The sequence below is a fragment of the Miscanthus floridulus genome, chromosome 18 (assembly GCF_019320115.1).
Source record: "Miscanthus floridulus cultivar M001 chromosome 18, ASM1932011v1, whole genome shotgun sequence".
Classification (NCBI taxonomy): Eukaryota; Viridiplantae; Streptophyta; class Magnoliopsida; order Poales; family Poaceae; genus Miscanthus; species Miscanthus floridulus.
Window position 1 is genome coordinate 70,548,452 of NC_089597.1, and position 72,089 is coordinate 70,620,540.

The 72,089-nt window shown below is 44.1% G+C and overlaps 1 protein-coding gene, 1 long non-coding RNA gene and 1 pseudogene across 6 annotated transcripts; 1 reads left to right on the plus strand and 2 right to left on the minus strand.

The window, feature by feature from the left end:
* Nucleotides 1–8,409: 8,409 nt before the first annotated feature.
* Nucleotides 8,410–21,595, minus strand: LOC136519624 (protein POOR HOMOLOGOUS SYNAPSIS 1-like; annotated as a pseudogene).
* Nucleotides 21,596–21,818: 223 nt separating this feature from the next.
* LOC136520892 (uncharacterized) lies at nt 21,819–26,453 on the plus strand. Of its 5 annotated transcripts, none has more exons than XR_010775424.1 (4): nt 21,819–22,106; nt 22,835–23,508; nt 24,039–24,245; nt 25,115–26,453. It is a non-coding gene; the product is annotated as an uncharacterized lncRNA (long non-coding RNA). The 5 variants fall into 5 exon arrangements; XR_010775423.1 differs by lacking the exon at nt 25,115–26,453 and adding an exon at nt 24,517–24,790; XR_010775421.1 differs by lacking the exon at nt 25,115–26,453 and adding an exon at nt 24,526–24,790.
* A 35,987-nt stretch (nt 26,454–62,440) lies between these two features.
* LOC136524000 (uncharacterized) lies at nt 62,441–63,180 on the minus strand. The gene is made up of 3 exons (XM_066517493.1): nt 63,046–63,180; nt 62,648–62,938; nt 62,441–62,560 (listed from the first exon to the last, which is right to left on the minus strand). The coding sequence occupies exons 1-3, from the start codon at nt 63,178–63,180 to the stop codon at nt 62,441–62,443; spliced, it is 546 nt and encodes a 181-aa protein (XP_066373590.1).
* Nucleotides 63,181–72,089: the final 8,909 nt, after the last annotated feature.

Below are 72,089 nucleotides of genomic sequence, written 5' to 3' on the forward strand. Positions count from 1 at the left end.
CTAGTGGTGCCCTATGTCATAGGGGCTGAGCTTGTGTGCTCGCTAGACCAAGTGAAGTGATGATCTTAGGATCCACCTCAATGGGGATTAAGTTGCCAGCAAGCAACCAAACCTCAGGATAAATAAATATTGTATCACTTGCCTTCGGTGGTTTGCACTCTCTCAACACTTGCATTTAATTTCATTATCTTGTGCTTGTGCAGTTGTTTGGTAGCTCTAGCTAGTTTGTGTAGCTCTCTAATGAGTAGTGTAGTTTAGTTGCTCTTTTGTTAAGCTCACTAGTGTAGTTGTAGAGCTCTAGTTATTTGGGATGCTTGAGTGAATAGTTAATTAGACTTGCAACTAGAATTGAGTAGGGGGCTTGCATTGCTTTGTGTAGGCTAGGCAAAGTAGTGGCTATTAGGATTGTCCTTTATACTAATCAACTATGCCTATTGTCTTTAGTGTTTGTAGAATTTTAATAGGCTATTCACCCTCCCCCTCTAGACAGTCCATAGATCCTTTCACAAGTTGATGTGCCACCCCCGGAATAGTCCAATGGTAGGCACTGGATGATCCTATGCCATGCAAAAGCTGTAGATTCGCCAGCCAATGGCTAGTTTTGGTGTCGGGGGCTATAAAAACCCCATTGGCCAGGCCATTTGAGGTGCATAGGAGTTGAGGAAGATGCCGAGGGAGTTGATGCATCACTCTAGTGCTCTTGTCACCATAGTGCTTACTGAAATCACTCAGCATATACGTGCTTTGCAAAGTGCTTAGGCTAGTTAGACCATCACAAAAGCTCTTGCTCTAGGTTTAGGCCTAGTGTTAGTGAGGTTTGCATACCTCTTGCTCACTCAATGCTTGCGTGTACCATTGTTGTACAATAGGAGGGTTTGTAGTCTTGTGAGATGACACCAACCACATTTGTGGTGTGGCCACCACCGTATAATAGTATAATAGAGGGAACAAGGCCCGCAAGGGATTTGGCTAGAAGCTCGATAATGAAGACAGCGGGGAGGAGTTCTGGAGAGGCCATCTTGGACACCCACATATGTGTGGGGAAGGTCCAGAGGCTATCCATGGAGTTAACCGACCAACAGCTTGGCCCTTGTGAGGGGCTCCAACAAGGACCTAGGGGGATGCGAGAAGCTTCTTGATACATCGGTAAAAATATCGAAGTCATCGATGGGAGCTTGCATCTCTACTGCTCTTTAGCTTCGGCATTTATATTATGTACTTAGGTTATGTGCTCTATATTGCTAGCTTAGTTTGATAGGCTAGTGATAGGTTTGGAACCTATGTTGTATAACTCTTTTACAGTAGAGATAGCAACACACCTAGTAAAACCTTAGTTGCACATCTAGATAGTTTATTTATTGCATATGCTTTGACTAGGTGGAAACTAGATGCCATAGTTTCATAAATAGATTTTAAGTTGCTTAATCCCCCTCTTAGGCGTTACGGTCCATTCACCTCTTCCATCTCATGTCTATCCCATCACATGCAAGTTGGTTTATAAGATTAAGACTCGCTCTGATGACTCTCTCGAGCGTTGTAAGGCTCGTCTTGTTTCTTGGGGTTTTCAGCAGGAGCATGATCATGACTATGATGAGACTTTTGCTCATGTGGCTCACATAACCACTGTTCGCACTCTTTTTATTGTGGCCTCTATTTGTGCTGGGTCCATGTAACAACCCAGGTGTTAGCCACTTGCTAGGCAGTGGATTTGAGCTCAAACATGATAGATCAAGAGATAATCAGGAGCTTTAGTTCCTTATCTCTGAAATGGTGATGGAAGTGTTGAGATCAAATATATGAAATTGAGTCCCAACTTGAACTTGGACAATACACCTTGCTTACATGTTGACCTTTCTCAAATGTAGGCTTGAGTAATGTGGAAGGTGCCCCTTTTCATGTGCCTCACATCTATTTCCATCTACATTGACTATTGGATAAGTTTCATGAAGTTTGAAACCAAGAAGTCACACGAAATGATAAGTTATATTCTTGCTTGAATTGCACTATTATGTGAATGAGAACATGGGATGTCTACCAAACCTTGCTACCTTGCCCAAATGACTCTAATTGGACTCTACAACAAAAGCTATGAAGGGTTCATGTTGAGCAAATAGCCAGAAAATGCTTCAATTGATCAAAAAGGATAATTTAAGTTTTATCGTGATGCTAGTTTGACCTATGTTGACCTATCACTTAGAGTGCTTGCATGGAGGTGCACCTTAAATAAAAGCTGTAGTTCAGTTTGAGTGGAACAAACTTTGTTTAAAGGTCAAGACCTAGTTCAGCTTCTAACTTAGTCAAACAGAGCCCTCAAGTTGGAATCCATTGCTGCTTTGGAGCTCGAAAATTTTGCTAAGTCCTCAATCGACTGAATGGCTGTTTTCAGTTTCCATGTAGGCTTGTTTGTGAGTTGGTAACTTGCAAACTAATTCAAGTTTGGCCAAGATCCTTTTAGCAAAAGTGTAGTACTCACATAGCACTACAACAAGGAGAAATTGGTTGATCAAATCATCAAATGGTTTGGGAGATAGAGAGGGGAGAAGTTGGAGGTTTCAGTCGGCTTGAGACTGAATTCAGTTTTCGAGTTTCATGTACCCTAATTTGGAGCCTTGTATCTCTCAAACTAGACCGAATTAGACTTTGACACTTTAAGCAAAGTTGGAGATCTCGCGTAGCTCTACAACTTTGGTTATTACAACTTGTGCCAAAACTAAACGGATTAGGAGTTACAAGGGGAGGAAAATTGAAGCTTCAGTCATATTTTTTGGGTGGTATTAGATTTTTGAATCAGGAAGATGCAGTGGCCAACCAGGCCATAGGGTTTCGGTGCCGCGTTGCCCTCTCCTTGTCCTCGTGCTTGCCACCTTGCACTCGCGTTCTAGAAAATGGAGGCCTGAGCGCTCCTCTCGCTCGCTCCCTCAACATCTCTGCTCGGTCTCTCTTTCTCCTCGCTGTTCCGCTCGCCATGGCCAGCCGCTGCCGAGTTCTATCGCCGCTACTCTCTGCTATCCTCCACCCACCCGGCCACTACAGCACCATCGCTGCAACCTGCTCCGCCACCATCTCCTCACTCTCGCGCACTTCCTCGCCGGGCCAAACCAGGCTGGGAGCCTGAGTCCGCCGCCGCTTCCTGCCGCCTGCTGCTGTCTATAGCCAGCCGAGCCTAAGCCAGGCACGGCCACAACTGTCCACAGCCAAGCCCTAGCGCGGCCCCACCTTGCCGCCGACGAGCCGCAAGCCGGTCGTCCCCTCCGTCCTCTGTTCTCAGCCACGACGAGGAAGAAGAAGATGTGGTAAAACGTAAATAGAAACTCTTCTCTGGGTCATGTTGCAAAACTGCCTAAAGACAAGGGATTTACAATTGTGGGCTTAGATGATTTGTGAGATCTGCTGGGTCCCCGTTGCAAAGTTGTTTTCTTTTCCTGTTTTCTGTTTTTCTTTTCTAGAATAATGGCTGAACTTTGAAAAATCATAATAAATTATAGAAAAATCATAAAATAGCAAATGAAGACTTTTTGGAATCCTTGAGAGTAGATCTACGCAGTAGAGTCATAATATAATATGTGTTAGTAGAAGGTTTTTATTGTTTTTATTTATCTATGTTAATTATGGTTTTCTAAGAATAAATTCATATGTAAAGTTGTGTTGCTCCAATTGCTATAAAATTTTTATGGTAGCCTACTGATGCTATGTGTGTGCTGTGGTAAAAATTTCATCTTCATTGGATGTAGTATGATTGAATTATTGATTTAAATGTTTTAATGCTTGATAAATGGTTTTAAATGAGTTATAATTTTTTATGAAGGTGTAAAACGGGAAAATGTTGTTCCATTACCTTGGTAGGAGGATGTTGTGTCAGGTTGATGCATAATATGGCTATGTGTTTGCAGAAAATAGTGTGTTTTAGATTTATCTTGCTCTCACCGGTTTTCTTGCATTAGTAATTTGTCTTTTTTGTAATAATTAATCTATAAAACCTGAGCATGTAATATTTGTATAGTAATCATTTTTTGTCATCATCTTTATCTCATAAAAATCTCAGTTCTAAATTCCATGTTGCAACATCACATATAATTAATATATAAATCATTTATAAAGAATGAATGTGAGCTCACTAGTAAATAATTATGTGTGTGTGTGTGTGTTTTTTCTTATGAAGCTCCTAATGCATGTTGAATAAGTAAAATGCTTCTTGGTTATGTTAGGAGTGCCTTGGTGTGTATGCATGGCTTATGTGTGTGCTATCTTGATTAACCCATCAAGTAATAACGTCGTTGCATATGTGCTGATTTGGCTGCATGCGCAGTTTCTGTTGAATTGATAACTTCATGATGCAAATGATATTTTCTATGAATGTGGTTAATACAAAAGTGGTAGCTAACTCCCTTATATTGCTTGTGTTAAAATTTCATGACCATAGGCCTGATAGTTTTGGAGTTATACTCCCGGCAAGTTCATTGTCAGGTTTTGCTTATGCTCGGTGAAGATTTGAATGATTGTTTTGTTTGACCTATTTCAACATGTAATCACATCTGGGTGATAATAGAAGAGTTGTAGTGATTTTGTTAAGCTTTTCAAAATGTCTAATAACACTACTTTTGGTGGTCTAGAACTCTAGTTATTGCTGTTCAAAGTAGAATGGCAGATTCTGTCCAAATCTTGACAGAGATGCCTTCTTGGTGTTGTTTAACTTTGTTAGCCATAGAATCATCTTAAGATGATAATAAGAAAGTTATAGATAACTTAATAATATTTCTATAAAGTTAAGGATCATATTTTTTGGATGAATATAACTTGAGATATGTATTTCTGAAGTTAATATCAGTTTTTTATCCTTAGTTGTATAAGCTCTGCTTCATGATGTATTTTGACCTTATTATTTGTTGAATTAGCTTTTGGTGTTAATAACAAGGTTTAAGATAATTTCATTATCTTTCAAGAAAGTCTTGAATCACACTTTGTGCATGCCTATAACTCTAGGTATGGTTGAAACAACTAACTGCTGTGTTGCTGCCCAGAATCTGAGCATGTACCTAAAGTTGTTTGCTTCACTTTGCATTGCTTTGTATGCTTGTTAGTGTTAGCTCATGACACTACTAGAGTTAAATTGATCTACCTGAGGTATCTTATAAATATGTTATATAATGTTGGTCAAGCACGTAACTAATAAATGGTCATGTATGCATGTTGCCACAAAATGATCTTGATGCATGTTTTGCTAGAGCTTTAATTATGTTTGTGTCATTCACCGTAGCCCTAGTTCTTATGTGATGCTAGGCTTAATTAGTTCTTGATTGTTAAATCCTTGTAATAGTTCGACCTTGAGTTAACTGGTGTGCCATGCTTGTTATGCTTGCTACCCCTATGCTAGACTTGAGTGATAGTTAGCTAAATGACTTGCTCTCTAAGTGCATATGTCTTGAGGTGTAACCTTATACTTGTCTTGAATGCTTTTATATGATGCATCGCATGTTACCATTCTTCGCATTCATGCACTTGCATTGTTGCATCTCATCTAGGTACGCTAGATGCACCATGTGAAGGACGTGATGTTGGAGCCAAACCCAAAGGCGGTGTATGGTGAACATATCCCAAAGATGGAATGACTAAGCAAGTGCTAGGACCGGAGATGTCACCAAGATGATGCAAGCTAACTGAACTGACTTTGTGTCGGATCCCAGGCAAGCCCCTGGAGCATTCTAAGCCTCCTATGTTTTTACAAATATCACTTGTGTCCTTTATGTTTGATGCATTAGGTTATAGGAGTTGATTGGAAACACTTGATGCATATAACTTCCTTGTCCAGAAATATACCTTAAACCATGTGTAAGTCCAGGATCGAGTATATGCTTAGCCATGCTTAGATCGGTAGAAGTCGAGTGATTTCCTGTCACCTACGAGATATAGGTGGATACCGGAGCACGGTTGGCTATATTTGCTATCATGGAATAGAACCATGGAGTGATGTATAAATGGAGGTCGGGCGGAGTCTATGTGTAGGTTGACTCATGTGATTCTGTCTATGCCGATTAAGGACCGCATCATTGGAGGCCCTCTTGTCATTTTGAACGCATGCCTCTCACTTAGTTGGCCAGATAACTCATTCCGACCACAAAGCCGAGTAGCTCAACTCAGGTCCGGGCCTCGTTCTGTTAGAGTGCGCACTCTGGATGGTAGTAAGGATGTGCGGGGAGCCAAACGTGAGCCCAAGGGCAGGGTAGTCCTAATCGTTCTGGCAGCTAGTTGTCCCTGGTTGTGCGGCGCTGATCGAACCCCACGAAATGTGTACCTGAGTTGTACCAAAGGTGACCTAAGACTACCTTGGTGCAGGCATGTCTGGGTTTGTGTTAGGAATAAATTCCTAGCTGGTTGAAATCGATTCGAATCGCCGTCTCTCCCGGATAGTGAGAAACTTGATGGAGCTCCTTCATCGTTGTAATTAGATTATGGAATATGATGATTCTGATGAATATGAAAATCTTAAACCGGCTATGGTTACTATTGTTATGCTACTAAATGATATACCACATGTTTGGCACAGGTTAGTTGATAATCTAGAGATGAATATGTATAATTAACTTGATGACCGAATTATAAAATGTATAGCTTAATTAGTGGATTTTTATGCAAAATGGTGTCAAGCTAGCTCTACTTATATAGCCTTGCATGATCCTTGGTGTCACTTTATTTTTGATTTATGACGGGTAAGTCTAGCTGAGTATATTCGAGTACTCAGGGTTTATCCCACCATGTTGCAGGTGAAGGTCTCGGCCTGCTGCAGATGGTGGCTAACCGCCGGTGGGCTCGGTGACTCTATATAGTGTTATTATCTATATGCTTTTGTCAAAGGATGTCACGTATGCTAGCAATGTATTTAGAACTTATATTAATATAATCATTTGAAAGCTATGTTGTTTTTCTTTAACCGGTTTTGAAACCCAAACTTGTACTATTATTGGTGAACCCATTTGTAATATTATTTTCGCTGTAACTCTATGTATGTGATGTGTATTTGCTTAATCATGCGATCTTGGTTATGATGTTGATTTACCGAGGTCCTTCGTGACACTCAGACGAACTACCAGGTTTATATAAGTGAAAATATGCGCACGTCAACGTGTTAAACGGGGACAGCCGTACTTGATCTTGTATAAATTAGACGGTTCTGTCACAGTCAATTTCTCAACTTGATGTGAAAAATGCCTTCCTTAATGGTAAACTCCATGAGGAGGTATACAAGCGACCACCTTCTAGGTATCATTGTTCTCTTTATGGCCTCAAACAAAGTTCCTTGTGGTTGGTTTCAGCGATTTGCCTCTACTATCACTGCTACTGGTTTCTCTCTTAGTGCTCATGATACCGCCTTTTTTATTCATGCTTCATCCCGTGGTCGAAGTCTTCTTCTTTATGTTGGTTATATGATCATCACTTGAGATAATTCTGAGTACATTGCCTTTGTAAAGGCACGTCCCAATGAGCAATTTCTCATGCGTGGTCCCAGTGAGCATTTTCATGCATGGTCTTGGTCCTCTTTGTTACTTTTCTTAGGACTGAGGTCTCTTCCACCTCTGATGGCCTTTATATGTCCCATGGAAAGTACATTCAAGATCTTGTTGATCGTTTCTCCACTATTCCAAACATACTCGAGCTCTGTCGGCGAAGAACGAGCTTGAAATCGGTTCTATTAACCAACTGATGAGTACATACTGATTTCGGAGTTACTTGCTACGTGATTAGGTCATTCGTGACCTCGGACGTGCTAGACTTTGTTGGTGTATGATCCGAGATTCAATTCGGTGTGAAGACATCGGTAGGGATTCTCATTATTTGGAAGAATGACAAATGTTACATGATCTTAAGGCACACATCAAAAGATGTACTAACTATAAGGTTTGAGGAAAAAACGTGCAAATCTAATCAAAATTTAATAAATTTAGACTCTGCCAATGAGCTTCATTTTTCACTACTGAATCTACATTAACACTATAGCAAAGGAATTTATCCAGTTTTAGATTTTCCATCCACGGTAGCCTGTTCTTTCGCATATATGTGTGATCACCTATTACGAAGCAATTGGCTATGAAAGAATCTGCTACTATTTAATCAACTGGATATCTAGATAAACATGAGCATGGTAGCAAATTGTGTATTTTGAACTTTTATGCTTTGGATGGAAATTTTGTGCATGTATTGTAAATTGTTCGCAAAAAACGGGAACATTTATCTTGGCATGTAATCTATATAGATACTATCTACTATGTATAGCCATATGTAATTTATACTATTGCTTCACAATCTGAGCTTTTGGGAAATGAGCTGTAGGGTGCCGTGAAGCGTGCCTGCTTTTCTAGTAGTATATATGACCACAGACAGATCTTTATTCCTTCACCACAGAAGAAGTTTTGCTATCTACAGCGACATGTCACCACCAAGTTCATCAATGACTTTATCAAGCTTGAACAACATATCTAGAGAAAGAAAAGTACTGAATCAATATTACTATGTAAAATGAGGACTTATTGTATGGGTAACAACTAAAGAGAATGCTGGATTTTTTGTTACTATGCAAGAATAATTGAAAGGGTGAGAAACCGTTGTATGGTTCATTTTTTATGAATATGTACAGCATGAGGAAGGGAAGACATACCATTAAAGGATTCATCAGCCATATATGTCTGCAGACGAAAAATATGATGTTACTATTTACAAAATACTTGACAATAGGAAAAAACGACCAAAAGATTCTTAATAAGAACGGTACCTTTATCCGTGCCATTATGTCATATGTTAATATACTTGTATCAACTCCCTCACCAGCATCCATTCCTTTACCAACAGTCGTTTCTTCATTGGCAACTGCAAAGAAACATAGCTTACATATCAAGGGAGGAGGAGCATCGATACAATTAAGATAAAAGATGAAGTTAAAATCATTCTTACCATCTTGAGAAGTGTCCAGTGCATACACCTGAATGATTTTAAAGTATCAGTAACATTCTCGGCAGCAGCTGTTTGCATGACTTTCAAATAGATACAACATTACCTCTTGAAAGGCATGGTTTGATGCAGCCAATGGACAGGGTTCCTCTGTATCAGATTTACATTGTATTATTAAGCTTATAGACCAACAAAATCAAAATACGGATATTGTATTTCAATGTAAATCTTTTTTGGAAATTAGTTCACCTTGGTCATAATCAATTGAACAATTTGTCAGCATTTCGTTGAAACTAGGAGGGAAAGCAGAGTAGCTGTTACTAGTGTTGTTAGCACTGAGAGGTTCAAGAACAGGCTGGTCTGGTTCCTCATGGTAGCTCATTGGTGGTTCATCTATTGTGTGGTCAGAACTTTGCTCTTCAAAGCTTGAAGCATCATCCGGCCTAGGAACATTTATGTCACAAAACAAATACATCTTGCAACTTACAAACCTTAAAAAGTTCTATCCTTACCTGTGGTGAAGTCCATTAGAAGCAATATATTCAGATGCTGGTGAATCTTCACACACGTAGTCACATCCAGACGGTATGATGTCCATGGTTTCGCATGAGCATTCCTTTATGATTATTAAATAAATACACTTAGTTAATATTTTAAAACCCTTTTACAAGCAAAGAGGAAACCTAGTCTGATACTTAAATTTCATTGCCTAACCCGTCCAAGAACAAATGAAACTATCATAGGTAGTAGTGTTGAGGGAGACACTGGCCAGGGTTCCAAATCCAACCTGGTACCAAAAAAATCCCCTCGCTGGCAATGCAATAATGGTAGGGGCTGGCTTATGGCAACTGTGGTTAGTTTGCGCCCAAAATCTCTCCTTGCCGACAACACAAAAAATAGTGGCAAGGGGCCAGCCTGTGGCACTTGTGGTGGGTTTGGGCCCTCCTACCATGTGGTAATTTCAGTTGTAGCCAATCCAATGGGTCGTGGTCAGCCCAAATTCCGGTGCGTCCATATATGAAGTCTGGGTTCAGTGGGTTTTTTCGATCACTGAGGTTCCTTCCTAGAGTAAAAAAACGTGTGAGGGAGCCTTTCCCCAGCAGCTGAGGGTTTTTTTTTTCTCACAATGGTATGTAGCATCACCGTGGTTTCATGTCAAGTAAACTTTGGTAAAAGAGAGGCAGAATGTAAAACACATCCAAAATGCTTTAATCTGGTAATAATTCTGGCAGTCATATAATAAAATGAATTTGATAAATCCTTCAAGGTTTTATAATAAAAAAGTTTAGAATCGAAAAACACTATTAGGTTTTCTGATAGTATTAGCACATAAATAAGCTCCGTTGTTCCAAATATTTTTTATAATGAAAATATACTGCTTTTCCATTAAAGAAATATCCATATTAAAAAAATTAATGGTGTTACATTTCTTTCATGTAGATTTTATTAAAATAGAAATGAAGATAAGCCATCAAGAATGTCAAAATGGGATTACAAAATGTTCTCATGGAATTCATTTATGTTTCTATCTATCACTAGTGTAAACATAAAAATGCACGATACTTCATTTCAATGCACTTCAGTTGCTACATACAACATGATACAGTAAGCTCTAATGAGCATCAAAAGAAACATAAGTCATCCATGACAAATAGATGCGCATAGGGGCAACACTGAAAGACACTGGATTAGAGAAGTGGCATTTGAATATATCTGAAATATAACAGACTCAACCTTCACACAATCTGAGAATGACCCTACATCATTGACCTCTGGAAAACATACAGAAAACTCACCTTCACACAACTCAAGAACGATTCTGCGTTACAGAGCTGTGGGAAACGTACAGCAAACTTCTGGATCTACAGAGATACATCATAAAATTTCTGTCATTAGAAAAGTGATCACAAAGTTATTTATGCATATAAACATCTCGTAAGCACTAAAACGGTTTCCATTCAAACTTGCAAGATAACAGTGCAACAGTTAAATATCATTTCTTTCAACTGACTAGCTGGTAGAATCACATCTTATTCTTATGGTACACAAAGACTACCTGTTTAGACTTATCACAGAAGCTCACGAATACCACTGTGCTCAGTGTTATCCTAAACGCTAAACGGTAAACAGTCGGTCACCTACCGTTTTGCCCATTATTCGGGCAAAACGGGTGTTTAAACGGGAAAAACGGCCGTTTAAACGGTCAAAACAACCGATTAAACGGAAACGGTGTACCACCGTGTAGCGTTTAAACGGTGTGTAAATGGGCTAAACGGCCGTTTAGACGAACAGTGACCGTACTACCTCTGATGGGGCACTGCGTCACACAAGTAACCTGAGGCCAAGAGAAGTTGAGAATCGACACAAAGTGTTCCTCCTGTGCGATGGGCAAGTAGTTCAGTAAGAAAAGGAATTCTGTGACAAAACAAAAACAACCATATAGGAGTTACTGGTGCAAAATTTCACAATAGAAAAGTAGCAGACAATTCATCATAAACCAAAGACTAAATTTACTCGAGAAAATTGCTATTATAGGATACGAAACAATGGGCTTCGTTATTATAGGACTCCAATCGTCGACTTCGCTAAAACGACACTTGAAACGTTGGCACTTTGTTTTAGATGACATTTGGTATATTTCTTGACTTTGGTAATCAAAATACATGTATTTTGCTCCTTAATTGACTCTTTTACCCTTCTGGCCTTACGTATCCTTTTGCATGAGCCCGACGTTTCGTTCATCTTCGACATTTCGTCTGACCGCCCCCCCGCCCAATCCTCCTCGACGTGCCGCCCATGGAGGAGACGAACTCGCCCCCACCGGATCCAGAAGGGCCGCCGGCCGCCTCTGCCCCTACCACGCTGCCCTCAGGCGTGGCCGCGTTGGCCAGCCCTGGCCTGGCCGCCTGTGCCCTAGCTGTGCCGGCCTCTGGCCCTGCTGCTCGGCCTTCAGGCGTGGCCGCGTCGGCCGGCTGTGGCCTGGCCACGCCGCCCTCTGGTCAGGCCCGGCCCTGGAGGGGGGCAAACGGGGCAGCCGCTCTATGCCCCCCAGACCAAGGGGTGCGATGTATATATGTATTGACATCCACCTTGAAAGCTAGTAGCTGCTAGTGCTAGAAAGTAGCAACCCGTAATAACAATCTATATTTATTCATTATACTTTGTTTCATTTGCTTTCTTTTGTCTGTTTATTAAATTTCAACACCACCATGTTATGTCAAAAATAGTCTTCCAGAAATGAGAAAATGAGACAAAGAAGAGTAAGAAGAAATAAGTAAATGAATTAATGAGTCAGAGAGTATCCATTATAAATCTTTTAAGAGTCATAGAAGCTAAGAAATCTATATGAAACAATTTTTTTTGCCAACCCAGTTAAGATAGAATAGCTCCTCAAGAGGAGATCCTTAAAACCCACTCTTACAGAAGTAAATGAATTAATGAGTCAGAGAGTATCCATTATAAATTTAGTAATATTGATATGATTTTTATATTAAGGGGGCCAGAGTTTGAGTTTGGCTGTAGGCCTCAACAATCCCAGGACCGGCACTGCCTTTGGTGTGGCCGTGACCGCCACCTCTGGCCTGGACGGGCTGGCTAAGGGCATGGCCGCGCCGACAGTGGAGGGCATGGCCGCGCCGGCAGCAGAAGGCGTGGACGCGGCAGCAGAAGGTCCAGCAAAAGGTCTGGACAAGCCGGCAGAAGGCATGTCCACTGCTCTAGCCCTAGCGAGATCGCTGCTTCCAACTGCTCCTCTTCCGGCAGTAGAGCGCAACCTTCCTGTTCTTGAAGTGCAAAGGTATATATGCTTGTATGCTTTCTGTTTGTTTTTTACCACGATAGTATTACATATTAGTTAAAGTTGATTTCACTTGTTTAGGTCCCAAGTAGATCATGTGGAAAATATGGAAAGAGTTGATTGGGATACGATACAGATAGTGGAGACACATGATGACGAAGGTCGTATTGCACTTATGAGTGAGTCGCAGATTTGTGAGCTTTTAGGCTTGACAGAGGAGGGCACAACAAATATACCTGCATAAGGCTTTGATTGCCGAATGGATGAAGAGGGGAATGATAATGAGATTGGGCAAGATACTGATGGTGCTGCCATTCCTACTAGTGATGCCGTACCAGGTGAGATGGTCATTTCATATGATAAGAACAACCCATCAATAGAGGTAGGAACACTGTACCCAATAATGGAAGAGTTCAAGCTGGCAGTGCGGCAATTTGCCATCAATAAGGAGTTCGATTTAGGAGTAGAGAAGTCATGTAAGACAATATATAGGGCTTTTTACAAGTCCGGTGATGAAGATTGCCCTTGCCCTTGGAGGATAAATGGCACTAAACAAAAAGGCCAAGCCACTATGGAGGTGAATAATTTTTTTATTATTTCATTAATTCTACTTATTATATAAATTAATATCAATCTCATTGATTTTTTGTTTTGCATGTAACCATCTTAGTCGATAAGCACGAGTGTGTGTCCAGCATGAGGCAGATAACTACAACTCCAAGTTGCAAGTGGGTAGCTAGCAAGGCTGTGAGTATCCTTAGAGCTGATCCAAATATTGGTGCTAAGGAATTGCAAAAGAAGTTGGAGACAGATCACAAGTGTCAAATTGCATATGACACTGTATGGCGGGGTAAACAAAGAGCTCTTGAAGAGGTTTATGGCAAATGGGAAGAGAGTTTTGAGCTGTTATTTAGGTGGAAGGCTGAGGTAATGAAGCGGTGCCCCGGGAGTGTCGTTGAGATTGAGGTACTTGAGGTGGATGGTCAAATATATTTCCACCATTTTTTTGTGCTCTTAAACCATGCATTGATGGTTTTTTAGAAGGTTGTAGACCTCATTTGAGCATAGATGCTACAACACTTAATGGAAGGTGGAATGGTCACTTGGCCGCAGCTATAGCAGTTGATGGTCACAATTGGATGTATTCACTCGCTTATGGCTTCATAGCTTCTGAAAACACAGACAACTGGACTTGGTTCATGGAACAATTAAAGAAGGCAATAGGTGATCCTCCACTCCTTGATGTTTGTTCTGATGCTTGCAAGGGCTTGGAGAATGCAGTGAAGAATGTATTCCCAAATGCAGAGCAAAGAGAATGCTTTTATCATCTTGTCCAAAATTTCAAGAAGAGATTTAGAGGGTTTGGCTAAATATATCCTACGACAAGGGCTTACAGAGAGGACATATTCTATGACAATATAGCAAAAATAGTAAGTGAATCAGCACAAGCAGTGAAATGGTTATAGACCAATCATAAGTTATTATGGTATAGGTGTGGTTTCAATTCAGAAATTAAGTGTGACTACATAACTAGTAATATTGCTGAGTCATTTAATAACTGGATTAGAGACCATAAAGACTTACCTGTTGCTGACCTTGCTGATAAGATCAGAGAAATGATCATGGTACTTTGGAACAAGAGAAGAAATATTGCATACAGGCTACCTGAAGATAGGATACTTCCAGCTATTATGGTTCAGCTAAAGGCAAATACTAGAGGTTTGGGACACTTGAAAATTATACCATGTTCTAATTGGAGTGCAGAGGTGTGGGACCATAGCAGCCAAGCTGAGAGGCATATTATCAACTTACACCAAAGGACTTGTACTTGTCTTGAATGGCAACACACTGGTAAGCCATGTCAACATGTATTGGCCTATGTAACCCGCCATTGGGGAGTTGACCTAGAACAGTTTGTGCATGACTACTACTCAGTCAATAGATTAAGGGTTGCTTATGGAAGAGAGATTGAGCCAATGACAGATAAAACACAATGGCCACAAGTTGACCTACCATTTTTAGTTGGTGCACCTACCTGTTGGACGATGAAGGAAACTAAGAATGAAGGGATGGATGGAAGGTGGACACAGGAAGAAAGGTTCCAAAGATGGTGAATTTATCAACGATGGTGAAGGTGAGAAGGGATGTGACAATGATGCAGCTCCAACAAATGGAAAGGAAAAGAAAATGATCAGAGGACCTATGACTTGCAAAAAATGCGGAGAAAAAGGTGAAAGGTCCTAATGGCTAGAGGAGGAGTGAATAGCCTATTAAAAAAATTCTACAACAACACTTAACAAACCGGTTAGACAATTATGAGGCGAAGCAAGTGTTGCCCTAGCCTACTAAAATAGCAAGCCACCTACTACAATTCTAGTTTATATAGTTTCTATCCACACAATAGCTATGACACTATACAAAGTTAGTGTGCTCTCAAAAGCTAACTAAAGAGCCACACTAACCAAACTAACAAGCTCTCACAACTAGCTACACTAAAGAGCTTGACAACTAGTTTGCGGTAATGTAAAGAGAGTGAGCAAGAAGGTTATACCGCCATGTCGAGGAAGGAGCCAATCAATCACAAGAATGAATAACAATGAAGACCAATCACCTCGGAATCAAATGATGACACAATAATTTTTTATCGAGGTTCACTTGCTTGCCGGCAAGCTAGTCCTCGTTGTGGCGATTCACTCATTTGGAGGTTCACGCGCTAATTGGCATCACACGCCAAACCCTCAATAGGGTGCCGCACAACCAACACAAGATGAGGATCACACAAGCCACGAACAATCCACTAGAGTACCTTTTGGCTCTCCGCCGGGGAAAGGTCAAGAACCCCTCACAATCACCACGATCGGAGCTGGAGACAATCACCAACCTCCGCTCGATGATCCTCGCTGCTCCAACCCGTCTAGGTGGCAGCAACCACCAAGAGTAACAAGCGAATCCCACAGCGAAACACGAACACCAAGTGCCTCTAGATGCAAACACTCAAGCAATGCACTTGGATTCTCTCTCAATCTCACAAAGATGTTGAATCAATGATGGAGATGAGTGGGAGGGCTTTGGCTAAGCTCACAAGGTTGTTATGTCAATGCAAATGGCTAAGAGAGTGAGCTATAGCCAGCCATGTGAAGGGTCGAGATGGCGACTAGAGGGGGGGTGAATAGTCTTTTCTAAAACTTAATCGCGTCGGCTAACCGATACAAATGCGGAATTAAAACTATTGGTCTAGCCAAGACTATACCCCACTATATATGTTCACTAGCACCTTGCAAAGATAACAATTAAGCAACAAAGGTGCCGGGCTAGCTAGAGCTCTCCTAAACAAATCTAGGAGCAAGGTTACACAAACCTATGCCACTAGTACTTTAAGCGACAAGGGAGCTCCTACACATGCTAGTAAGCAAAAGCACAAAGCTAACTAAGCTCACTAGCAATGCTCAATAACAAGGCAACCAATGCCTAATTAGAGAGCGCAAATACTTAGCTACACAAACTAAGCAATGTGACTAACAAGGTTACTAAAACCAAATTAGCCACGCAAGGGAGCTACTTCTATGCTACACAAGCAAGAAGGTAATTAGCAAGCTACACAAGCTATCTAATTACACGAGCAACTACACAAGCTTAATATGTATAAAAGTAATTGCAAGCTTGTGTAATGGGGATGCAAACCAACGGGAAGAACAAGGTTGACACGATGATTTTTCTCCCGAGGTTCACGTGTTTGCCAACACGCTAGTCCCCGTTGTGTCGACCGCTCACTTGGTGGTTCGGCGGCTAATTAGCATCACCCGCTAAGCCCGCACGTCGGGCGCCGCAAGAACCTACTCCTTGAGTGAGGGTAGCTCAATGACACGCTTTACTAGAGTTGCTCTTCGCGACTCCCGCGGGGCGAGCACAATGCCCCTCACAAGCACTTCTCCGGAGCGCCGCACAAGCTTCTTGCGCGCTTTGACGGAGACCACCACCAAGCCGTCTAGGAGGTGGCAACCTCCAAGAGTAACAAGCACCACCGGCTTGCAACTCGATCTCCTAGTGCCACTCGATGCAACCTCACGATGCAATCGCACTAGAATCGCTCACTCACACAATCGAATGATCACTATCAAGTATATGTGTGATGGAGGGCTCCCAAGCACTCACAAGCATGGACACTAAGTCCCTTGAGGTGCTCCACACCAGCCATGGCCGAGGGCCACTTCTATTTATAGCCCCAAGGGCTAAACTAGCCGTTACCCCTTCACTGGGCAACGGTCGGGCCGACCGGACGCTCCGGTCGTGTTGACCGGACGCTGGACCTCAGCGTCCGGTCGCTCACAGACGACCACGTGTCCCGATTCCAACGGCCACTTGACCTGACCGGACGCTCTAGCTTCAACTGACCGGACGCTGGACCCTCAGCGTCCGGTCGTTTCCAGTAAGCTCCCGAGCATGACCGGACGCGTCCGGTCGAACGCGATCGGACGCAGCCAGCGTCCGGTCACTCTCCAGCTACTGCATCACCGTACGTCAGCGCGACCGGACGCAGCCTGCCAGCGTCCGGTGCATTCAGATCCAGCGTCCGGTTAGTTGACCGACGCCGGCATCTTCGCGACCAACTCGTTTTCACTTCTAACTTCTTCACCCTTGCACCAATGTGCTAACCACCAAGAATTTGCATCCGGCGCAATAGAAAATAGACATTCCATTTTCCCGAAAGCGCCGAATCCCGCCTCACAAGCTCGGCGGGAGGGAGAGAGGGACCCAAACCCATCTCACCCCTACAAACACCACCGCCTTTGTAAATGTGCCAACACCATCAAGTGTACACCACCATGTGTATGTGTGTTAGCATTTTCACAATCATTTTCCAAAGGATGTTAGCCACTCAACTTGCCACGCCACTCGATCCTAGCGACAATGCAAAGTTAGATCACTCGAGTGGCACTAGATGACCGATATGCAAACAAGTTTGCCCCTCTTGATAGTACGGCCATCTATCCTAAACCCGGTCATAAATTTCTCTACACACCTATGACTGGTGAAATAAAATGCCCTAGGTTATACCTTTGCCTTGCGCATTCCATTCCATCTCCTTCAATGTCGATGCAACACATGCACCAACATGATCAACAATGATATGATCCACTTCATATCATCACATGATCATTTTGGTTCATCGATCTTGACTCTACTTGCTCTTCACCGTTGCCATCGTCCATCGGCGCCAAGTCTTGCTCAAGCTTCACCGCCACGCGGTCCATCACTCCAAAGCCTTCGACTTGCCCTTCACGCTTGCAACCGGTCCATCAAGCCAAGTCTTGTCTTGATCTTCTCCATCTTGATCACATGACTCAATGTCATGTCTCATGTGCATTTAAGCTCCTTCATCATCACATGTGTGAGCTTTGCAACATCTCCAAGCCATTTTCACCTCCATGGCATATGTTGCTCATACACATGTACCTATGGACTAATTACCTGTGTATCTCACATAAACACAATTAGTCCACCTAAGTTGTCACTCAATTACCAAAACCAAACAAGGACCTTTCACCATGGGGCTTAAATATAAACCCCCACGAAATAGAGTTGTTGTACCCCTTCACTGGGCACAACACGGGGTGACCGGACGCTCCAGTCATATCGACCGGACACAGGACCCTAGTGTCCGGGCGTGCGATGCACGCCACGTGTCCCCTCTCTTCAAATACTCAGCGCCCAATCCCAGCGGTCAAGTGATGACCAGACGCGCTGCTGCGAAGTGACCGGACGCTGGACCACAGCGTCCGATCATTTCTAGTAAGCATCCAGAAGCGAGAAATCACGACCGGACTCACCCAGCGTCCGGTCACTCGGCGTCTCCTCTGTGCGCTATCACGTCAGTAGGACCGGACACACCCCGTTAGTGTCCGGTCACTAAGTGACCCAGCGTCCAGTCGAAGACCGACGCCAGTGTCTTCACACTTCCACTGACCGGACGCGCCGGTCCTACCGAGACCAGCGTCCGGTCTCTTACAGTGACCTCCGTCTTTTCTGTACGGAGCGCCGATGGCATCGTCGGACTGTCCGCACTCTACGGGCGGACACTCCATTGGTGAAGTTCCTAACCCTTGCTCAAATGTGCCAACCACCAAGTGTATCACCTTGTACACATGTGTTAGCATATTTTCACAAATGTTTTCAAGGGTGTTAACACTCCACTAGATCCTAAATGCATATGCAATGAGTTAGAGCATCTAGTGGTACTTTGATAACCGTATTTCGATACGAGTTTCACCCCTCTTAATAGTACGACTATCAATCCTAAATATGATCACACTCTCTAAGTGTCTCGATCACTAAAACAAAATGGCTCTTACCATTTATACCTTTACCTTGACCCTTTTGTTTTTCTCTTTCTTCTTTTCAAGTCCAAACACTTAATCATCACCATGGCTTCACCATCATCATGTCATGATCTTCATTTGCTTCTCCACTTGGAATGTGCTACCTATCTCATGATCACTTGATAAACTAGGTTAGCACTTAGGGTTTCATCAATTAACTAAAATCAAACTAGAGCTTTCAAAAGATCATAGGCAAGCTAGTGCCAAGTGCCCACTCAATGGGACCGCAAAAAAGAGGTATGAACTGATTTTCTTTATCTAGAAACTTGAATGTAAATGTCAATATTAATTTATTTGATTACTTGTAGGAAGAATAGACAACCTAGGAAGAATGTTACAAAAGCTTCACCAGCAGAACCTAGCACCCCACGGAGGCCGACTAGAGAAGAAATCCTACGGGATAGTCCAGGAAGGGTCACAAGAAGGTAAGAAAATATTAACACATTTATCTTACACTAATTCTTTCCATAATCTAATTGTGGTATCGTATTTATGTGCAGCAAGCTTGCGATGTTATTAGAAGAGGGCACATCTTCACAAACCGACAACACTTGTCCCGTGAGGGTGCCTACAGCGGTAGCACAAAAAAAGATGGCTCCGAAGAGAAAGCTACACATTGGATGGATTATTTTAGCTGTGATGAGATATAAACTCATGATTTATTTTATATGACTTGAATCTTGTTTGGAACATTATTATGATGTGAGATGAATTCATGTGTACTTATTATTGTGTTATATGCCCAAAATTTTACTTTAATTTTCTAGAAATTTTTACTATATTTTTGTGAATTTTAATAATGTGTGACATACCCCGGCGACGGCGGCAAGCGTGCCAGCCAACCTGCCCAGGCGGCGGCGGCGGCAAGCCTGCCAGCCAGGCAGGCTAGGCGACGGCAGCCAGCCAGCCTGCCCAGGCCAGCCAAGCAGCCCACGCACCTGCCTGTCCACTCTTACGTGAATATGACTGAAGGGCAATACGGTCCTCCCATGGCAAAATACAAGTATTTGAAATGAGAAAAGTGATTAAAATGACCAAATATCATGTAAAACAAAATGCCAACGTTTCAAATGTCGTTTTAGCGAAGTCAACGATTGAAGTCCTATAATAGCGAAGGCCATTGTTTCGCGTCCTATAATAGCAATTTTCTCAAAAAATCCCAATAGTATAGAGTCCACTTGTCAGACATTAAATGGTATATTCACAATTAACTTCTGCGAGTGCGAGAAAATCTAATCATGCAACAAATGGAATCACTCAACTAACCAATCCTAGACATTCAATTAAATGAGCTATTCCCTTTTATAGATCGAAGACACCAGCCTAAGAAATATTAACTCCTATGCTGTAAAGCCTCGAATATGTCAAGCTAGCATATGCATTCATTAATCCGTACCAATCCATTGAGAATTTTAAAAGCATAATGAACGGAACATTACACATAGAATATATATGAGAAATCAATTATCTGTAGAACTTAACTGCAGAAACAGATACAGCACATACAGCCATGCATGGTAATTCAAAAAAAAAATCAATGATACTTATTAGATTAATAAAAAGTATGTATGGATTTTTTTGCTTTTTAAAAGCAGATTTAAATCTCGATTAAAAAAATTAATAAAAAGTAAAAAAAAAAACAAAGCTAACTGAGGCAATGGCATCAACATAGAAGGATTTACAAAGATGATTAAAAAGAACAACATAGAAGCACAGATTATATCCGAACAAAGTTCATAAAGAATCTGGTGCACCACTTGTCTAGGAATTGAATGGACTCATTTGATATGTTGAGAAATCACAAATTGGGCCAGGGTATCCAACTTGGCGCACCACTTGTCCAGAAATTGAATGGACTCATTTGATATGTTAGAAATCACAAATTGGACACATGCATGCAACTTGCTGAGACACGAAACTAGGACACTAATTCCTAGCATGTATTTTACAAAGATCAAACTCCACACCAAAATTTTATGTGTTCTCGGACAAAACTAGCCCGGAGCAGTCAATTTTTGCCAACAAGAAAACATAAACCCCAAACCAGGACAACCATTCCCTAAAATCCCCCTAAACAGACGCGGACACCTAAACGATCTACTATCAGTCACACAACACAACACACGAGATACGACTCGAGTATAAAGAAGGAAGGAATGGAGGTAGGGGGTTTAGGTACGGACGAAGACGACGTCGCCGATGGAGATGGTGAGGACGGGGACTGCAGAGGGGAGGCTGGGGTGGAGACGTAGAGGGAAGCGGGGCATGAGGCGGGGATGCAGGTTCCCTGGTGGCGGTGGACGCCGCGCATGATATGGCGGAGCCCTGGTGGCGGCGGCGCGGAGAGGTCCTGCCGCGGCGTGCTGAAGTAGCGCGCGTACTCCACCTCCCACTTCTGCCTCTGCAGCGTCCGCGGCGGTGCCACCGCAGAGTCTACCAGGTGCGCGTGCACCAGTGCCATGCTGTTGTCGTTGACGTCTGTCATCGCCATGGCGACGAGCCGACGATGATGAGGGAGGCAACAAGGAACGGGGTTTCGCCTTTCGGTGAAGTTGAGGTTTACCAGGAGGGGTCGGATCATATGGTTAACAATACCAATTGGTCATTTATTTATCTCTACTCTACTCCTGCTAAGACGAAACTGGAATCGTCCACAACCTAATCGTTCTGCCTGCCTCCGACTCCCAGACCTCCCTAGCCCACCCGCCCGACTCCCTCTATCGTCCTCATCAGGAAAAAAAAACGACTCCACGCTTCCTTCGACTCGTCGACCGCTCCAGACCGCGCCGCCGCCGAGCGCCCTAGAGACAGCCGCTGCCGCCGCAGCCATCGCGCGGCGCTGGTGAAGCCCGCCGCGCGGACCTCGGGCATCGGCTGGAACCCTACGCGCAGCCCGTCCCGCTCGGCGGGAGCTCCACGGGCGGCCGGCGAGAAGCGGCCGCAGCACGTCGAGCAGCAGCTTCAAGTCCTCCACCCTCGCTCGCTGCTGCCACCAGGTGTGCCAACCCCTTCTCTTCCCTTCCCTTCCTGCTGTGCAAAACCGAGCACCCAACCCTAACTTAAGCTAATTGGCTATTTCTATTCCGATCTGATCAAATTATTACATCTGTGTACATGTATTGTGCCAGCTATGTGTCCACAATGTCCAGTAGATTGATTGGCAAAATGAAAATTCTTCAGCTAGGGCATATATCAAAGGAACCTATTGCTAGACAAATTGGTTGATAGTGTGCTCCCAGACATATAAAACTACAAATTGGTTGATAGTGTGCTCCCAGGTATCAGACGAAGCAAACTCTGCTTCTTCCCTGTGTAATCAGGGGTGCTCCCAAGTATATGTTCTTCAATTGATTCTTCATCAATAAAGGGTCCTGTGCTTTAAATTTGCTCAGCAGTTTCCAGAGGGGGGCGCGCACTGGGTTGAGAGAAAGACGCGCACATTGGGTCTCTACGCTCTCATGGTGTTTTGTTGAAAAGGGATTTTGGTTGTACCGATTGGTGCGATTTAATTTGGTTCAGTGAACAACATGGGATAGTCGGTGCCAGTCATTTGTTCTTGTTCAATGTTCAGTCATTACTCTTGATTTATTTTTGTTTGGTGATCGATGCCTAATCCTGTTTTTTTTTTTTTTTTTTTTTTTTTTTTTTTTTTTTTTTTGCTTCATCGGCTCTTTTCGTTTTCTTCTCAACCTGTATTATCAGCATTAGGTTCTTATTTTTGCAGGGATTCAGAACTCAGAAAGAATAGTTCAAAAATTGAGGAGAACAGATTAGACTTCTGGACGCGCTGATTAGCTCAGCAGAAAGGGTTGACTCGATGAGGTGGTGTGCATTAGCATCTGCTTTCGGGCCATGAGAAGTTCAGACACAGGCATTGTTCTTCCTTTGAGGGCATAAGGTGCTGTTTTACTAATTTGTTTCTGTTCTAAATATTAGCAATTTGCTAGGTTCATTTGGGCAATTTCAGCATTGAACATTCAGAGTAGATATGAGATCTTCGCAAGTTGGTAACTTTTGATCATTGCATTGCTTGATGCTTTCTACAACCAGACATATCATTTATGTTTTTACTAATTATTATCTTGAAAAGGTTCCTTTGACTACAGTTGGGAGATAAAAAATTCCTAATCACACAGACTTTTTTATTTTTGGAAAGCAAGGATATCAGCTGTACTCTGTCTAGCAGTTCTTAGAACCCTATCACTGAAGTGTGTATTGCCCGCAGCATTCCCCCTCTGTCAGACGCTTACTTCTCCTCCTTGGTTGTTGGTCACCTGCTGCAATCAGTGGAGTGATGGACATGGAGATGCCTTCATCCAATCATTGAGAAGCTGTGCTGGCTACGACCACTTGCAAAAGCCTTGAGAAAGCACTACAACAATCGTCTTTCCAAAATGAGTACTGTCCTTTTTATGAACTGATGGAATGATGCCCTAAATATGTTATCTTTGACTGATGTACATAATCCTTCATATAATCCCGTAGAAGCTAAAATGCATTGTACAATGGTGCAGAATATCTAAATACATTGTATTTTTTTAAACCGGTTACTTGATCACTCCCTGATAAATACTAAAACTATGCATACAGTAGCTGGGTTTGATTTTTTTCGGCGGAGGGGGTTGCACTGATTTCTATGACGTTCTTGGTCCAGAAAGTTTTTTCAGGCCAGTTTTTATGTATTTTTACTGTACTTATTATGTGGTTATATAGTGACTTGACTGGCATGCAAATGTATCAGTCTTGTCTTACTGGAAAACACTTTTTTTTTGTCAAACTGTTAGTGCCAATGTTGAAATGCTCTACATAGGAAGCATTGAGAACAAATGTTTATGGTCAAAATGTCGGACATTGCTTTCTAAGAGCAAGGTTCATATTAAGATTTAGCTACAAACAAGTCTGAATTTGTTCTCGATTTGCACCTGTAGGACAGAAGGAACTACAAGGCACATCTTCCCCATCAATCCCAGGTGCTCTGATGCCTTCACCATCTCATGGTGGCAAAAGCCAAGCTCAAGAAGATTAGGTCCTTTTACAGCATCTCTTACAGCAGCAGCATTGCACAAGACTTTGAAGAGCAACAGAGGTTTTTGCAAAAAATGATGATCCTGCTCTTGAACATGGATGCCCTTGAGGTAAATTTTCATCCGTTCAATTATACTTAAGTGATTCAATGTCTATATTAGAATGCATTCAGCATGTGTTTAGCATGCACATCTGTGAATTTCTTAATTTCAGAAAAGTACAAATGTCGCCCTCTTCAGTGAGTATAAAGTAGCATTTTCAGCAAATGCACATTTATCTTGGGCCTTCTCATTTATCAGATATAGATTAGTGAGTATGAATTATCTCCCTGGGCATCATAAGGTATGATCATATAAGTTATCAGTCTACCTTTATCGTAAGAGGGTGCAGGCAGCGGTTGGAGGTGTATACGTGGGACTGCTCAAGTGTGGCGCTGGGGATCAGGAGGTGCTGGTGCCAAGTCAGGGCATGTAAAATGGACTTATATGGTAGCTAGAATATGCAATATTAGGAATAGAATCTTCATGGATATATGAACCGATAAATTAGTTCCAATGTATAAACCTCTTACAAATTTATTTTTGAATTGTGAATTCACCCACTGGAACTAGATTTGCACAAGATTGGTTTGATTTGCATCACCACTTATCTGTGTTTGTTTCTCTTACTGAATTATGATTGGTTTGATTTGCACCATCATTATGTTGTTCCCGTTGCAATGCACATCTAGCAACACGTGGACATAATCCCCCCTCATCGTAATTTAGGATTAGCAATGAACAACTCCCTATTGAACTTTCTGTTGCTTCCGTTGCAATGCATGGGTAATCACTTATTTATCTAAATGTAGCTCAGAATATTATATTGTTAAGCTAAATTAAAATTTATTTGTCTGTTGATTTTGATCCACTATTTTTTTTCAGATTATGTTAAAAATTTTAAAGCTCCCGTAGTAACGCACGGGCTTTTGCTATTTCAGTACTAATTGCAATGATACTATGCGGGAAGAGATGAAACAAACTACGGGAATGCCGATGGAGGCTGTGTGTGAGAAATATTTGGGGGCTTGGGGCTTCCTAGGGCGGTTGGGCACAGCACTACGGAAGCCTTCGAACCGATCCAGGCAAAGATCAGGGGTTCGGTAGGGGGCTGCAAATAAGAAGCTGCTTAGTGAAGCTACCAACGAAGTTCTTATAAAATCAGTGGCCCAGGCGATTGTAACATATCCAATGAGCTGCTTTGTTCTATCGGCAAGAACAAGGAAGAAGATTATAGCGGCAACCTCGAACTACTGGTGGGGTGGCTCTGCGGACAGCCGAGCCATCCATTGGAGGCGTTGGCGGGACCTTACTGTCCCAAAGTGTCGTGGTGGTATGTGTTTTTTGGGATATCAAGCAATTTAATGTGGCAATATTGGGGAAGCAGGGGTGGCAGCTCATGACAAACCCAGAGTAGCTATGTGCACGTGTGATTAAAGGAAAATACTATCCTACCGGATATTTCCTGTTAGCTAGGAAGAAGAGGAATGCATCACATGCGTGACGGGCTATCCTGACAGGTACACAGACCTTATACTGTGGTCTGATCAAGCGAATTGGCAACGGTGAATCCACTAATTTTTGGCAGGATAGGTGGATCCCAGGAGCCATTCTGTAAGCCAATTTGTCCAAAACTGGGTGCATCAGCAGTTCATGTTAATGAACTCTTGTCTGCGGATGGTCAGCATTGGGATGATGGGGCATTAGAAGAGAATTTGTTGTACATGAATGCACAAGCTGTAAGAAGGATTCCGTTGGGGAGACTGCAACATGATTTTTCGGCGTGGGCAGGGGAACGACATGGAGTCTATTCAGTGTGCTCGGCATATCGCCTGCAGGTAGAAAAGGAGATGCAAGATAGGGATCATGGGGGAGGCACAACGACGCATTCGGTGGCCAGCCATGAACCCCGTTGGCAAAGACTTTGGAAATGCAAGGTGCCACCAAAGGTGAAGGTTTTGCAGTGGAGGGTTTCACATGATTTTATCCCCTGTGTGCAAACCTCCATCGTCGGCACATTGAGCAGATAGGGACCTGTGGCTTCTACGACAATGAAGAGGAATCCACTTTCCATGCTTTGACGCAATGCACATGCTGTCAGGTTCTAGGAAAAACTAAAACAGTTGGCGGGTGTCGCGGAGTCGAAACCACGGCAAGCATTGTTGTACGTTGTAGTGTCAGAGTGCGTGTTTCCGGTGGCTTGGGTGAACTCAAGAACACAAGAATCACAGAGGGGACGCAACGGTTTATCCTAGTTCGGGCCAATCGGTGTCGTACGTCCAGCAGCTGATGATCCTTATACTCAAGAGCACCCAAAATCTAGGGGTTAAAACAGAGTGTACAGGAGAAAGAGAGAGATTTGGTAGGGGGTCGCTTGGTGCTGATCCTAGGGCATCTCGCCGTCGGTGGAGCCTTACCCCTCGCTGGAGAGGAGGAAGACGATTGGTGCGGTGGAGGAGCTCTCGATGCCTCTCTCTGGGTTGCTCTGCTCTCGGTGCCGAGCTTGAGTGGAATGGTGAGGACTCGAATGATCTGTCTGGAATCATCCTCTCCCCTTTTAGGATCCGACATATCCCTTATATTCCGAGGTAGGTCGAGTACATGGTGGATTGGGGGAGTTGAGCCTAAGGTCTACATGTGCCGGAGTCTAGGAGGATCTTGCAGCGGCGTTCTGTGGACCGTGGTGATGTCGTGGAGCTGAAGAAGCTCTAGGCGTCGTCCGGCTACTCTGTTCTAACACGCTGAGTGTCAGGTTGTGTCAGCTTGGACCGGCCTCCTCTAGGTGTGCCTTTTGGAGGCTTCTTGGTGGCGAAGGATGCCGGCTCAAGGGGCTGACGTGCAGGCCTAGGAGCCCCCGAGCCCCTGGAGTCCACGGGGGAGCTTGTCTTCTTGTGTCACGTCCCGTGCGTGACCTTGTCGGGGGAGCGGATGATAGAGCCGCGCCCAAGGGGCAACGCTCAGGGAGCCCCTCGATTCTTGATGGCTCAGGGTGTCCTTTGTTGAGCCCCAGTCTTGGTTGGCTCCAAAGGCTGGGAGGGAGCCAAGGATCGGGTCCATGCTTTTGTCGATCGAGAGCCTGGGGCTCGGGCAAGCCCCTAAGTCCCGAGCAGAGGCGGCGGACGTGCTCGGGCTAGGCCTGATTGCTTGGCCTGAGGGTGCGCGCGAGCGTACCCAATGGGTATAGCCCTTGAGCCCTAGGGCGATCCTAAAGGGGTCGGTCGGGAACCTTTGATCCCGAGGCGTAACTATGTTAGGATCTCGTCAGGAGCCCTCGAGCCCTTCGTGGCCTCACTTGGCCAGATTCGTGATGGCGACGAAGGGCTGAATTTGATCTTCTGGTAACCGAACTAGTCATGGCAGGGATGACTTCCGCTGACAAGAGTGTGATGCCCTTCGTGGGTCCCTTCCCAAGTGTAATGGGGGCGCTCGGCTATCGGGGCCGAGCGATGGTGGTGTTGACCCCTTTTTCAAACCACGTTGCGTGAGTCTGTGGTCCGAGCGAGGGTTCGATGAATTCATCTAGGAGTTGCCGACCTTGGGCCCGGAGGCAGCCTCCTTTCTGATCTAAGCCTATCGTGGGTCGGTTGATCGAGAGCGTCTAGGCTCTAGCTCGGGGCCACCTGATTACCTGGCGCGCCACACCCTTCTGAAGGCTTTGGTAGCAGGCCTCGATCTTCTCGGACCGATCTTAGCAATCACAAGTCGGGGTGCGGGGAGCACGCCTGAGCTCAGACAGGGGCCCCTCGTTGGGTCCACTGCTCAGCGGCTCCCGACCCAACTCCAGGGAGTTGGTTGGTTTTTGGGGCGTGTTGTTCGGGTGCCCGTTGATCAGGAGGCCGGGTGAAAGCCCTAGTTTGGTTTTAGATAATTGATGAAACCTAGCACTAACCATTGTCATAAGTTGTGATATGAGCTAGGTTGGTGCAATCCAAGTGATTGAGCAAGGTGAGGTCCATGGAGATGAAGATGGACATGTGTTGATGATGATCAAGCTCTAACATGGAAAAGAAGAAAGAGAAAAATAAAAACCGAGAAGATCAAGGCGAAGGTATATGATAGGTTTTTGTTTTGCACTCAAGACACCATAGAGGGTGTGAGTGACTGAGGATCGACAGCCGTACTATAAAGAGGGAAATCTTTGGCTAAGCAGTTATCAAGTGCCACTAGGTGACATAATTCTTGCATATGCATTTAGGAACCTAGTGTGCTAACTTTGATCCTTGTAAAATGCTTTGAAAAATGCTAACACACGTGCACATAAGTTCTACACTTTGTGGTTAGCAAGTTGGAAGCAAGGGCGAAGTGGTTGTGGACTTAGAAAAAGAAAAAGGAGGACACAACAATAACCGGACGCTGGACCCTGAGTCTGGTCATTTATAGCGCGGGCGCAGTGGCTAGCAAGAGTGAAGAGAAGCGATCGAACGCTGGGGCTGGCTTGACCAACGCGTCCGGTCACTTGTTGAGAGGCAGCGGCTTCGCGCGACTGGACGCACAGGGGCCGCGTTAGGTCGGCAGTGACGTATGGTGATGTCAGCCTTGCGGGCGAGCAGTGAGAGGCGCGGTGTGGACCTGACGTAGGGGCGTGTTAGGTCACCCTAGACCTAACGCGTTCGGTCATTGTTTTTCTTCTCTGGACCCTCTCTGGACCACGGTGTGTATGTGACTCTAGTCATCACTAGGGTCACGTCCGGTCAGAGGTTGACTAACTGCACTGACCATTTTCGACCGTTGAAGATCAACGCGTAGGATTCAAAGCAACGTGGCACGAGATTAGCGACCGGACGCTGGCTCAGGCGTGTCTGGTCAGCCCGACCGGCATGTCCGGTCAGTACGCAGGACGTCCCTCTTTGGCTCTAACGTCTCTATTCGTTTGGGGAGGTCTATAAATAGTGTTTGGCTAGCTTGGGGCTCACACTCTTGGCAATTTGACATACTTGACATCCTTGTGAGCCTAAGCAAACACCTCCCACTCATCTCCATCTTGGATTCATCATCATAATGAGATTGGGAGTGATTCTAAGTGTATTTGTTTGAGTGATTGCATCTAGTGGCACTTGGGGATCGTTGTGGCTGCGGATTTCTTGTTTCTCTTGGTGGTTGCCGCCACCTAGACGGCTTGGAGCAGCGGAGGAGGATTGGCACGAGTTGGTGATTGTTCGTGGCCATCTCCCGATGATTGTGAGGGGTCTTGTGCCTTGCCCGGCGGAGAGCCGAAACGTAACTCTAGTGGATTGCTTGTGTCATTGAGTTACATCACTTGTGGGTAGGTTCTTGCGGTGTCCAATCGTGTGGATGAGGTTCGTGCAACACCTCTTAGCTACCGAACCACCAAGTGTTGGTCCACATAACGGGGACTAGCATGCCGTCAAGCACGTGAACCTCGGGAGAAAAATTGGTTGTCTCTTGCCCTTTGGTATTCTCCCGGTGATTGAATTGGTATTCATCTTATGATTGGTTCACTCCTCTACGCGCCGGTATAATCACCCTACTCACTCATTTATATTCCCGCAAATTAGCTATAGCAAGCTCTTTAGTGTAGCTAGAATTGAGAACTTGCTTTGTAATTTAAGTTCATCTAGTGGAGCTCTTTAGTGTAGCAAGTGTGAGAGCTCTTAGTGAGTAGCGACTTAGCAAATTGTGTACTTAGTGATCATACCAACTAGAATTGTTGGATAGGTGGCTTGCAACCCTTATAAAGCTAGAGCAAGTTTGTATTTCGCTATTTGTCATACTAATCTAATTGCTCTAGTGATCTTATAGATTTTTAAATAGTCTATTCACCCCCTCTCTAGTCATATTAGGACCTTCCAAGTTGATGAGGACATGACACCCATGCATACGACCATGTTTGGCACATGGTATGGAGGGCTAGGAGACCAGCAAGGGTGTCCGGTCAAGAAGGAGGCTCAAGGCTAATTCGGTTCGAGTCCCCGAGGTGGAGCCCAAAGCAACTCAAGTTCGAGCCCGTCTCGGAGTCAAGGATCAGTCTGCCTTAAACTAGTCACCTAGGACGCATCCGGACTCTATTTTTGACGATCCACATATGGTTGGAAAGCTAATTTGATAAGGAAGCCAATCCAAGTGGTCTCACGTCAAAAGACCTTTGGAATCAACGGGAATCGTCGAAACAAGTCAGCGTCTAGAATCTGCTAGGGCGCTGTGATACCGTCTTTTGGTCCGTTGGACCGTGTATCGTGTTTGGACCCATTAGGGGGCGCATCCAGGGGGGTGACGCCCAAGACTATAAATAGCAGTCGTCGCTCTCCTTAGGGTTTGGGTTTTGTTTAGTTCTTGATTTCCTTGTGAAACAGACATCGTTTTGCTGCAACTGTGCCGCCAAGGCTGCTTGCTATGAACCAGGGGCCCCAGTTCTTGATCTTATTCGCCTGTGACGATTAGTCCTTTCGAATAAAGACTTGAACTCATCGTTATCATAAGCCTCATATTTATTTGCAATTTCAGATTGCGTTTATCCCATTCTTGCTTGTATTCTCGATTCGCTTGCAGGAAAGCCTTCTCGGCGAGGTCAATCGCGTTCGCGTGGTTGATAACCAACGGAGCAGTGGTGTAACGGTTGCGGGGGTCCGAATCAGTCTTGGTTTGAAGCCTAGATCGTGAACGTTGAGTCTCCACCAATCGACGCTATCATACCTTTCGAAAGATCGGGCCTAGTCTACATCAAGTGGTATCAGAGACCTTGTTGCCCGTTAGGTATACATTTGTTTTTTCCTTTAGATTGAATCTATTTTTGCATTACCTAAAGTCTAGAAAAAGCCAAAAAAATACACCGCCACATATTCCTTGTCCTACAACCCCTCTGTGCCATCGCAATATTTTTTTAATTTTAGTTTGCTTTATTGAATGGTCGTCCCTTGTTATGTCGTTGTGTTTGTCATTTTAGGTTTTGTTCTAGATCTTTAGTTCTTTACTACTCAGTCCTATTTTTTGTGTTGAAGAAAAAGAAAACATATTGCTGTTGTTTTCGGTGAGAAAAAAAGAGGTCGTCAGGTTTACCATCCATATATGTGAGAACGTGTGATCATTAGAAGGAAAAGAAATAGGAAATAGGCAGTAGCATGTGAAGGAGAAGAGAAAGAATAGGAAGCTTGCATTCAATTTGGATTCTTCTTTGGTATACACGTTTGGTTTTTGGATATCTACTTTTAGAAGCTTGGACATCGTGCTACCTTTGATCCTTAGGATTTGAGTCTTGTGTCTCATTAGTTTGTATACTGCAAGATATATTTGAAGCTTGTACCTTGTGGCACTCTTGGTAAAAGAGAAGAAAGAAAGAAATAAAAAAAGCAAAAGGCAATACGTGCAAGAAAAAAGCCGCACAGAAAAGGGCAAAGAGGTGAAAAAAGAGCCGCACCTAATAAAAAAAAGAAGAGCAAAGAAAAAAATTCAGAAGTGTTTGCATCCTGTTTAGTCCTTGTGCTGAGATATTGTTGCTTGTTGAACTAGGTCCAGGGCGAGTCTAGGCAGGCAACATAGACTAGCTTGGGACTATTTTTCAATCTTACAATTTCTAAATTAAATTATTGCTATTCCTTGCTTCTATATTGTGCCTGTCCAAGCTCCACTTTCTTCTAACGAAGTACGGGTTCGCCTTGCAACTATTACACTCAAGCTACAATGGTATCACAGTCACCGACCGATTGCACAGTCTGTTGGCTTTGGTAAGAACACTTGCAAGACGGTGGTAAGCCGTTTGAGATATTGCTTTCCACTTTCACCACAACCCAGTAGTTGCTAGTTGATAGGGATAATACTTTTGTGTTGTTTTTTGTTGTCTTCCACAATGATAGGTTATTTGTATCCACCGACTTATGATGGTATAGGTGCTGATGAGTACATGGAGTGAGAAATTGCCATAGATAACATATTTGCTACTCGCTTTATGTGTCCAAGGAGGAAGGTAAAAAATGCAGCTAGTGTTTTGCGACATTCTTCTTTATCTTGGTGGGAGTCTTTAGATCCTTCTGATAAATCTCAAACTTGGAATGATATGAAACTCCTTATGCAAGAAACCTTTGTTAATCCACCTTCTGTTTTGACTTCATATGCTGAGGTGCACTATTTAGAGGAAGAGTCTGTTGTTATTCCTCTTGCTATGACTAACCTTCTGTCGGATAATGTACATAAGCGAGAGGATGACATGGAAGAAAATGAGAAGCTCACAACCTCATATGCAAATTCAGAACCATCACTTCACAATACACCTATTACTCCTACTGAGAACACAGGTTATGCCCATGGTGCTACACTCATGGAAGGTGAGAATTGTTTTAATGTACTATTTTTTTTTTCACAAACCATGCTATCATAGAGCAATTGTTAGTGGAACCATCTCTTGATTTATCTTTGTCTCATGATAATTTGCTTGATGTTCCTTGTGATAAAGATGAATTGGTTGACGATGCTTCAGTCTTACATGTTTTGGAATCAGTCACTTGTGCTGAAAATAAACATGTTATTCATATTGCTACTAAAACTGATGAGTTCAAACTGTTGTCTTCTTTACATACTTTGGGTTACATTGAATTTGATGTTTTGTGTAACCTAGATTGTTTGGAGGAGAGCCTTTTTAAATATGCTGATTTACCTTGGTTTTCTAAACACACATATCATGTTATTGGTAAATATAACAACAAGGGACAATATATGATACATCGAGTATACATTTGTAGTAATATGAATTCTCCTTTTGTTGTATAAGATTATGATCGTTTAGAGGGCAGCCATAATAGTACAAACATTTTCTCATGTTCCTCAAAAAACCAAGTTCACTTCGAAAAAGGGGACCATTGTTGGTTTCTACCTATGTCTGCTAGACCATCTATTCTTGCATTGTCTTTGGTTAGTTCTAATATTTTGCAGGATAGTGTTGACATACATCGTGTGCATTCGGATCATGGAGTCTACATGCTTGCTGAAATTTTTATGCGTGATGACATGCTAGAAACTTGGAAACATGGTCATATTCCTTTCCCTTTGTCTTCGCAACCCAGTTCTCCTTTGTGTTGTGCAGGATTAGTTTCAAGCACAATCGACGCCGAGGATGGCTTTTCGTCAAGAAGGGGAGGATGATGAGGACATGACACCCATGCATACGACCACATTTAACACATGGTATGGACGGGTAGGAGACTAGCAAGGGTGTCCAAGTCAAGAAGGAGGCCCAAGGCTAATTCTGTTCGAGTCCCCGAGGTGGAGCCCAAAGCAACTCAAGCTCGAGCCCATCTCGGAGTCTAGGACCAGTCTGCCTTAAACTGGTCACCTAGGAGGCATCCGAACTCTGTTTTCGACAATCCACATATAGTTGGAAAGCTAATTTGATAAGGATGCCAATCCAAGTGGGCTCACGTCAAAATACCTTCAAAATCAATAGGAATCGTTGAAACAAGTCAGCGTCCAGAATCTGCCAGGGTGTTGCGACATCGTCTTTTGGTCCGTTGGACCATGTATCGTGTTTGGGCCCATTAGGGGGCATGTCTAGGGGAGTGACGCCCAAGACTCTATAAATAGCAGTCGTCACTCTTCTTAGGGTTTGGGTTTTGTTTAGTTCTTGATTTCCTCGTAAAACAGACATCGTTTTACTGCAACTGTGCCGCTAAGGCTGCTTGCTGTGAACCAGGGCCCTAGTTCTTGATCTTATTCGCCTGTGGCGATTAGTCCTTTCGAATAAAGACTTGAAGTCCTTCTCATTATCATAAGCCTCATATTTATTTGCAATTTCAGATTGCGTTTATCCCATTTTTGCTTGTGTTCTCGATTCGCTTGCCGAAAAGCCTTCTCAGCGAGGTCAATTGCGTTAATGTTGTTGATAACCCATAGAGCAGTGGTGTAATGGTTGCGGGGGTCCGAATTAGTCTTGGTTTGAAGCCTAGATCATGAACGTCGAATCTCCACCAATCGACACTATCATACCTTTCAGAAGATCGGGCCTAGTCTACATCACAAGTGGTATTGGAGCTGTGGTCACCATTTGATTCAAGGCTTAACAACCTTTGGTGCAAAATATGGCTCAAATAGTGTTCGACCATGTTGGGGGCAAACCACCGTTCTTCGATGCCATATCTTTTGATTATTGGAAGAGAAAGATAAAGATGTACCTTGGTTCAATCAATGACAAGGTGTGGGATGTGGTAGAGAATGAGTTTGTGATCATTGACCCTACCAATCTCACCGATAATGACAAGATCAACAAGCAATGCAACACTATGGCCCTCAACACAATATATACTGGCATTGATTCAAAGGTGTTTGAGTAAATCAAAGATCTTGAGAAGGCAAGTGAAGTTTGGGTGAGACTAGAAGAAACATATGAGGGCACTTCAACGGTAAAAAGTGCCAAGCTCTACATGCTCAAAGACAAGCTATCAAACTTCAAGATGAAGGATGATGAGTCAATTCTAGAGATATTGTATAGGCTACAAGTCATCATCAATGATCTCAAGAGTTTGGGTGAGAAGGTGAAGGATGAGGACTTCTCTCATCAATTCTTGATGTGTTTGCCAAAGAGATTCAAGACATTGAGAACTATCATCTTTAGAGGTGGATTGAAGGATATCACTCCAAATAAGGTGCTTGGTGATGTGATGACTGAGGACCAATACAATAGTGATGGTGAAGAGCTTGTGAAGGAGGAAGACAAGAAGAACAAGGGTGTGGCATTCAAGGCTAGCTCATCATCCAAGAACAAGGGCAAGTCCAAGAAACAATCAAGTGATGATGAAGATCTTAGTGACATTGATGATGAAGCTATGGCTCTCTTTGTGCGCAATATGGGAAAATTCATGAAGAAGAATGGCTATGGTGAAAGAAAGAGATGAGATGAAACCAAGAGCAAAGAATATGTGAGAAGATGCTACAATTGCAATAGCCCCAGTCACGTTGTAGCGGACTATTCCTACAATAGTGACAATGATGAGGATGAGAAGAAGAAGAAGGACAAGAAGGAAAAGAAGGAGAAGAAGATGACCTTCCAAAAGAAGAAGAAGGGTGGAGGCTATGTGGTCACTTGGGATAGTGATGACTCTTCGAATAGTGATGGCTCTAGTGATGATGACAAGAAATCCATCAAGAAAGCACTAGCAAGCATTGCCATCAACAAGAAGCCTTCCTTCTTCGACACTCCATCGACATGTCTCATGGCAAAGCCTATTATATGATGTGAGTGATGATGATGAATGTGAAAGTGATGCTTATAGGAGTGATGATGATGATGAGGATGAGTACACCAAGGAGGAGCTCATGGACATGTGTGAGCAAGTGCACACTTGCTTTGAGATGAAGAGAAAGGAGTGCAAAGAATTGTGCAAGAAAGTCAAATTTCTTGAGCAATCCTTTGATGAGCTCAATGCCACTCATGAGAGGCTAATGGAAGCCCATGAGAAGCTTGGCAAAGCTCACTCTAAGCTTGAAAAGGCTCACTCCTCTCTCATTGAGCAAGCCAAGAAGAAGCAAGTGATTGTGTCTTGTGATGTGGGACTAACATGTGATATTATTGATGAATCTTTTTATAAGTCCATTGTTGTTGCTCCCACTAACCCTTCTTGTAGCACTTCTACTTCCACTTCACCTTTGAGTGATGGTTTCACTTGTGATGCCTCACTAATGGTAGAAAATGAGACCCTCAAGAAGGAGGTGAATGAGCTCACTCGTGCCTTAGGCAATGCCTATGGTGGAGATGCCCGCTTGCTAAAGTACTTGGGTAGCCAAAGATTTTCTCTCAACAAAGAGGGATTAGGCTATACCCTCAAGAAAGGCAAGGCGACATTTGTCACTCCCAAAGCTAGCTTTGTGAAGGGCAATGGTCGGTTTTGCAATAGATGCAAGCAAGTTAGGCATATAGAGCAATATTGCAAGACTAACAAGAACAAGCAACCTAATGTATCCTCAATTAGATTTGATTCTTGTTACATGCTTGTTAAGGGTGCCAATGGTGTGAAGGCTAAGTTCATTGGTACACCAATTGTAGGCCCAAAGAAGAAGGCTATTTAGGTACCAAAGACCTTGGTGACTAACCTTCAAGGACCCAAGCAAGTTTGGGTACCTAAAAAGAATTGATCTTCTTTTGTAGGTCAATTATAAAGCCGGAGGAAGGCATTGGGTACTTGATAGTGGGTGCACACAACACATGACCGGTGATTCAAGAATGTTCAATTCAATCAATGAAAATGAGAGCAATGAGATTGATAGTATCACATTTGGTGACAATAGCAAAGGCAAGGTCAATGGTCTTGGTAAGATTGCAATATCCAATGACTTGAGCATTTTCAATGTGCTACTAGTAGAGAGCTTGAATTTCAACCTATTGTCGGTAGCTCAATTATGTGATCTTGGTTTCAAGTGCATATTTGGTGTGGATGATGTAGAGATCATAAGTGTATATGGCTCTAACTTGGTATTCAAAGGATTTAGATATGAGAATCTATACTTGGCTGATTTCAATGCTAGAGAAGCTCAATTGTCAATATGTTTGCTCACTAAGTCTAGCATGGGTTGGTTATGGCATAGAAGGCTTGGTCATATTAGAATAAAACAATTAAACAAGTTGATCAAGTATGACCTAGTTAGAGGCTTGAAAGATGTCACATTTGAGAAAGATAAGCTTTCTAGTACATGTCAAGCCAGAAAGCAAGTTGGTAATACACATCCTAAGAAGAGCATGATAAGCACATCCAAGGCATTTGAATTGTTGCACATGGACTTGTTTGGACCAACCACATACACTAGCATTAGTGGAAACAAATATGGATTTGCGATTGTGGATGATTTCACTAGGTATACATAGGTGTTCTTGCTTGTTGACAAGAGTGGTGTATTTGCAACCTTCAAGACATTCATCAAGAGAATTCACAATGAGTTTGAAACAACCATTAAGAAAGTGAGAAGTGACAATGGAAGTGAATTCAAGAACCCAAGAGTTGATGATTTGTGTGATGAGTTTTGGATTAGACATCAATTTTTTGGGCAAGTGCACTCCATAATCAAATGGCCTAGTTGAGGGGAAAGAATAGAACTTTGATTGACATGGCAAGATCAATATTGAGTGAGTACAATGTGAGTCATTCATTTTGGGCCAAAGCAGTCAACACGACTTGCTACTATAGCAACCGACTCTATTGTCATCCATTGAAGGAGAAGACCCCATATGAGCTCTTGATTGATAGAAAGCCCAACATTGCATACTTTTGGGTTTTTTGGTTACAAATGCTACATATTGAAGAAAGGCACTAGATTAAGCAAGTTTGAGAAGAAATGTGATGAAGGTTTCTTGCTTGGTTACTCCACTACTAGCAAGGCTTATAGAGTTTGGAATTTGGCTAGTGGTACTCTTGAGGAGGTGCATGATGTTGAATTTGATGAGACCAAGGGTTTCCAAGAGGAAGATGAGAATCTAGATGATGTGAGAGGCACTCAATTGGATAATGCAATGAAGAATATGGATGTTGGTGATATAAGGCCTAGAGATATGATTGAAGTTGAAGATGGCAAAGATCAAGTGCTCTCTAACTCAAATGTGCAAGTTGATACAAGTCAAGCTAGTTCATCATCTCAAGTGTGAAATCAACAAGTGGCTAGTTCATCATCTCAACCAAGTGATCAATCAAATGCAAGCAATCAAGTGCAAGTGCTCCAACCAACCAATATTGCAAGAGATCATCCATTGGATTCTATTATTGGTGACATTTTCAAGAGGTGTGTAAACAAGATCAAGATTGGCATAATTTTATGAACATTTCTCATTTGTATCATCCATAGAACCTAAGAAGATAGATGAAATTTTGAAGGATGTTGATTGGGTAAATGCTATGCATAAAGAGCTAAACAATTTCACAAGAAACCAAGTATGAGAGTTAGTTGAGAGGCCTAAGGATTATAATGTGATTGGAACCAAGTGGGTCTTTCAAAACAAGCAAGATCAAGATAGGATAGATGTAAGGAACAAAGTAAGATTAGTGGCTCAAGGTTACACTCAAGTTGAAGATCTTGACTTTGGAGAAACATATGCCCCAGTTACAAGATTGGAAGCAATTAGATCTTGTTAGCCGATGCTTGTGCCCATAATATCAAGTTGTACCAAATAGATGTGAAGAGTGCATTTCTCAATGGGTACATCAATGAGCTTGTGTATGTTGAGCAACCTCCCGATTTTGAAGATGAGAAGAAGTCCAACCATGTCTACAAGTTGAAGAAGGCCTTGTATGGATTGAAACAAGCTCCAAGAGCATGGTATAAGAGATTGAGAGATTTCCTACTCTCCAAGGGATTCAAGATGGAAATGGTTGACACCACTCTCTTCACCAAAAAGTTAGGCAATGACTTGTTTTTGTTGCAAATCTATGTTGATGACATCATATTTGGGTCAACCATTCAAGTTTTTTGTGAGGAGTTTGGAAAGATGATGGCAAGTGATTTTAAGATGTTCATGATTGGAGAGCTTAGTTACTTCTTTGGTCTTCAAATCAAGCAAATGAAGAATGGCACATTTGTGAGTCAAGGCAAGTACATCAAAGACATACTCAAGAAGTTTGGAATGGATGATGCTAAAGCTATTAGTACACTAATGGAAACAAATGGAAACTTGGATAGTGATGCTAGTGGCAACATGGTGGATTAAAAGATGTATCGGTCTATGATTGGAAGCCTACTCTATGTGTTGGGTTCATAAACCCTAGGGTCTCTCATGGACCGGCTTCCCAACAAAGGCTTGGCACAACAGGCAATGTTGCAAACAAACACGCAACTCATGGGCCGGCCCAATTACCCAAACGACATGCCAGAAGGGTGATCCAATCACCGACCGGAAGGTCTGGTCGAGGAGAAACAACGCTCGTTTCTAACTCCGGCCACCTCTCCGACTGGAGCGTTCGCTTTGGTCTCCAGCCCGCCTCTGGACGGCCTCTCCAACTGAAAGGTCTGGCCAAAGTACTACTTCCGACTCCGACCCGCGTCTTGGACTAGGGATGCACCAAACCCCTGCTCACTAATCTTCTCCAACTAGCGCATTTAGAGCCAACTGGCACTAACCGATTGGGGACGCCCTGCTCGATAAGGACCAAGGAATGAGCGAAGAAAGTAAGGCAGGGCGCATAAGTAAAACCACAATACCAGGGACCGTACCCTGCGCACCTGCTAGGCAGTACCCTATGACCCTCCTGGCATGACAGAACCCAAGTAGTGTTGTAGGCGCCGACATTTTCCCCTACAGTATTGTAGGTGCCATTAACTCCCACACGGTAAGGCTCCCCCACATACCTCTGGGCATCAACAGTGTTGTGGGCACCGGCATTAACTGTACCAGGCGAACATGGTAAAACCCCTTGCATGTCTCTAGGTATCAACAGTATGGCAGGCACCGACGTCTGCCATACCCGAAGAAGACAACACAAACCACCCACGTGCATCTGACATTCAATAGTATTGTGGGCGCCTACCATCGTCCTATACCCACTGGCATGGGCAACAAGGCTTAGTAGCATACGTACTCTCTCCCTCTCACTTGTAAGGCCATCCCCTTCATCTATAAAAGGGGATGCACTCTCTCCCAACAGGGTAGATTTATTAGATCGATCAAGTTCACTAGAACACAACAGTAGAACGACCAGGTTCAAACCTCGAGCACACTCCCGAACACTTAGCACATAGTGGAGCTCCCGTCGTGCTCAGTCCCTCTGACCAGAGTCCGACCGGACCTCTTGTACCCCCATCTTTCTCTTTCTCGTTTGTAACCCCGCTGCAAACTTCGAGCACCTGGGCTTAGGAATAAAGTCACCAACTGACTCAAATTGGACATAGGGCACATTGCCTAAACCAGTATAAACCCTATGTCATTGAGTGCTAGGCCATCTCCAATCACAACATACGACAAAACAACAAATATTTACATGTTGGTCACTTTCTGCATCGACACTATATGACCACATCAAGGTCAGATGTGATGTTTAGTGTATGCATGTGTGCTAGATTTCAAGCCTTACCAAGAGAGAGTCATTTGAAGCCAACCAAGAGAATACTGAGGTACTTGAAGCATACACAAAATGTTGGATTGTGGTATCCCAAAGGAGATAGATTTAAGTTGATTAGATATTCAGACTTCAATTATGCGGGATCCAAAGTTGAGAGAAAGAGCACATCGGGCACATGTCAACTATTGGGAAGATCACTTGTGTCTTGGTCATCAAAGAAGCAAAATAGTGTAGCACTTTCAATCACCGAAGCAGAGTACACTTCGGCCGGTAGTTGTTGTGCTCAATTACTTTGGATGAAGGCTACTTTGAGTGACTTTGGAATCAAGTTCAAACAAGTGCCATTGATTTGTGACAATGAGGGTGCTGTGAAGCTCACCAACAACCCAGGTTCAACATTCAAGAACAAAGCATATAGATGTCCGCCACCATTTCATAAGGGATCACCAACAAAAAGGGGATATTTGCATTTAGAGTGTGGGCACCGATGATCAACTTGCCGATATCTTCACCAAGCTAAGGAATGAATTGAACATAATTGACTTCTCAAATATGTGTTGATGCACCCCCATTATATAACATGCCTCTCCTTCAAGCAAAGCAAGGTAAAGTTGATTGACATGTCATTCATCCATTGCTAAGGACTTGTTTAGTGCATCTAGTCATTCCTCACCTGTCTTAGGCTCATTCATGAAAATCAAATGAATTTGATGCTTGTACGGTACCACTATTGCTTGTATGCTTGAAATGATCTAGTGGTAGCATATGCCATGGTTGTGGGCTTGTGAACCTAGTGTTTGATCTAGAAAATGAGCTATAAGTGTTTAACTCAACATGGTGCATGATAACCCTTATTTGGAGGTGTGAAGAAGCTTGCCCTTGGATCAAACAAAGTTAAATATCTTTTACAAGTGATCTAGATTGAACCAAATTGAGAAAATGATCCTCATTTCACATGGTTTCACCCCAACCTATCTAAAATTTGAGCTCACCTTTTGTGCTAATTGTTGACAAAGGGAGAGAGAGAATTCACAAAGACAGTAAAGATAGGGGAGCAAACAAATGAAATGACATTGTAAGGGGATCAATTAAAATTTAAAGCACACAAGTAGGGGGAGCAAGCTCATAAACTTGTATGTTGCATTTGTATGTGCATTTACATATGTTTGCTTGCATGGCATAAGTTTTAAATTCCCTATCCGTGCTTGTGTGGTGTATGCTAGATTGTAAATGACTAATGAAATGAAAATTGGCATGCATAGGATAGCTAGATATACCTTGATCTTTTACAAGTGGTACTAGAGCCTTGCTTATATGTTGATCTCATGAGGTATCTAGTTAGTCTTTGCTTTTCAAGTGATATCTAGCAAATCATGGTGCTAAGGATGGTGTTCAAATGGCAACTCCGATTCGTATCACGCTTCAAAGGTTCATTCTTTACACCTTAGCATCTTTTGGTAGCTATTACTCTCCCAAACTTCATATCCATGCATATGTGCAAGCTTTCAAGTCCAAACTCTTAGCACATATGTAGGGCGAAGCTAATACTACCAATTTGGGTTGATGAAACTTGTCCATAATCTTTACACATGGTAATATGCTTGGGCAAGCAACATAAATCCAAAAAGATTTACATTGAATATCTTTGTAAATAGGTTGTCATCAATTACCAAAAAGGGGGAGATTGAAAGCCCTAGTTTGGTTTTGGATAATTGATGAAACCTAGCACTAACCTTTGTCATGAGTTGTGATATGAGCTAGGTTGGTGCAATCCAAGTGATTGAGCAAGGTGAGGTCCATGGAGATGAACATGGACATGTGTTGATGATGATCAAGCTCTAACATTGGAAAAGAAGAAAGAGAAAAACAAAAACCAAGAAGATGAAGGCAAAGGTATATGATAGGTTTTTGTTTTACACTCAAGACACCATAGAGGGTGTGAGTGACTTAGGATCGCTAGCCATGCTATAAAGAGGTGAAATCTTTGGCTAAGCGGTTATCGAGTGCCACTAGGTGACATGATTCTTGCATATGCATTTAGGAACCTAGTGTGCTAACTTTGACCCTTGTAAAATGCTTTGAAAAATGCTAACACACGTGCACACAAGTTCTACACTTTGTGGTTAGCAAGTTGGAAGCAAGGGCGAAGTGGTTGTGGACTTAGAAAAAGAAAAAGGAGGAGACACAGTGACCGGACGCTGGCGTCGGTCTGATCAGACGCTAGACCCTAAGTCTGGTCATTTATAGCATGGGTGTCATGGCTGGCCTGAGAGTGAAATGAAGCGATTGGAGGCTAGGGCTAGCTCGACCAGCGGGTTCGGTCACATGTTGAGAGGCAGTGGCTTCGTGCGACTGGACACGTAGGGGCCGCGTCAGGTCGGCAGTGACGTACGGTGATGTCAGCCTCATGGGCGAGTAGTGAGAGGCGTGATGTGGACCTGACGCAGGGCGTGTTAGGTTGCCCTAGACCTAATGTGTCTGGTCATTGTTTTTCATCTCTGGACCTAATCGGACGCGGTGTGTATGTGAGTCTAGTCATCACTAGGGTCATGTCTGGTTAGAGGTTGACTAACTGCGCTGACCGTTTTCGAGCTGTTGAAGATCAACGCGTAGGATTCAAAGCAGTGACACGTGGCGTGAGATTAGCGACCAGACGCTGGCTCAGGCATGTCCGGTCAGCCCGACCGGCATGTCCGATCAGCACGCAGGACGTCCCTCCTTAGCTGTAACGGCTCTATTTGTTTGGGGAGGTCTATAAATAGTGTTTGGTCGGCTTGGGGCTCACACTCTTAGCACTTTGATATACTTGACATACTTGTGAGCCTAAGCAAACACCTCTCACTTATCTCCATCTTGGATTCATCATCATAGTGATATTGGGAGTGATTCCAACTGCATTTGTTTGAGTGATTGCATCTAGTGGTACTTGGGGATCATTGTGGCTATGGATTTCTTGTTTCTCTTGGTGGTTGCCTCAACCTAGATGGCTTGGAGCAGTGGAGGAGGATTGGCACAAGTTGGTGATTGTTCGTGGCCATCTCCCGGTGATTGTGAGGGGTCTTGTGCCTTCCCCGGCGGAGAGCCAAAAGGTAACTCTAGTGGATTGCTTGTGTCATTAAGTTACCTCACTTGTGGGTAGGTTCTTGCAATGTCCAATCGTGTGGACGAGGTTTGTGCAACACCTCTTAGCCACCGAACCACCAAGTGTTGGTCGACACAACGGGGACTAGCGTGCCAGCAAGCACATGAACCTCAGAAAAAAATTGGTTGTCTCTTGCCCTTTGGTATTCTCACGGTGATTGAATTGGTATTCATCTTATGATTGGTTCACTCCTCTATGCAGCAGTATAATCACCCTATTCACTCATTTACATTCCCGCAAACTAGTTGTAGCAAGCTCTTTAGTGTAGCTAGAATTGAGAGCTTGCTTTGTAGTTTAAGTTCATCTAGTGGAGCATCTTTAGTGTAGCAAGTGTGAGAGCTCTTAGTGAGTAGTGACTTAGCAAATTGTGTGCTTAGTGATCATAGCAACTAGAATTGTTAGATAGATGGCTTGCAACCCTTGTAGAGCTAGAGCAAGTTTGCATTTCGCTATTTGTCATACTAATCAAATTGCTCTAGTGATCTTGTAGATTTTTAAATAGGCTATTCACTCCCCTCTAGCCATATTAGAACCTTTCACCGAGTCTTCTTTGTATGAGGAGTTAGTGTAGCCCCCGAGGCTGTCGTGGGGTCTCCTTACTAGTGGGCGAGGCGGTTTCTAGATGCACCTCGCCTTCTGATGTCTCGCACAGGCGGTTGATGGCGCCTGGGCTATCGTGCCTACTGGAGGAGTTATGGCGTGCACTCCCGGTGCCATCCCACTTCAGTCTGGGAGTTTGGACATCGGGCCATGTGGAGTAGATCTAGTGGAGGAGGAGCTACGACACTTGGTGCGCACGGATGCGGGCCGTTGATGGTGGCCGGTGGGCCCGAGGGGAGTCGGGTCCCCTCAAGTCCCAGTGAGAAGACATGCATGGAGTGGACGGCGCTGCTTGGTGGAAAGTGGAGCAAGGACTTGTGTAACGACCTAAATTCGCTACAACCACCCAGACCCTCAATCTTGGATAATCGGTAGAGTTGCCCTAGTAGCTTGGACTTGGGTGGCAACCTCAGAACGAAGCTGACCCAATTCTTCCTTAGTGGCTATCCTTTCCACCTGATCGACTAGGCTATTCACCTTGGCAAGTCATCGGATCAATGAAGCTATCTCTGAGGAATTGTTCCTGCAAGATGAACTTCTCATCCAAAGCCTGAATAGATTGGAGTGATTGATTCCTGGAGCTGAGTGTTGAGGCATGCAAAGTATGGAACAAAGTAATCTCCTAGTGGCACCCATACACTAGCAACCTCTCTAGCTGCAGATACAACCGATGGATGAGGAACCTCAGCCGGAGGTGAATCCCCTCCTTCTAAGGCCTCCCTCTTGTTCTTAAACAGACAGAAAGCCTTGTGCACCTCATCATCCACATCCAAGACAACAGTCTTATGGTTGACTAACGCCATGATGTATGGCACGAAAACCAAGGCACCTCACCTATCCAGTCTGCACTCTATCATCCTAGCGGCCATCCACTCAACCATGTTTAGTTTGTCCTCGGACTGAATAGCTTGGATTACTTCATAGTAAGGAAAGCGAATGGCATCAGAGTTTCCCACCTTAGGCATGATGGTGCACCTTAGCATGCCAAAGATCAGAGAAGGATACCTCATGAAATGCTTGCTAACACCATGTTGATGCTTCCAAGATGGATAAAAGACGTAGGTCTCCTGTTCCTGCATCTTGGGAAGGTCACTCATGGATTTCCCAGTCTTGATTTCTACATAGTCAAGCCCTAATGAGAGAAGCAAAGTCCTAGAATGAAGCAATGAAGCTTTTCTTGCATGTCATCCACGTCAGACGCTCATCCTCCATGTCAACCTCAAGAGTGGCGTAGAACTGACGAATGATGGATTCATTCCAATTGTGCCTGAACTCCATCACCTTGCAAAGACCCATGCCCCAGAAACTTTGGACCAAGTCATTGATGTGTGGGAATTCTTCTAGATAGGCCCAGTTGATCCATCGACTCTTTTGCTTAGGCCTATTGATGAATTTGCCCCAAAAGAGCTTGTACTGCACAAAAGAATGGAAGTAGGCGTTGAAAGTGTCGCTTTCCCTATGGTAGCACTTCTTGCTGCAATCGTCCCTGATACTTGACCATGCTTTTCCAAGAATAGTCAATCTTGGGTCGATTTCCCAAGCAGATGGGATGGACCCCATCTTCCTCATACCCATACTCATCATCACTAAAGTCAACCTCCAACTCATTGAATAGAGAGGCCTCTCATTCATATCTTTCTGTTGGACCTTTGCCATGTCTGAGAGGTTGCTCATCTTCCTCCCGCTCGAGCATGGCCCAATCCTCATCATTGAGAACACCCGGCGAAGTGGCCCTCTTGGATCTCCTCATGTGTGGTGTCTTCCTGTTCTTAGGTGGCACCACACGCTCATGAGATGCCTGATGGCTGCCTTGCTCCTTGATGCATAGTTTCTTGGGATTGGAAGCCCCACTAGAAAGGCGACGACCGAAACCGGACCTATGAATACAAGCACCGAATGAGATCATAAATCAACCAATGTAAGAGGAGAACAAAAAAACAAAGAGTAACAGTGTATACTAGCTTGAAACAATGATGGTACAGTACTATAGTCATGTACAACACTCCCTATGGACCTAACCAAAGGATGGACAATGAGAATGTCATATAAGGATGGATTGGCAACTTGCCAGGGAACAACGGAGTATCCGTGAAGATGACGGACTGCCCACTGAAGCTACAAGTCTAAGTACCGAGCCTAGGTGATACCTACCGGATCCTCTGGTATAAGTTATGGAGCATCCGCTAGTTGTTTGACAACATGTAGAAGGGAAATTAAGCTATAGACTAAGTGTGAACGGAGAGTCCGTGGTGGTCTCGGATCGTCCGCCAGAGTCAATTTGAAAAAAAATACTCAATGGATCCGGAACTTCTTTGAACCACCTAAAGTTTTAACAGAACATTCCGCTAGGACCGATGAAGAGTCCACAAAACCTCAATCCATCACAGTTTGAACAACCACAGTACCATATATCCCCAAGATCTACTACACCGAATAGTTTCTAGCAACCAAGGGTCATCCAATGAACAAGTCAAGAGTATTCTACCTCTTCACCAAGCGAGATTTCAACAAGACCAACACTATCCATAGATCGAGCAAAATTCTAGCTAGTATGCCATAGAAGAAGGAGAGGGGAACGACCGAGCAAAGAAGAAAGCTTACCTTCCCATCTTGAGAAGCTTGGAAGTGCGAAGAACAACCCGAATCAACAGCGACGGCGGCCTAAGAGCAAGCGGCGGCTACCTTAGAGGGAAGAAGTAGTGGAAAATGAGGGTGAAACCCTAACCATCCAGTGGTAACCCCTTATACAACCAAGAGATGTTGGATCGTCCGTCAATTTGGTGGGGTGTCCGATAAGTTTGAAAGCCTGACAGCTAAGCCTCGAGATAGTTACCGAATTAGTAGAGCGTCCGACGGATCAATCAGACTAACTAGTAGCAAGTAGGAGAATGACCTCTCTCTTTTAGTGACCCTCGAGAAATAGGAATTGCGGAGGGAAAAGAAAGGCAATTCATGAGCCAAAGGCAGAACTTCCAGAACTTACCGGGTTGCAAGTTTTCCCAAATGGAACCTCGGGAAAGCTCGAGGACGAGCTTTTTCTAAGGAGGGGGGAGTTGTAATGACCCAAATTCACTACAACCACCCTAGACCCTCAATCTTGGATAATCAGTAGAGTCCTTGCATGAATCGAACGAGCATGGAGTGAACAAGAGTCAGCACACTCACTAGGAAACACATTATCATGACCTAAGTTGTCATTGGTCAGGTTGTTAACCCATGGAACAATGGAAGCAACCCTAACCATCAAATATTGAGTGCTTGGATCAAGTCCATGAGTTCAGAGACCATCAGACAACCTGATGTGATACCGGATCATATGCCAGTAACTGAACTACATGTAGTGAGTGGGGAATGAGCTGTCCTCCACTCAACCCTTGGCCCCACCTATCATATGCACAAAAAGGAAATATCAAGTCTCAGCTAAAGCAGCACCAACTCATTTCACTCTCCCATTTCTCACCCTCTCCCTATCTCTCTAGAAGAACAAGAGTGAGCAAGAACTAGAGAGAAGATGAAGGTGGAAGATGAAGTGAAGGAATGCAATCCAAGGCCATCAACTCATCAAGGTCAAGCCATCCTTACCTCATGATCATGGTTAGCTCATGAGCTCTCATCTCTTTAGTTGAAGATTTCTCTCAAACCCTAATCTCAATCTCTCATGCATGTATGGATCATGGAGTGTGGTGACCTCTCATTCACCACAAAGGCAAGATGAGTTCAAGCCCTTATCATGGAGTCTAGCATCTTAGGAAATCCCTATATTGGAGTAAGCCTTCTTACTCAATCTCATGTATTGGTCACAAGTGATCATGGGAAGAGATTTAGCCAAGCCACTAGATGCACTAGTTAGCTAAGAACTCAACTAGCCTTACCCTAGCAGATCCCTAAGATCAATCAAGAAGTCTAGCACACATGCATGGATGTTCACCACCCCAAAATAGCAATTAACCAACCCTAAGACATAGAGCATAGGTTATGTCACCCAGTTAGCAGAGTGTCTACCGATGCTGGTGGAGTGTCCGATAACCTCCCTAGAGGCACCTAGACTACTATGAGCGTGAACAACAGAAGGTCCAACTATCGATCAAAGTATCCGCTGAATTATAAAGACTCACAGCCAGAGAACTAGAGAGCAGTTAGTTCCTACCAGATCGTCCGTCATACACTTCGGAGCATCCGAGGAATTATATACATGGAGTAACCCAGTAACCCTGAGAGTGCCCACAACCTATCAGAATATCCGTAAAACCCACGGAGCATCCGCTAGAGCCGAACAAAGTAACCTAGAGACAACCCACCTTGGTACCCAGTATAGCAGAATGTCCGTCAGTCACAACGGTGTATCCGACAGCCACAGAGAGTGTGAATTTAACCAACAAGTTGCCCAACAGTCAACCTTACTAGTTACTAACCCAAGCTAGCAACACAGTAGTGGGATCACTATTAGAAGGTCTTATCCTAGGATCCAATGGTGATCTGTTCATGTTCCTTGGCATCATTCTGAATCATCGGTGAATCTCTCTAATTGGATCTCTCTCATCCTTTGCAGGAATTGTCTCAGTGTGAAGCGTGTGTAGGATGTCGTCGTCATCCCTAGCTGTTCAGACGGTAGCACTATCAGGCAGGCACCCCACTATTATAAACCCTACTTTGGATACTTATCAAGTTGCATTATGAGTTATGCACTACATGTAGTCTTGGATAATGATCACTCTTATACTACACCTAGAGTAGTCTAATAATGTGTAGAAGCCTCTCACCTAAACAATGGGAATGGGAACGCTTAATGCTTATTGTTTAGTTGCTTGGGCAATGGTAGAAGTCGAGCATGAGAAGGGAACTCATACTCACGCGTGTAGGATGTTACACCTAGATAATTAACTACTAAAACCAATGAGGGTACAACTTGACTTACCTAACTAATCTGTCTAAGGACTAATATCTCTAATAGGACAATCTTGATCATAACTTGGATATCTTGCTCATGCGAAGGGTAGGTCATTGTGAGTGTGGGATCTCAGTCAACGTAGCTCGTGGAGCAGTAAGGACTATGTATTGGGATACATAAGTCTGAGTAACCACATGTACAGACCACATGTTGTAGATGGGGTCAACAAGCCAAGTAACTAGTTGCGACATGTTTATCCATGAAACTAGCAAGGGGGTGGCGTCGGTCGGGAATGTCCAGGACATTGACTGGGCACCTGCTTGAACCTTTCATGTTACACTCGGGCTAGATTAGGGAAAGGTTGGAGAACGTGAGGTAACCCTTACTACCGGACCCGGTGTATGGTGGTTAGTCCCGTTTTCCATGTGGGTACAGTTGTACACATCTGTAGAGTCTTGAAAGCCTAGAGTCTCTCCGGACAGAACTATTTGGTTGTTCTTTCTTTCTATACCCATGGTAGCATGAACAATGGACTATGAGTACTTGTTATAATGATGAATACCTTTACTTTTATGTTGAGCATGGCATGGCATATCCTTAATGAACATCATTGCTTTCCGCACTTATACAAACACTTGATAACTACCCTATGCATCCACCAAATATTATATGTTGGAATTAAGTCCTGTGAGTATGCAATGTACTCATGGTGTAGCCATTAAGTTGTTTTGCAGGTAGTCGGAGCATCTTCCTGGATCTAGCTTTGGCAAAGACGGCAGTAGCAGACCTTGGAGCAGGCGTTCTATAAGATAAGCTACGTGTAACTCAATGAGTAGAGGAGTGACAAGAGTGACAACCTAGTGTAGAAGTATAGTTGATCGAAGTAGCAGACTTAGCGGAAACTTATGCTACTAAATCATATATCATAATAACTATGTTTTCTAAGTGAGTGGGAGGTTGAAGTGTGTATGTGATTAAGTTGTCTAGTTTGCATTGTATTGGAAATGTGTGTGTAACTCAGCGCAAAAATTCTGAAGAGGAGTTGATACGTGCGCTCCTAGGGGTCTCGTGTTGTTAATTCGACAACCCCCATCGGCTTCGGTATCAGTTCCTGACAAAATGGATATCAGGGTGCGATAGCGCTGGGTATCAGAGCAGTTGACTGACTTACACCTACAGTCCCATACAATGCAACGTTCAACCCATTTGATATGCACTTTGGTCTTCAACTTTAAAATTTGTATTCTATGCTATAGGCGAACCCTAAGTTGTTTTAACTCTCTTCTCTAGTTGATTCTAGCCTCTACCCTCGACACTATAAATTGAAAAGAACGTCCCATTGCGTTGTTTTGGAAAGAAATGGTAGGGAGTTGGTTGGTGTTGTGATAGGCTTAAGGTTCATGGTATAGTTTACCTAAGTGAGGCATGGTAGGAATCTGCTAGAATGCCCCTAGGTCAAGCGTGTCGTATCAATAGGATAGCGCCATTAGAATAGTCTTGACGCCCTTATCTAGACCTTTAGAGTCCCTTATCAAGTTTCCATCGTTTGCCATGAGGGTTCAGCAACAGATGTCGACAGCATCTCCTCTGTATCTTAGCCTTATCTCCCAATCACAGTCAAGCAAGATGGACAAGTATACATGCGTACAAAGAGAATGGCATATCAAACAAACTCAAAGGTTCAACTGAGGAAATTCAAACAGAGTATCAAACTTGTTACCTCGACGGATGACGCAAAGAACCAACAAGTAGCATCAAGTACAACATTGCATAAATACACCCAACACCCTGGGTGGTGAAGCAAATCAAGTTTGAAGTGTCAAATACACGCTCCCTCAACAGACTGGAGCAGAACCAACATTGGAGTATGACGGCGATAGGGCATGACGACAATCACTAGTCGGACAGAGTCTAGCGAGGCTGCTAGTGGCGGTGGCGTCTGTAGGTACGGCGGAGGATGGAAGGCTCCTGGAGGAATCACCTATGGCTGTCCACCTACAAAACGAATCAAACCTGGGCAATTAGTAGGAGTTTGGATAGCAATGCAAATGTAATGTAGAAAGCAACTAATACTAGTTGGCGATAAACATCGGAGTAGTTAAGGCACCTACTGGAAGGGCAACAGTCCCATGAGGCATTGGAAGTAACGGACGTGCCTAGAGTGGAGTGGGCTCTGCATAATCAGTAAGAGTTAGAGTGAGAACAGTTTCATAAGTGAATAAAGCTGAGATTTGGCAAATGGAATATAAGGCAATAAAGAGAGAAAAAAGGATACCAATCACAGTATTGGTAGAGGGTAGTGGGCAACAACGGTAGACATGCTGGTACAAGGTGTCAAAGGACTACTTGAGTTGCCCAGTACCTTAGACTTGGGTGGCAACCTCAGAACAAAGCTGACCCAATTCTTCCTTAGTGGCCATCCTTTCCACCTGATTGCCTAGGCTATTCACCTTGGCAGTCATCGAATCAATGAAGCTATCTCTAAGGAATTGTTCCTGCAAGATGAACTTATCATCCAAAGCCTAACAGATTCAGGTGATTGACTCCTAGAGCTAAGTGTTGAGGCATGCAAAGTATAAACAAAGTAATCTTCTTGTGGCACCCATACACTAGCACCCTCTCTAGCTGTAGATACAACCAATGACGGAGGAACCTCAGCCGGAGGTGAATTCCCTAGTTCCAAGGCCTCCCTCTTGTTCTTAAACAAAAAGAAAGCCTTGTGCACCTCATCATCCACATCCAAGACAACGGTCTTATGGTTGACTAATGCCATGATGTACAGCTGGAAAACCAAGGCACCTCTCCTGTCCAGTCTGCACTCTATCATCCTAGTGGCCATCCACTCAACCATGTTCAGTTTGTCCCTAGACTGAATAGCTCGGATTGCTTCATAGTAAGGAAAGCGAATGGCATCAGAGTTTCCCACCTTAGGCATGATGGTGTGCCTCAGCATGCTGAAGATCAGAGAAGGATACCTCTTGAAATGCTTGCTAACACCATGTTGTGTAATGTAATGAGCAAGAACCAAAAATCCTTCCAAGGTGCTTTGTGACCTTGTATTTTTGAATTTCATTAAAGCACTTGAAATTATGCCCTAATAAACTTGGGAGTGTAAAGAATGTACTTTACACTAGGATCGGGGCATGAATTTAAGTTCCAACCACTAAAATTGGAGCCCCAATTTTGAAAACAAATGTTGAAAATCAACACTTGGTCATTATTTGTAACACCCTAAAATTTGTCTCTTTTAAAAATAGGTTTAAAATAATTTAGTTCTGAATTTTGTGCTCATAAAATAGAGGAAAATAAAATTTTTCATTAAATTAAAATTCATCATAAGGTTTAGCAACATGTTTGTGCATACATGCCCTTGCATTTGATGTATTTGGTTGAGTGGTTTTGATTGAAAATTTAAAATAGTTAAAATTGCTTTTGCAACTGAAATTAAAAATGGCTTTGAAGAAAAAGAAAAGAAAGAAAAAGAGAATTTAAAAATAAAAGTATTTTTAAAAGGTAAAATTTATTTTTGGGAACTTACCCAAAATTGTTCATTTTTATTTGAACTAAAAAAATGTATTTTAAATCATGCTCAAATTTGATTTGGTTCATATTTAAAATTGGATCTCAACTTGATTTGAGTTTGCATTCAAAATTGGTTTTGAGATTGGTTTAGAAATTAGAAAAGGAATTTTCTTCCCTCTCTCTATTTGGCCTGTTGGCCTAGTTCTAGCGCCAGCAACCCACTCTCTCCCGCGCAGACTCGCTTCCCCCTCTTGCGCACAGGCCCCGCTGGCCGCTCCTGCTCTCGCTTTCCCTCTATCTCTTTCGCGTAGTCTGGCCCAGCCTCACGCCTCGGCCTAGTTCGGTAGCCCAACTCCGCTTTGCCGAAGGCCGCAGCCGTAGCCCAGCTCAGCAGCAGGCCACGCCCTCTCTCCCTCACTGATCGCCTGGCCCCTCTATCTCTCATCACCGACTGGTGGGACTGCCACGTCAGGCGCTCCTTCATCCCCGCCGTGCTGAACTTGGACTCTGCCGTCGCTCGTGTTCGTGCTGCCCTCATCCTTCGCCGATGTCATGCGCCCCAAGCTGCGCCAGCTTCTTAAATAGTGGATGCCCGCGCCCGTGCGTTCCCCATCTAAGCTCCAACTCTATAGCCGTCTCGTTGAGCGCCCGCAACCGCGTCGCCACCTAGCGCCATCGTCCGTCGTCAACTCGCCAAGCCGCGCGTCGTCTCCTATTGCTCCGCGCCGCTAAAATCCCCCTAGGTGAGCTCGCCCCAACCTCCTCTTCCACCCCGGGCCTTTCCCATTGAAAACCGTGCTCTGTAGGCCGAAAACCGTGAGCACTGCCGCTCCGGCAATGGCGCCGCTGCCGCCAGGTTCGCCGATGGTCCTGTTTCGGCCGCTTTGCTCCTCCCGTGCAACCCTGGCCGTCTGATTCCAATCAAGCAGCCGGAAATAGAAGATACCTCTTCGTGGTGAAATTTGCAGAAAAGCCATTATAACTATTCGCGTCTCAACCCGTCGTCCGTAATTTTTTCCAAAGTAGCCCCTGTCTTTCTTCTTTATCTTGCTTGTCCCCGGCCAGATTCAAAATTCAGATTTGAAGTTTCACTTATTTACAATTTTGCCACTATCTTTCATAAGTCATAAAATCTCCGTTTTAACTCCGAATTGACCTGTTCAACTTGCGTTAGGTTCGTATTTACGTTGTCTGTGTTTATATCACTGTTAGATATGTTTTCAACTTTTAAAATTCGAGGTTAGATTTAATATATTATTTTATTAAAGAAAATATTGTTTAAATTATATCTTCTACGTTTTAACTTCGTTTTAGCCCACTCAAGTTGCTTTAGATTCATAGCAACGAGATCTACGCGTTAGTAACAGCGGTTACCATGTCACTATTTTTGAAATTTTATGGTTTAAACTCTATTTTGAATAATAATTATGCAACTAGATTTTATAAATAAAATATGATTTGTTTTACTTTAGTTTTATAATTCAAATCTAAATTTGATTTAATCCAATTTATATAAGCTTTTAAATAGTTAAAATAAATGAACCCTATAGTTTTCTTTTTTGCGTATAAAGCAAATCTTTTGGTAGATGTATCTTTTTCACCGTAGCTCCGATTAGAGTGCTTTTCGTGTCTGTGTGTTCGTAGAGAGACGTAGATTTATTTTATAAACTTTTTATCTTAATTTTATGTTTGGTGTACTATTTTAATTTAGATGTATTGTTTGCCTCATGTATGATTGCATGGATGCTTGTGTGGTGCTTTATTACCTTCTCCAGTCGGTATGATATACGTGGTGAATCAAGAAGCAGATCTTTAAAGTTTTGGACTTGAAGAAGGATCTAAGTTTAAGACAAGTATAGCATGAGATCTTTCTTGTTGTTCTATACACCTTTAATTATTTAATTCATACTGTATGTGTCTACCTTGACTGCCACTAAGGATTTTCTAGTACTTTGTACCTTGTGCCTTTATACCTATGGGGTATTGCATTGGGTAGTATGATGCTAGTGCTCAACTACAACCATGATCTTGTAACTTGACTAATGATATATGCAATAAACACTAAAAGATGCTTTTTAAAAACATGGAATAAGGGGGCTAGAGCATTGAGCTGTTTTTATAGTGCTATAGATTTCTCTCCCTAAGGACTTATCTGTAAGTGATCATCTAGGACTTACAGTACAACTATGAGGGCTATATGGCTCTGGCTTTAGCTCAGTATGAGGACCTTTTTTAGCTTGTTAGTGGCTACCTTTATTGATGTAAGAATGGCTTGACAAATTGGGTATAATGCGACCTCTGTCCCCTTAAGTTTAGGCTGCGCGTCATTGTGCCATCGGGAAGGGGGCTCTATATCTGTTTGCCGAGTGAATCTAATGACCCTAACTTGTTAGATGAACCTTTGAAAGGCTTTATAGTGAACCCTGTCGACCTTCCTTGGAAGTGGGTCAAGAGGCTCGTGACCTCGGGTGAAAGGGTAAATCACGACTCATAGTTTAAGTGTACAACATCTATAGAGTGTAAAACTAGTATATCAGCCATGCTCACAGTCACGAGCGGCCTTGGAAACCTTATGGAATAGATGATCATTAATGGTTAATGATGATGAACACTAATGATACAGATGATGAAGATGCTCATTAATGATTACTGTTTATGCTATTCATTATTCATGTTTACCTGATCATGTGTTTATATGGGCTTGTGATAAACTTGTTGCTACTCAATTGTTAAAAGATGACTCATTAAAAGCTAATCGTAGTTAAACCAGTGTCAGTTTTTTGAGCCTTTTGAACCCTATGTTATATTTGTTGAGTACGACATGTACTTATGCTTGCTTTATATTTTTAAATATTTGGATAAAAATCCCGAGTGAGTACCAGATTGCTAGAGTTTGGAGGAATTAGGCTTATGATCAACCAGTCAGTTGTTCCTGTGGAATTGGTGTCTTTGCCCGAAGATCGGAGTTGTCTTACCGCCATTTGCTTTCTAAGGTTATATCCTTTATACTACGTACATTATATATTGAACATTGTCTATTGATATTACCCTTATTTGTAGCTATACGTGAGATTTGACTTCCTGAACTTACGTATGGTGTGTATCTGATTTTGTTCTTAAAACTGGGTGCTATAAAGTGGTATAAAAGCAATGCTGACTGTAGGACGTAAACCTAGTAGAAACTGGTCGTTCTAAGGTTTAGAAGATGCTACAAAAAACCATTGATCTATGAACCTTGATATTTTCTTCTCTACTATATCTCTACCCTTACTATTCATCTCCACCTTGATGCTTATTTTAAAGTCTTTGTTCTCATCTTCACTACTTGATTTGATATGCTTTTAGAACTATCTCTCACCACCTTCTTGCGTAATCTGAAGATAAGTCTTAGGATTGTTACCCCTAGTACAACAAGGACGCTATAATCGTAATTTGAGTCAATGATTGAGTTGTGCACTTTTATTGCTTGTTGAATTGTCATTATGCTTATGATTGTTTTGAATCTTTGTAATGATTGCAATGATCTTGTTGGGTGTTTCCATAATTTTATTTAGTTTATAGGCATAAGGTAAAAGTTTTAGTGCAACAAATAGTTGGGTTATGGTTTTCCTCTATTTTCTCTATCCTGTCTTTCAGACCAGTCTACACTCTTCGACTTATATCTCAGATTTTGGACGATAAAAAATTTTGAGAAAATTCTGGACAACAGTAGACTTTAATATCTTTCTATGAGCGCAAGCATCAGCTTGATATCTATTTTGGTTATGGAGATACGAAAATCACAAGGCGATGCGTATGTGCTGTTTGGAACTTGGAGCAGTTTCTCTTGTGCACTATTTTCGACCAAGTTAACTGCAGAATTTGGAAAAAGTGTTCTATAAGGAAGTTGTGGAAAATTTTATGAGCTTTCCAACGGTATAAGCAACAACTTAATTGGATTAACAGAATGGGAGTTACAACTATTTTACTGCGCTACTATTTTCATCTCGCGAGGAGTTTTAGGTTTCTTGTTCTTGCTCGTACACAAGTGTATCGTTGGGATGTTAGAACATCTTGATACTAGTTAGCTCATCTAAAAGAATGTGCAAGCTATGCTTGGTGTCCCCTAGTTTATCTTTTCTTAAGGGTGTAGCCAAGTTGAAGAATTTGTAAGATGAAGAATCATACATTCTAGTTTGCGCAGCGGAAGCGTGGTGGTACTCAAAGATGTGAGAGGAACTCAGAGTATTAAACAATGAGGTTTGATTAAAGGTTCAAGGGAGGTTTAACCAAGATCATCAGGATATTGATAATGCTACTGGAAGAAGTTTTCAAGTTAGTTTGGATAAAGAAACTTTAGCTAAGTGTTTGAAGAAGTTCAAGAAGAGGTTGAAGTAAAACCTAAGTATTAGCTTTGTCAGATCCAGACGAGAGCTTCATATTTACAAGGATGCACCTTGTTAAGGTGTGGGATGTGTCCTTATGCAAGAAGAAAAATGTAGTACCTTGTTCATTAAGTCAACTAAGCATGTGATAAAGTGTATAGATCAATTTCTGTAACAAAACGATCAACAAAAGTGCTAAACAAAAGTTGATTCAATAGTCATGTTATATCACTTAGGGTTTAAAACTAATTTTTATTAAGCATAAATACTATAGAACATGAATGTAACACTTAAATAAAGTTAGAAGTACAAACTTAGTAGATGACAATGCAACTTTTATTTCGGTAAATAAATGTTGTTCAATAGTATTTTTGATAGCTCAAGGATTGAAGTTGAAATTTAATTCTAGCCTCTAGAACTAAAATGATCAAGTTTGAAAACCTAATAACGATGCTGTTTTGGCATTTAAATTTTGATTAAATTTTTTAAACACTAGATTCGTGTTTTTGCACTGTTGGTTGTACCAAAATGAGTACATGAGCATGGTGTAGGTCGAAGTCGTGTTAGAGAACAAGTTGCTCTCATAAAAAGTTAGAACGCGTTGCAGTCAGGTATTGGCGCTCCGTTCGTGAATCAGCGCCTGACTTGATGAACCTATTTAGGCATGTATCTATCTCTCTCGGTAGTTCATCTAAGTTTGCGTTTGATGTTCCTTGGGATAGCCTTTAGGACCCTCTTGAGCCTTGACAAATTGGTTTGGTCTCCACCGAGCTAGGTTGGTTTTGGTTAGAGCTTTCAAATTTGTGCACAGCATTAGTTCCACTAACTATTTTGCAATCAAAATGACTAACCCTCGGATGACTAACTCTTGGATGGCTGACCACTAACTATTTTATTTCCTAATCCGTTCCACGAGTTTTTGTTGTTCTATCAGTTTTTGCAGGATGATGCGCAAGTTGAAGGGCACGTTCACCCGCTCATCTTCATCTCGCTCCACCAGGAATACGTCTTCATGAGCCAGCTCCGACATGAATGTTGATGCTCCATCTCCTGTGGCCCAGGCGCCACCATCGTCATCATCTGCAAGCAACATTATGTAGGAGGAATCATATATCTGTCGGAAAACCAAGACGGAGATGGACGCCTTCAAGAAGCTGAAGACCTAAAGGTTTGTACACACTGCTACATATGATCCAGTCCTGCTACAAGCAATAGGAATGGACACTGAGCTTGATCTTGTTTTCATGGCTGTTGGGTGGGATGGTTTTTAGAACATTGTTGAGGATGGGTCTAAACTTTTGACATGAGAATTCTTATGCACACTACAAATCACTAACACTAGGATTCAGTTTAGGCTCTTCGGAAAAGAATTTTCTTCTCCCTGGAAGGACCTAAGTTTACTCCTGGGATTTAACTCATAGTGTGTAGTAGATGTAGACCATGCCTTACAAGATTTTGATAGACAAAAATTCTAGAATTTTTTTTTCAGGGCTTAATGAATTTCATCGCCCCCGCACCAATGATATCCAACATCCCACACTTCGGTTCCTTAATAAGTGGTTAGAATTTTCCATTTTTCCTAGACTAGACACTTGCCTTGTGCGGCTAGATGATCTCAAATTGTTGTATGCTGTTGTATAAAGGGCAAAGGTTTCACCCATCAAATTTATAGTTTGCCATTGGTTCAAAGTTTTTACTCTGACGGGTGATGTTGAGTGCAGTTCTTTTGTCACTCGAATCGCCTAAAATTTGGGTTTGTTGAACAATGCTTTGGTCTCTTATATTATCGAGAAGCGTTTATATATTGATTTTGAGTATTTTCGTCAAGCCCATATGCTGAAAAAGAGAAATGATGGACAACTTGTTATGATATATCTAGGGTATACAACTGAGATTCTATTACCTAACTGGAATCTTGGTTTATATACTTTGAATTCTTTCACTTTCGATCTATAGGTTAAGGAGGCAGCATCTCGTAGAACTGCCTCTGCAAGACTGTCCCATGCACCGCACCCTCGATACTGTGGCGTTGACCCAATTCCAGAAGGACCGGCTTACATTAGCTATGCCGGTTGGGACCAAGTAGGATCTTCCCGTGGGTACCAGCCCAAACATGCTGATTGGGAACAACCATCTCTGCATTAATCCGAAGGCTCCTGGCAGCAAGCTCCAAGTGAGTAGTGGCACTATAGGAATTTCGACGACTACCTGCAACAACAGTATGAAGAAACCTCAAGTGGTCATCAGGGAGGACGCATGCCTTTCTCTAGCCAGGGGTATTACGATCAATAGATGGACCACCAACGCTTCAACAATGGACTGATGACCCTTGAGGTACAAAACACTACGATACAAAACAAATTGTGTCGGTGCAGAAAGTGACCAACAAGTAAATATTTGTAGTTTTGCTGTATGTTGTGATCGGAGGTGGCCTAGCACTCAATGATACAGGGTTTATACTGGTTTAGACAACGTGCCCTACATCCAGTTTGAGTCGGTCGGTGACTTTAATCCTGAGCCTAGGTGCTCGAAGTTTGCAGTGGGGTTACAAACGAGAAGGAGAAAGATGGAGGTATAAGAGGTCCGGAAGGGCTGAGAGTGACAGGAGCTCCGCTATGAGCTAAGTGTTCAAGCGTGTGCTTGAGGTCCGAACCTGGCGGTTCTGTAGTTGTGAGCTAGTGAACTTGATCGATCTAATGAATCTGGAAGCACTTGAATCGACCTGGATTAACTGAGTCTCTTGGGAGAGAGCGCATCCCCTTTTATAGATGAAGGGGATGGCCTTACAAGTGAGGAAGAGAATACGTATGCTTCTAAACCTTGCTGCCTAGGCCGGTGGGTACAAGATGATGGTAGGCACCACAACTGCTGTTGTATGTCGGATGCACGTGGGAGGCTGCGTCGTTTTGTTCGGGTATGGCAGATGTCAGTACCTGCTATAGTGTTGATGCCTGGAGGCATGTGAGGGGTCTTACCATGTTCACTCGGTATGGTAAATACCGGCGCCCACAACACTGTCGATGCCTAGAGGTATGTTGGGGGGGGGAGCCTTTCCGTATGGGAGTTAATGACGCCCACAATACTATAGGGAAAATGTCAGGCGCCTACAACCCTATTTTTGTCAGGGTGGTTGCAGAGTATTGTTTCTGTAGGTGTACGGGGTATGGTCCCTGGTATCGTGGTTCGACATGTGTGCCTTGCCTTGCTTTCTCTATTCGTTCCTTGGTCCTTTCCAGGCCGTCGTCCCCGGTCGGTCAGGTCCTAGTAGGCTATGGTTGCGCCAGTCGGAGAAGAGCGGTGAGCAGGATTTTTGCGTACCCCGGTCGGAGACGCGAGGTTAGAGTCAGAAGTAGTGTCTCGGCCAGGCCTTCCGGTCAGAGAGGCTGTTTGGAGGCGGGCTACAGATCGAAGTGAGCGCTCCGGTCGGAGAGGAGGGCCGGATTCAAAAAATGAGCATCGTTCCTCCTCGGTCAGGCCTTTTGGTTCATGATTGGATCGCTCTTCTGGCCTGTTGTTCCGACACTTGGGCCAGGCCCATGAGTTGCGCGTTGTCTACTTGGGTCAAGCCTTTGTCAGCGGGTGCGCACGAGCGCACCTGCGGGTGTAGCCTCCGGGCGATTCGGGCAGAATCGTCTAGGGGGTGTTTGTTAGCGGGCATGCGCGCATGTTTTTTAGTTGAGACGGAATTGTCAACCAAGGCATCGTTGCGTAGCCGCGGCGTTTTTAGTTTTGGGATCGGGCGAGGTAGAGCTCGTGGATCCTAGCGTCGGTGCGCGCTGTGGGATCAGGCAAGGTAGTTAGTTAGTTTAGGGATCGGTCGAGACGAAGCTCGCTGATCCTAGCGTCAGTGCACACCGTGGGATTGGGCGAGTCGGAGTTATGGATCCTGATGGGGCGAGTTTGGGGTCGCAGACCTAGGCATTTCGTGTGCAGTCGAAGCGTAGCCGGATGGGGTGAGTTTAGGGTCGCAGACCTAGGTAGTTTTGGAGTCCCCAAGCGCTGGCTTGGCGTCGGGGTCAGAGCCCCTATGCACCGGCTGGGTGTCGGGGTGTGTCTGTATCAGACCTTCTTGGATGCAGGCAGATGGCTCGTGGACGTCCTTGATGAAGATCTTGCTTGGGGATGGATCCCGCCTGGCGGCCAATTTCGTAAGAAAATCGATGATGTCGTTGTCCTTTTAGGGGACATGATGCGGCTCGATCCCCTGGAATTTGTCCTTGAGCTTGCGCACCTCTTGGCAGTATGCTACCATGAGGGGGCTTTTGCAGGAGGACTCCTTCATGACCTAATCAATGAGTAGCTCCGAGTCACCGCGAATGTAGAGTCACGTAGCACCCAACTCGAAGGCGATGCGTAGTCCATTGATGAGGGCCTCGTACTTCATGGCATTGTTTAAGGCTGAAAAGTGGAGGCGGATGGCGTAGCGGAGCCTACTCCTGTCTAGGGAGATCAGAACCACTCCAGCCCCTGAGTCGGGCGCCATTACGAACCCGTCGAAGTACATTGTCCAGTACTCGTGGGTGATGTCTGGGATAGGTAGCTACACCTCTATCCATTTGGTGACAAAATCCGTGAGAGCCTGAGATTTAATGGCGGTACGGGGGATGTACCTCATGTCATGGCCTATGAGTTTGAGTGCCCACTTAGAGATCCATCCCACGGCGTCATGGTTGCGGATGATGTCCCCGAGCAGGTATGAAGTGATGACCGCGACTTTGTGGTTGATGAAGTAGTGCAGGAGCTTCTGGGTCGCCATGAGCACGGCGTATAGGAGTTTCTGCACCTAGGGGTACCGAACCTTGGGGTCGGTGAGTACTTCCCCGACGAAGTATATGGGCTACTGGACCTTAAGTTAGTGTCTCGGCTCCTCCCTTTCGACGACCAGCATGGCACTTACCACATGGTTGCTGGCTTCGATGTAGAAGAGAAGGGGTTCTACCCGTTCGGGAGCGACGAGGATCGGGGATGACGTCAGGGATGTTTTGAGGCTCTCTAGGGCCTGCTGAGCTTCCTTAGTCTAGACGAAAGTGTCCATCTTTTTGAGGAGGTTATAGAGTGGCATCCCCCGTTCAACGAGTCAGGAGATGAATCATCTTAGGGCAGCCAGATAGCCGGTGAGCCTTTGTATGCCCTTGACGTTGCGTATGGGACCCATGTTGGAGATGGTCGTGATTTTTTCAGGGGTCGGCCTCGTTGCCGCGCTTGGACACAATGTAATCTAATAGCTTCCCCTTCGGAACCCCGAAAACACATTTTTTGGGATTCAGCCTAATGTTGAATCTTCTTAGGTCCACGAACGTTGTGGCCAAGTTTGTGATCAGGTCATAGGCTTGAGTTGTTTTGACCACTATGTCATCAACATATACTGATGATCGTTGGTCTTGGTCGCTCGGCTTGATCAGGCTGATCGAGCAGGTCGATTTGGTCGGCGAAGCATTGCTGCATGCACCTTTGGTAGGTGGCGCCAGTGTTCTTCAAGCGGAATGGCATGGTTACATAGCAGTATGAACCATACGGGGTGATGAATGAGGTTCTGAGCTGACCAGACTCTTTCATCGTGATCCTGGTGATAGCCCTGAGTAGGCATCCAGAAAGGCTGAGGATCTCGCAACCTGAGGTGGAGTCGACTATCTGGTCTATGCGTGGCAAAGGGAAGTGATCCTTTGGGCATGCTTTGTTGAGGCTAGTATAATCAATGCACATTCTCGCAAGCTAGTCGGAGTGGAATACCTCTCTGATAAATCCGGCTGCCAGGAGTTTGGCGATCTCTTCGCCTACGGCCCTGCGCCTTTCATCGTCAAAACGGCGCAGACATTGCTTGGCGGCTTCAAGCCCGGGATGAGGCACAGTGCGTGTTCGGTGACCTCCCGCAGTATGCTTGGCATGTCAGAGGGCTGCCATGCGAAGACATCACAATTAGCGCGCAGGAAGTCAATGAGCTCGCATTCCTATTTGGTCAAGAGCTGGGTCTCGATCCACACCGTCTTGGCCGGGTCGGTGGGGTCGACCCCCACTGCCTTGGTTTCCTCGAGCGGACGGAAGGCCGTCGAGGAGGTTGGTTCATTGCAGTTTGGGACTACAGGGATCGATGATTCCCCGAGCCACGGGAGCTCGGTCGAGTTAACGACCGCAGTGGCGAGCTCGTAGTGCTCGCGGTCGCACGTGAAGGCATGTGAGAAGGTGCTGCTCACGGTGATGACATCATTCAGTCCTGGCATCTTCAGCTTGAGGTAGGTGTAGTTGGGGATTACCATGAATTTGGCGTAGCTTGGCTGCCCCAAGATGACGTGGTAGGACCCTAGAAAGTCCACTTCGAAGGTGAGGACCTCTGAGCAGGAAGTTGGCTCGGTTGCCGATCGTGACGGGTAGGTCAATCTACCCTGAGCATGTATGCCTGCGCTCCTAGGATCACCCCGTGGAAGGGAGAGCCCACCTGGCAGAGCTTCGATCGGGGGATGCGCATGGTGTCGAGGGTGTCGATGTAGAGGATGTTGAGGCCGCTGCCTCCGTCCATCGGCACCTTGGTGAGGTGCTTCTTGCAGACAATGGGATCAACGACGAGCGGGTAGTGTCCTGGTCTCGCGACATGGGAGGGATGGCCCCTCTGATCGAAGGTGATCGGAGATTCCGACCAGCTGAGGAAGGAGGGGACGGCCGTCTCGGTGGCACATGCCTCCCTATAACGTACCTTATGCTAGCACTTGAACCAGATGACGTCGGATCCATCGAAGATCATAATGCATTCGTCAGCGTCGGGGAAATCGTCTTCGTCCGTGCTCGACGTGCCTCCTTTCTTGGCTGCCGCCTCTTTGCCGTCCCCTTCTTTCGGCCCACCGGCCTGTTGTAGGAAACATTTGAGGAGCTTGCAGTCCTTGTAGAAGTGTTTGATGGGGTAGGCGTGGTTTGTGCATGGGCTATCCATGAGTTTGTTGAAGTGGTCAGGCAGGCCCTCTTGGGGCTGCTTGCCCGTGCGGTCAGTTGCGGCGACCAACGCGGTGTTGTCCGGTCGGCGGTGGTCCTTTTTGTTCTTCTTGCCCCTCTGTGTGGAGGGGCCCTCGTCTTGGTTCGTGCGCTTGGCCTTGGCTTTGTCCTAGCCCCTGTTGAAGACCGCTCCGACTGCCTTCTTGTCGGACGCGTGGTTAGTGGCGACGTCGAGCAGGTCGCGGGTGCTACGGGGCTTCATGCATCCAAGCTTGTGGATCAGGGACTCACAGGTTGTCCCGAAGAGGAATGCGCTGATGATGTCCGCGTCGACGACTCAGGGAGGCAGTTGCATCGTTGGGAGAACCTATGGATGTAGTCCTGCAGGAACTCGCTGGGCTCCTGCTAGCAACTCTTGTGGTCCCAGGAGTTTTCAGGGCGGACATACGTCCCCTGGACATTCCTGACGAAGACCTTCTTGAGGTCCGCCTAGTCGCGGATGCTGTCGTGCGGGAGGAATTCAAGCCATGCCCGAACATGTTCCCCACGCAGATGGGGAGATATTGAATGATGAAAAAGTCATCATCCACCCCTCCGGCTCGGCAGTCAAGCTAGAAATCTTTGAGCCAAATATTGGGGTTTGTCTCCTCGGTGTACTTGGTGATGTTGGTGGGCGGTCGAAAGCATTATGGGAACGGCGCTCTCCGGATACGCCGATCAAAGGCCTGTGGTCCTGGGCCCTCAAGGCTAGGACTTCGGTCCTTCGGCCAGTGATCATGTCTGGGGCGCGTTTCACCGCTCCCCTCGATGGTTCGATCGGGATCCGTGTCGCCTGCTCTCACCACCTCCTGGTGGACGTCATCATCATGCCGGGCACGATGCCGGTTGTTGATGACGCTGCAAGCGTCTGGTGCGGACTGGGCCGTTCGCGTACCGGCAGTCGGTGCGGAGCAGGCGCCAGATCAGATCGAGGCGCAGCTGCTGCCTCCCGAGCCGCACCTAGCGGCTATAGCGGTGAGTGGATGGAGCGATCCATTTGGCCCGTCCCCACTCCCCCAGTAGGGAGAGAGGGCGTGTATCGGAGTCATGATGCAGAGCTTTCCGCTTGTTGTACGATGGCGGCTTCTACTAGAACCTGGAGGTTTCGGTAGACCGCCCGCTCCTAAGGGTCGACTGGCTCGGGAACGCCACGCAGAAGCATTGCAGCAGCAGCGATGTTCTGGCTAGCCCGAGCGAACTGTGGGAGGTCGTTCCCCTCGTTCATGATGTCGTGTTGGACCTGGTGGGCGTGACCCTAGGCGCCGCCCATCGGGTTATGCGCATGGGGTGCGATGTGCTACACCGAGCTTGCCGACGCAGGCGGCGGCTGGCTCCGCCACTGTTGTTGTAATTCCTCAGCGTGCCCTTGCGCAAATGCGAGGCCCCCCGCACATGGATCTGGAGGGGTGTGAGTTTGTGTAGACTCTGCAATGACCGGTGGCTGTCTCGAAGCGTCCGCCATAATGCACTCTCGAGATGGACAGTGGCTAGGTGCCCTATCGTCGATGCTGGAGCCATCGCTCTCACCCTCGTCAATCGGGAGTTCGTGGAATGTGGTAGGAGCATATCTTGCCATTCCCACAAATTTAGATGTGAGGGGGGATGGCGACAGTGTCCCTCGGAGCCCCCGAGCGCACGCGTCCATGGGGGGCGTGAGGCCATAGGGGAACCGATCGAATGGTGTTCGTGGTGCGGTAAATACGGTCCCTTCGGATAATCGGCTGGAGATAGTAAATAGAGAGTAAATAACAGTATGCATATTACTCACAGCGGGGTTTGAGCAGAGAGTTTGCTCGGAATGAAGCGCAGATGCCACGTCGTTGAAGTCATCGTGCATCCCGGAGCCAATGGAGGGTGCCCCTCCGATGGGCGCTGGAACGAGAGCCTCCTCACAGAGGTGTAGTACGCCGAGCCGGTCGACGACGAAGTCCAGGCTTCCGAAGAGGAAGTCCTAGGATGGGTGGAACACACATCCCAACCGGAAGGAGTGCAGGAAACTCCAGTGAGCCGTAGCGAGTCGTATCGCCTGGGTCCGCCATGGCGAAGGTGGTAGAAAAGTGGGTCATCCGATGACCAAAAAGTGTTGAACGTACGGCGTCTTCCCCACGGACGGCCCCAACTGTCAGTGTAGAAAGTGACCAACAAGTAAATATTTGTAGTTTTGCCATACGTTGTGATCGGAGGTGGCCTAGCACTCAATGACACAGGGTTTATATTGGTTCAGACAACGTGCCCTACGTCCAGTTTGAGTCGGTTGGTGACTTTATTCCTGAACCCAGGTGCTCAAAGTTTGCAGTGGGGTTACAAACGAGAAGGAGAAAGATGGGGGTAGCAGAGGTCCGGTTGGCTCCGGTCAGGAAGGTCCGAGAGCGACAGGAGCTCCGCTATGAACTAAGTGTTCAAGCGTGTGCTTAAGGTCCGAATCCTGACGGTTCTGTGGTTGTGATCTAGTGAACTTGATCGATCTAATGAATCTGAAAGCACTTGAATCGACCTAGATTAACTAAGTCTCTTGGGAGAGAGCACATACCCTTTTATAGATGAAGGGGACGGCCTTACAAGTGAGAGGGAGAGAATACGTATGCTTCTAAAACTTGCTTGCCCACGCCGGTGGGCATAGGATGATGGTAGGCGCCCACAACACTGTTGGATGTCGGATGCACGTGGGAGGCTGTGTCATTTTGTTCGGGTATGGCAGATGTCGGTACCTGCTATACTGTTGATGCCCGGAGGCATGTGAGGGGTCCTACCATGTTCACTCGGTATGGTAAATGCTGGCGCCCATAACACTGTCGATGCCCAGAGGCATGTGGGGGGGGGGAGCCTTACCGTATGGGAGTTAATGACTGCCCACAATACTGTAGGGAAAATGTCGGCGCCTATAACATTGTTTGTGTCAGGGCAGGTTGTAGAGTACTAGTTTCTACAGGTGTACATGGTACGGTCCCTAGTATCATGGTTCAACTTGTGTGCCTTGCCTTGCTTTCTCCGTTCGTTCCCTGGTCATTTCTGGGCAGGCGTCCCCTGGTTGGTCTGTCCCAGTCAGCTCTGGTTGCGCCAGTTGGAGAAGAGCGGTGAGCAGGGTTTTTGCATACCCCTGGTCAGAGACGCGGGGTTGGAGTCAGAAGTAGTCTCTCAGCCAGGCCTTCTAGTCGGAGAGGCCGTCCGGAGGTGGGCTCGAGATCAAAGTGAGCGCTCTGGTCGGAGAGGAGGACCAGAGTCGGAAAACGGGTGCCGTTCCTCCTCGGCCAGGCCTTTCGATCGGTGATTGGATCGCCCTTCTGGCTTGTTGTTCTGATACTTGGGCCGGCCCATGAGTTGCGTGTTGTCTGCTTGGGTCGAGCCTTTGTTGGGAAGCCGGTCTGTGAGGGACCCCGGGTTTATGAATCCGACACATTGCATGTACACTCACAATGGTAGGCAAATATGGGGAACGTGATTGCCAACGTCCAATAGAATCAACAGTAGTAGAACTAGAACTGGGACACTCTGTTCCAGTACTTCAACATCCAACCACCATATTGATCGACCACGACAACATCCAGCTTGGTGGAAAGGTATCCCCCATGTATCCAGGTAAGTATTTCTTTCTTTTGTTTTATTATTTTAAGTTTGTTTTATTTATATACTAAAAAATAAAATAAAAATTTATCTTTGTATTAGATCTAAAAAATTAAATATGAAAAACACAATAAAAAGAGTGTGTATAAAGTTTGCTTTCTATTTTTAAGAGCTAAATAAAATGAGGAACTCTCTATATCTCTTGAATGAAAATGATGAATAGTTGCTCTGTTATAATTCCTTTCAAGTACCTAGTTTTCATATATGAATTCTCTCGAGTTTTGGATAAAAATTGATTTGATATAAGAATTTACCCTGAACTTAAAACTTGTGGGTAGCATATGCTTGATCTAAGTCTAGGTAATTGATGGATATGATATGAGAAGGTCTGAGCTGCTATTTATCTTATTCCAAGTGATACTAAAATTCTAGAGATTTTTCTGTTGAAAAACTTAAAAATATTACATGATGAGTTCCTGTATGATAAAACTTGAATTCCTACCAAAGCCAAATATTTTTAGACTAGGAAAGCTTCCACTCATATATGCTGCTTGTTTTGCATTAAGTTTTGTCAAGCTTTGTTGACCCTTATGAGAGGTTTGTCATGCTTTTAAAATCAAGATCATGCACACACCACCTACATATGCACTATTCCTACACTAGGGGTAGGCGCCAAAACATGCCTTCTATCTAGATTCACCCAAAAATGTTTTACTCTTACACTAGGGGGTGAACACCAAAAAACATATTTGATAGGTTTTTCATCCACCAAATAAATGCTCCCAAGTTCTTGTTACTATCTCTCAAAAGTTTTATTGCAGAGAAGAGGTATGGGCTACGCAAAAGTTATTCTTAAAGAAAAAAAGTATTGAAAAAATGGACAATTGTTTGAGATATTTAAAATAATGGGTACTTAGATGTCCACCTAAAAAAGAAAAAAAGAGATAAATATGATAGCCCATGTTCTATTGCAATTATTTTCAAGTGTCAAAAGAGAGATAAGTTTTAAAAGAGCATAGTAGAATTATGTTAGCCACCATATATATCCACCATATTCCACACACATGCACATCTTGATTTGATTGTATGACTCAACTCTTTTTGGATCCGAGGTTTGACTTTACAATATATGCATTGCAAGTATGCTCTTTCATGCTATCTCCACTCCTATGAGCTTCACATAAGCCTTAGATATAGGAAGAGAATGACATAATAGTATGATTGCCTTGGTGAAGATCCACAAATACTATATATATTGAGAGACTTGAGAGTGTCATACAATGGAATCTCTGAGTTTTATTTTTAAAACTAATAAAAACTCTAGAATAATGGTTGAACAAAGAACTTGAGACAGTGCTTGACTTGATCGTTGTCTTTCAATTGCTCAAGACTCAAGTGAAGGCTAAGAAGCCCATGGTTGAAGGTAATATGGGTAAGTTTGGAAATCAGATTAGTTTATTCTAAGCCAAAGGAGAATTTTTGATTGAACATGTGTACTTTTGTGGAGTTGCTACAATGTTATAAAAAATAATAATAAAAAAATCTTCAAACTCCTGATCTATTACTGAATTTGGCATTGCTCTGGGACGAGCAAAGGTTAAGCTTGGGGAAGTTTGTTGATGATAGTTAACACTCATCATAAAGCATCAATAAAACTTGTAAAAATGCAAGAATATGATCATCAACATAGGTTTAGGGGGTTAAACTGACAAAATCCACAAGTTTTGGTGAATCTGTGTTTTCGGTAGTGTTTTTCTGGAAAACCGTCAAGGTGGACCTAAACATTAGATTTAATTGCATCTATCCATGATGAAACTGACACAGGAATACTCTAGAAGACTCCAAAAGGCAAACCATGGAAGCAGACCCCGAGAGGATGACATGTGGGGCTGACCGACCCCACCTGTAGGTCGACCGGCCCAGTGGCCCTACCTGGCAGCCTCTCTTTGTTACGTCGGTTCTCCACTGCCTTAAAGATTGCATCTACGTTGTTGTTTTAAGTTGGTTTGATCCGAGGGCTCAGAATTGACGCTTCCCCCTATATATATCAGCCCCTACGCCCCCGAGGCAGAAGTCAAGATATCAGTTGATCATCATCTTCAGATTTTCCAGAAAGAATAGATTAGATCTCCAATTCTTCAAAGTTCTAGTATAGGCTAGCTAGTAAGATTCAAGTAGAGTTGGGCTACTGCTCATGATTCTAGATTCGTCATCTGGAGGCTGTGAAAGCTCTAGTTTGGTTTTGGTGAATTGATGAAACCCTAAGTGCTAACCTAGTTTATCAAGTGATCATGACATAGGTAGCACACTTCAAGTAGAAGAAGCTAATGAAGATCATAGCATGACAATGGTGATGGCATGGCGATGATCAAGGGCTTAAACTTGAAATGAAGAAAGAGAAAAACAAAAAGCTCAAGGCAAAGGTATAAACCATAGGAGCTATTTTGTTTTAAGTGATCAAGACACTTAGAGAGTGTGATCACATTTAGGTTTGATAGCCGTACTATTAAGAGGGGTGAAACTCGTATCGGAATGCGGTTATCAAAGTGCCACTAGATGCTCTAACTCATTGCATATGCATTTAGGATCTAGTGGAGTGCTAACACCCTTGAAAATATTTGTGAAAATATGCTAAAACATGTGCACAAGGTGTTTGCAGGGTTGAGATGGATTCGGCGCTTTTGGAAAAATGAAATGTCTATTTTCTATTACGCTGGATGCAAAATTCTTTGTGATTGGCACATTTGAGCAAGGGTGAAGAAGTTAGAGTTGAAATGGAGTTGGTCGAAATGATGCTGGCGTCGGTCTACTGACCGGACGCTGGGTCACTCAGTGACCGGACGCTGAAAGGCTGCGTCCGGTCGAGCTGTCAGACGGCACAGTAGGCTAGGGTTGAGCACCGGACGCTGGCTGCATCCGGTCAAGGTGGACTGAACACGTCCGGTCGGAAAAACATGCCTCGGGGAGCTTACTGGAAACAACTGGACGCTGGGGCTTCAACGTCCGGTCAGTATGACCGGAGCGTCCGGTCAGAGCGCGTTTTGCCCAGTGAAGGGGTATAACGGCTCTATTTGATTGGGGCTCTATTTATAGCCCCATGGCCAACTGTGGCTCACATCTTTGGCCATTTTCATTGACATAGCAACCTTGTGAGCTAAGCCAAAGCCCTCCCACTCATCTACATCATTGATTCATCATCATAGTGAGATTGGGAGTGATCCAAGTGCATTGCTTGAGTGATTGCATCTAGAGGCACTTAGTGATCGTGTTTCGCTGCGGATTTCGCTTGTTACTCTTGGTGGTTGCCGCCACCTAGATGGCTTGGAGCAGCGAGGATCGTCGAGCGGAGGTGGTGATTGTCTCCGGCTCCGATCGTGGTGATTGTGAGGGGTTCTTGACCTTTCCCCGGCGGAGCGCCAAAAGGTACTCTAGTGGATTGCTCATGGCTTGTGTGATCCTCATCTTTTGTTGGTTGTGCGGCACCCTATTGAGGGTTTGGCGTGTGAAGCCAATTAGCGCGTGAACCTCCAAGTGAGTGAATCGCCACAACAAGGACTAGCTTGCCGGCAAGCAAGTGAACCTCGGTAACAAATCATTGTCTTCATCATTGATTCCAAGGTGATTGGTCATCATTGTTATTCATCTTCGTGATTGATTGGTTCATTCATCTACACGGCGGTATAACCCTCTTGATCACTCTCTTTACTTTACCGCAAACTAGTTGACAAGCTCTTTAGTGTAGCTAGTTGTGAGAGCTTGCATGCTTGGTTGGTGTGGCTCTTTAGTTAGCCTTTGAGAGCACACTAACATAGGGTAGTGTCATTGCTCTTGTGTGAATTGACACTATCTAAACTAGAATTGTGGTAGGTGGCTTGCATTTTGAGTAGGCTAGCGCAACACTCGCTTTGCCTCATAATTGTCTAACCATTTGGTTAAGTGTTGTTGTAGAAATTTTTATTAGGCTATTCACCCCTCCTCTAGCCATTAGGACCTTTCAGGCTGGTATAGCCATTGTATCCTCTATTATTTGTGACTTTGTGCTTAATCTATATTATGTTTCTATCTATTATGTTCCTAGTTTGCTTCAGTTATATGCTTGATATAGTCATAATTGATACTAAGTTTATGCATAAGTTCACAAAGCGCTTAGCTTAGTACTTGAGTGAGTTAAGTGGTCAACATTATGTAAGTGTGGTGCTTATATGTTGTTTACCTATGGATGCACTCTACATTCTGGGTCATGTGGTAGATCGTGAGCGTGACACTCTCGTTGAGTCTTTTGTAGTTCACTCCTCGTCTGTAGAATATGTAGGACCTAATTGCGAAGGGAATCAAGCTCTATTCTCGATCTTCCTTAGTAATATTCCTTATGTGTAGATGAAGAGTTAATTAAGCTATAGATGATAGTATATTTACTTGGGGTGTACAAAAGACTTAGTATGTAGGAATGACTCAGGAATCTTTCTCTTAATTAATCTATAGCCTAGCTATGCTACATTAATGAGTATCTTTTTCTATCTCTAGATGATCATTATTACCCTGTACTTATCATTTATATATCATTTGGCTTACCCCTATTAAAGCATATGCTTAGTTAATGATCCCATCATAAGTATACATATTTGTCAATATCTATAGCCACTGCTCCTCCCTGTGGTAAAATATAAATAACGATACATGGTATACTCCCGGGTGAAGTTCTACAATGGTATATTATCTGTGCGCTTGCAGAACCTTATATTTACATTCATTCTAAGTCACAAGTAAATACCAACACACATTTTTGGTGCCGTTGGTAGGAGTAGATTTAAAACTCTATTCTTAGTAGAGGTGCTAAGAAATGTCAACACCATCTTGTTGGGGTTTGGCTTTGCCAGACTATAAATATCAGCAGAAATACTA

Excerpts from the sequence above, each read along its gene's own strand:
- LOC136524000 (XM_066517493.1), bottom strand. The coding sequence starts at position 63,180 with ATGGACGGAGGCAGCGGCCTCAACATCCTCTACATCGACACCCTCGAC. Across the intron at positions 62,939-63,045 it reads CGCAGGCATACATGCTCAGG|CCAAGCTACGCCAAATTCAT; the intron begins GTAGATTGACCT and ends ATCTTGGGGCAG. Across the intron at positions 62,561-62,647 it reads CCACCGACCCGGCCAAGACG|CCCTCTGACATGCCAAGCAT; the intron begins GTGTGGATCGAG and ends TTCGCATGGCAG.